Raw genomic sequence first — 69,919 nt, 5'->3', positions numbered from 1 at the left:
CAAGCACGGCCTCCGGCTGCCCGACGTCGGCCGCTGGCGTGGGCGAAGGCGCAACAACGGCGGGAGACGAAGGAGCATGCTGCAAGGCGGCCTCCGCGCCCTCTTCAGAACTTGAATACAGCCCGCCAAAAATGTCGAGCATAGGATCGGCGGCGCTAGCCTCCGGCTGTTCAGCGACACTCGCAGCACCGTGCAAGGTGTGCGCCGGAGCAGCGCTGGCCTCCGGACGCCCAGCACCACTCACAGTGCCGCTCATAGGGCACATCGGAGCTCCAGGAGAGCCTCGATCCTCTCCACTCATGACCTGCACGTCCATTGACGGGACGAGGAGCTCTGAACGTCTTCACTACCGGCGGAGGCAACGCCCGCACTACCGGCCAAAGACGCGGCCGGCGTGATCACCAGAGCACCACTCTTCTTCTTCTTTTTCACAGGCGCTCGAGCAACAGCGGCGCCCTTCCTCTTCTTGGACTTGGCCTCTGCCATAACATTCTTCGCGAAGGCCTTCTTCTTCTTCTTCTCAATCGAAGCCAGGACCTCGGCGGGAACCTCACGCTCCCGGTAGACGATCCCAACCTCCTCAAAAACTCGATTGAGCCGCGGCATGGTGCCTACCACGGCTCTCCAAGATGTGTACTCATGCTCGGAAATTTTGCCAACCAACCTGACGGCGGCTTCCTCAACCTCGGAGACGAAACTGTCCTCCGTCACCCCCTCCCCCAAAGACTGCCCGAAGCGGGGGAACGGAATCCCGGCCTCCGACCCAAAAACGGGAACCTTCACCAGTTCCAGCCGAAAGGCTAGGTTGTCTCTGCCCAGGGGCCAGTAGTTGTAGGCCATAATCTCCTCCACCAGGTCGCGGCCCCTGGAGTAGCGGCACGCTACCGCAAAAGCCCGGTCGCAAGCCTCCCTCGCCGGAGACATCTCCTCCGGTGGATCCACGCACGTATGCGGCGCCATCTCCTCCATTCTTGAAGTCAATGGATACTCCGCAACCTCCACACCATCCTCGGTAGTGCCGCGGACCCCGTAGGTCTTCACGTAGAACCATTGCTCAAGCCAGCCACGGTCCCACTTGCCCTTCTGGCAAAAAGAAATCTCCGGGCGGTCTACGCCTTGGTTCCTCTTCGACATAAAGGTGCAACTACCATACTGGTAGGTCACCTCCACCTCCTTGCCCTCCCGCACCTCCTTCTTCTTCTTCGGCTGCTTCTGCAGCTCGTAGTATGCGCAGAAGGTGTCCACATCCAGCTCGGCACCATAAGAAACACACGCCCAGTAGAATTTGCTGAACATGAGGAAGGCAGTAGGAGTCAAATGATGGAGCTGGACATTGAAGGTCTCCAACACCCGGCAGAGGAAGGGGATGTAAGGAAGGCAGAGGCCGCAGGTGAAGAAGTCCCGAAACACCACCACATATCCCTCCTCCAGTTCCGGAACAGTCTGGCCAGGCGGAGGGATTTTTACCCTCGAAGAAGGAAAACACGATTCCTTCAACATCTCCATGACTACCTCTTCAGTAATGGAGGAGGGGCCGAAATCCCATGACTTTATCGCCATGTCTCTAGAATCCGCAGCGATCAGGTCTCCGACGGACGCAGAGACACTCCCCAAATCCTCCTCCACTAGCTTTTCAAACTCCAACGTGGAGGCAGAGGCAATCATGCACTCCTCAAAACGTGCACCCCAGTCAGTGGCCCTAACGCCGAGAAGGTGGCGATAGGGTCCGAAGAAGGCGGGCCGGCGAGTATGGGCGGAGGCGGAAAAGAAAGCCACTGCGGCGGTAGCCTAGGCGCAAGACGCAGGCGGAAAGACGGAACGTGCGAAGGCAGCAAAGGCGAAAGCGAATAGAGCAGAGAGCGATTTCTCAGAGGCAAGGAAAGCGAATGAGCAATGCAGGGGGGACCCCGCCACCAACCCTGCCCTTATATAGGCCACGGGCGGGCGGCCTGGCTCCCGCCATACAATGGTCATCTCCGGAGAATTCGCCTGCCGCACAGTGGTCATCTCTGAAGAAGTCGCAAGGTATACAACGGAAAGCGATACGGCGTAAACGGCCACAGCGTAGGACAACGGCTAGATTTGCTGCCCAACGGCTACTCTCAACGAGACCAGCAGCCACGCCAGAGCGGGCCAGGGGGGAAGTAGCGGGGCCTCGCTCAGAGACGCCAATGTGTGTGGCCTCCGCCCCCATGGACGCCTTTGGTCAAGGCGTTTTGAGCTCACGGCACGCTCAGGCGAACCATGGTCTCAAAAGGGGGGAACTATTGTAACACGGCCTCGGCGGGTGGCGAAGGCCTCCGACAGCGAGGTGTCACTAAGGCATCTTCGACCGTCTTAGGGTGGAGATCTGGCGCTGACTAAAGGAACTTTCCTGGCTATGCTTGTAGGGCGCTGCACGAGGCTCAGCGAGCTTGTCGCGGATTCTGCCCGGGCCGAGCACGGGCATCTCCGGTCGCTCGGGTGGACGCCGCCCCGCTTCGGCTGACGGGCGTCTCCGGCGCTAAAGGCGGAGGCCGCCCTACCCCCGGACTAATCAAACAAACAACCTTGCCTAAGTGTGTGCAGGTACCTAAGCGCAGGCGCCCATGGTCCGCGCGAGCGCGCGAGCGTGCCAGCATGGCCCCCGCGCGGTCGGGCGAAGACTTACGGATGAGGTCTCCGATCGGACCGGCGGAGACTCGCGTAGGCAGCTGCGCGCCCCTGAAGACGGAGGCCAGCATCGGGAACTCAGGCCTCTGGGCCGAAGACCGAGGCACGGTGGGCCGGCCGCTTATGGAGGCCCATTACTTGAAGACGGTGTGGCATGATTGCCCCACAAACGAGAGACTGGTGGTGGAATATTCTAGGAATGTACTGTAGCAGTTGAGGGGCATTGTAATAAATTATGTCAAGAGGTAGTTGAGTCCTATAAATAGGGAACACTTATAACAGTACGGGAGGTTGGCCAATGAATTAATGAAACCTTAGTTTTGCGTGCCATTTCCCTACACGCCCACATGTCGTGCCTATTCCCTGAGCCTCCGCCTGAGGGCAACGCTTGGTGGGCGGAGGCCTCTATCTTCTCCACACTGTCTGAGACCGCTAGTCTCAACACCCAGAGGGCAAGAGGAGGATTTGGGCCTCCATTCCCGCTCCAGATCTCAGTACAAACACCACTAAAAATTCAGCAAATTTTTGACCTCACTCATGAACTAAAGGAAGCTAACCCTAAGAGAAAAAGGGGAAATGAGAGTGGGGGGAGAGGTGAGGGAGATGGGAGCTCCCTCATCCTATTTAATAGGGCTATTACACAATCCCAGTTTTGCCCCTGGATACTATTGAGTCAAACCACTTAGCCCAAGGGCGTTATGGTCCAACCCGTTGTCATCTTCATTCGACGGCCACTGCACCTTTTCATCAGTAGCTTCGCCTCGACGCGAACTCCCCGATGCCGCCACGTGCCGTCCGTTCCTCCTCGGAACCTCCGCCCAGGATTTGAGGCCCAAACCCGTAAACCCGCCATCGATGGTTTTGAGGCCCAAACCACCAAACCCGCTCGCGAGTAACGTACTCCGTACGCGTCCCCCGCCGCTCGACACGTGTCACCGCCGTCCTCGACCGGCCGGCACGCCAAGTCCTTTGAGCCTCGCTCGACCCGCACATCCGCCGTCTTGACTCGGCCAACACCGTCACTCCCATGTCTTCTTGCACTTGTCGATGTCCCAAGTGTTAGCCACCACGGCTAGTCACCCGGCCTCAGGGTCCTTCGGTCCAAGCTTCACGTCCGTCCTTCACCGCATGAATCAACAAGGCCTTCTGCCACCCAAAGGTGAACCAATTCATCAGGTTTATAACTATAACCCTTTGGAAATAAGCTGCAGTACAAGAAGCACCTTTGCAGACGTGGATCTAACTTCTCGTAACTCCATAACAGAGCTGTGAAGGGCTCAGTTAAATCATTGAGCTTAAGAGCAGCTTTCCATTCAGTGATATCTTTTTTCCTGCTCAATCGGGAACCCAGAACTTTTGCTGCCAAAGGACATTGTCCAAGCCTTTTAGCAGTCTCCTCTGCAATATGTTCTAGCTTCATGCGTAACAGCTGGTCTTTGATTTCTGCTCCAGAGAAAGCATATTGTTTGAAGAGTGACAAGAACTCAGCATCATCCATGTTTTCCAAATGAACGACATGTTCACACAATAAATTGGCCGGAAGTGTTTCACGTCGAGAAGTCACCAAAACTTTGCTTCCCAACTTTTTAGAGACTAATGGAGCCAGGAGTTGCTCCCACTCTGTCTCACTATCAGATTTTTCAAACCAAACATCATCTAAGACTAGCAGGAATTTATGTGACTCTTGTAATATATCGTGTAATTTGCACTGGAGAGTATCAAGATTATCAACACGTGGGCACTCCCCCTTTTTTGCAGACTCGATGATCTCCCTTGTGTGACGATGAACATCAAGTTTGCGTGAGATGCAGACCCACATCCTGACATCAAAGCATTTTTCTATCCTCTCGTCATTGTGCTAATGTGGACTTCCCTATTCCTCCTGCTCCAACAATGGCCAAACCTAAGTACCTTTCTGTTGTCCTGCTGAGAAGGAAATCTACTATATGATCACGATCTTTGTCACGACCGAAAACCTTTGAAGTAGGAAATATGTCACTGTGGCGGGAGGAACAATGGTTGCTGGTATGGCTGGCCACCCTACACCTGTAGTATTTCCAGGTGGTATGCTAAGAAGATCACGGAGTTCCTTTGCTTCCGTCAGGATGGCCTTGAGCTCATTCATCTTGCTAATTAGCTTTCTGTTCTCAGGGAGCAAGTTGCGCGCCCTGCTCTTGGCGGCACGAAGTGGCATCAGGATGGTAGATGCAATGGAGGAGGTTTCATCCTCCCCTACCAAGGGATCCTTCCCACTCTTGGCCTTGCGCTTGAGGAGGTTGTACTCATGCTCGTCCAGCAGGTCCTCGGCATCATAGAAGGCTTCTTTGAGACGCCGGAGCCATGCTTCCAGTTTGCGCCTGTGGGGGCTCTTTTCGGCTGCTTGAATCACCAGCTCGAATTGAGGCAGGACGGTGGCTTCTAGTTGTTGGAGCTCACGCACCATGTCCACACCGAGGTAATGAAGGACTGAAAACGGCGACCAGAGGGGGTTGAATGGGAGCCGTAAAATTTCTCTCGAAATATTTGGCTGCTGTCCCAAAATCAACGCCAAGCACAAGCAAATTCCCGAACTCAGATACCCAAGCCAACTAGTAACGAGAGTATCTAGAAAAATTCCTCGGAACGGTAGAAATCCAACGCTAAAGACGGAACATGATTCGGAGCTCAAACGACTAAACTGCAGGCGAAACAAGAAATCACGGCTGGGTGAAAATGGACAGAAAATCGCCTGAAAAATTGTTCATCCCAAAACAGAGTGAGAAACTGCAGGCACTAGTTTCGATCGATGGTGGCTTACTGCAGCACCTGGGCCGAGCAGATGCTCACTGGAGCCCAAGACAAAACCTGAGAATGAGCTGCAGAACCTGGTGCCCGACTCCCTCTGTACAAGATCGCACGAACCACCGATGCAAGCAGATCAGGCTCAGGGGCAGACAACGTGCTACCTGGATCCCAACACCAGCATCAGAAGCAAGCAAGCAGAGGCCCGCACGCCAACTGCTGAAGAACGCACTCACACAGAGAGGAGACGAGCAGCAAGGCCAGACCACGCACGAACACAACGAACAGTCAGTGGCCAAGAACGAGCAACAAGGGAACGAGCGGTGGACTGGCAGGTAGCAGAACTGCTGAATGAACACTCGAAGGTCCCTAGGCACTCACGCCCCTTGGCTCAACCAATCTGACGCACAGCTTGACTCCCCTGCCAAACAAACAAGCAGCCAGGCTGCTAGCAACGAACAGAGCACAGCACAGCACTACGAACAGAAGAAAGCTGGCTCAAAAATTCGATGAAAACTCCATCAAATCAACAGCTCTTGAGCCCAAAATTTGCATAGAACAAATTCAACAAGCTACAAACCTAATTCCCAAAAATCATCGCCTGAGATTTACTCATACTCCGGAAAAAATAGATCGTAGCCAAGCACAAAAAATGGAGAGAGAAAAAAATGAAGAACACATAGAACGAAAATCACAGCTTCAGATAGGAACCCCAGAGGGCAAGAGGAGGATTTGGGCCTCCATTCCCGCTCCAGATCTCAGTACAAACACCACTAAAAATTCAGCAAATTTTTGACCTCACTCATGAACTAAAGGAAGCTAACCCTAAGAGAAAAAAGGGGAAATGAGAGTGGGGGGAGAGGTGAGGGAGATGGGAGCTCCCTCATCCTATTTAACAGGGCTATTATACAATCTCAGTTTTGCCCCTGGATACTATTGAGTCAAACCACTTAGCCCAAGGGCGTTATGGTCCAACCCGTTGTCATCTTCATTCGACGGCCACCGCACCTTTTCATCAGTAGCTTCGCCTCGACGCGAACTCCCCGATGCCGCCACGTGCCGTCCGTTCCTCCTCGGAACCTCCGCCCAGGATTTGAGGCCCAAACCCGTAAACCCGCCATCGATGGTTTTGAGGCCCAAACCACCAAACCCGCTCGCGAGTAACGTACTCCGTACGCGTCCCCCGCCGCTCGACACGTGTCACCGCCGTCCTCGACCGGCCGGCACGCCAAGTCCTTTGAGCCTCGCTCGACCCGCACATCCGCCGTCTTGACTCGGCCAACACCGTCACTCCCATGTCTTCTTGCACTTGTCGATGTCCCAAGTGTTAGCCACCACGGCTAGTCACCCTGCCTCAGGGTCCTTCGGTCCAAGCTTCACGTCCGTCCTTCACCGCTCCCGGTCCGTCGACACGGCACATCCTCCTTGACCTTCACCTTGCCGTCGACCACCGTATCCGAGCTCCACACCTACACAACACAAGACAAAAGACATGTCGCACACATAGCTTTCGCCATGGCAGGGTTAGTCACCACTCAACCCACTTTGTGGATCACATTGGCAATCACTCATCACAAAACGAACACACAAGGGTACTTGTCAACCTACATCTAGAAACGAACAGACGGGTCCTCCGCGGGGTGGATAGCCCCGGTCCGGCGCGTGATCTGGCATGTGAGGAGACGAAGTGAGTGTGAGGACGAGGGAGAGAGGAGAAGAAGAGTACTGCCTCACCCGCCGCGCTTTACTTCCCGTGGCCTCGCCGGCCGGTGAAAGCACGAAGACAAACCGATTGTTTTCGTTTTCCGGATGCAAGATACGGGCACACGGAGGGAAACAACTAGTATGTTATCAGAAAAATGATCTCTCTTCTTTGAAAAAAAATAAAGTTAGCACAAAATGAAGAGTGGAGATTAGAGATCTTGCAAACTATTAAAGTTGTAGCTATAGTAGATGGTTAAATAGACTGCCGCCTAACCTACATCCAGAAAAAGCACGGCTAGTAGACACCGGGACGGGCACAGTAGGCCGTGCCATCGGATCGTAACGATTAGGGCCATGGGTCTGGCCTTTGGCCCAATGTCTAAGGACCGTGCTTTCTTTGGACCAGGCATGACACATCGTGCCGTTTTCTATGTCAGGCTTGTCCGATAAGCACGGATGCTACTAGGTGATGGCAGGGGAACGGAGCCGGCAGCTGGCAGGCGAGGATTTCAATGGCACTAGTGACAGAGGCAGTGGAGGCAACACCAAGCAAGATGAGGAGAAAGTCGAGGCAGGTGCCCCATGGTCAGCGCCATGGCCTCGTTTTTCAGGCCATTCGCTTGCTTGTATCTCGCTTATAAGTCACAGCTTATCAGCTAACTAATAGTATTTTTCTCTCATACTAAACCAGCCAACAATACTTTCAGCCATGGCTTATAAGCCAAACCAGCCCAAACAAACAGAGCGTTTATATGTGAGCAGTTTTTTTAGGTGGGATTTATTCCCGATAGCCCACCTCTAAAAATCCACCCCCACCCATGATGGATGTAAGCGTACCTCTTAGAGCAACTCCAACAGAGTTGTTATTTCTACTTTGAAGGCTAATTTAAAATTTCTGTGAAAGAAATCCGCCTCCAACAGCTATTCTATCCGGGATTCCAAATTAGCTAACTAGCCATTCCGTCCTCTCGACGGCTAAAGAAAGCGAGCCTCCCCGGCTTGCCATCCGCTGCCTCCCCGAGTGATTCCCGTGCAGCTCTCGTCCTTCCTGCGCCCCGAGTCATGCTATCTCCACCTCTAGGCGGCCTCCTCTCCTGGGTGTCGCACGGTCGGAGCTCCACGTCAGCGTCCGTGAACGCGTGCGGGACGTGCAACTGAGGCCCCGCAGCAGCGCCGTGGAGCTCGCTGAGGCCGAACGAGTGCAGCTGCAACGGGCGCGCCGTCTCCCCGTCGCTGGCCTTTATGCTGCCGTCTTTGTCAGCTATGGTGGCCGATGCCAGGCTGTTGACGAGGGACAAGAGGTAGCTCAAGGACACGAGCCGGCGCAAGAGCTTCACGGCTACGGCCAGGACTGCGCAATGCTGTCGGAGGCCACCGCGGTGTCCTCCGCCGCGCGGCACTTGGTGGCCGACGCAAGCTGAGCACCGGGCTCCATGACTTCGGCATCGTGTGAGCTGGCTAAGTTGAGCCGTGTAGGAAGTAGCTAGTGCGTGTGCGTGCGAGCAGCTGGAAGGAATCAGCTCAAGTACGAGACGGACGAGAGTAGCTGCCAAGGTGCGGTCAGTGCTTGTTGCCTGTTCGACCTGTTGCCCATTGACGTGGCGGGTTAAATGTTGAGATAGCTATTTTTCTATAGTGAGCCTGTTGGAGTAGTCTAACTTGTTTTAGGCGTTTCTATTTTACATAATAGCTAAATCAGAAAATTTGAAAAGTGTTTTTAGCCATTCTCTTGGAGTTGCTCTTAAGGAGACCGCCTTTGTGTATTAAACATACACGCGGTATCTTTAAGAATTTAATTTACAGAGGTGGTCTCCTTAAGAGACAAATATCTGAAAATCCATTTTTAGAGGCGGGGATGGATACTTTTTGAGCTTCTTCTAAAATCTTGGTGTCTCGTAAAATCATTTAGAGAGATAGTAAGTGAAAAATGCCGCCTTACAAAATGAAACCCCATGTCTCCTAAAATCATTTTTAAGCATGTACGAGAATCATTCTTAAACTCGCTCTCTAAATCGTTATTTGGAGAGCCATTTGAATTAAAATAGTTCTCTCTATCTTTTCATCTTCCAGAAACTTCTCTATATCTTGTGCGTACTCTGGGGAGCTATCCTGCTCTTCATTTTCGGTTAGCACAAAACCAAGAATAGAGGATGACAATAATTAGAGGTCTAATTGAAAAAAACTGTTGGAGAGCCTTTTCTTGTCGGAATCAATATTTCTAGCTTTCTATAAAAGCTGACTTCAGCTTTGTAAAAAAAATCACTATTTCTGTGAACACGGAATTATCAGAGTTGCTCTTGTAGTGTTAAGACTTAAGAGTCACTTGACTCATGACATTCTCCCTATACTCGTGGACTGTTGTAAAACGACTGCTCATCGAGTTTGTCTGTCACATGCACGCCAAAGGAATACCCGCCACCAAACAAATCTGCAAGACCAATTTGTTAATAGGACGTCTAGCGCCCGGACTACCCGCGCGTCCGGACACTCCGTGCCTGCTGCCCTCCTCGTGGCCGGCTTTCCCGCCTAATGCCTGCACGTGTTCTTTCCCCTGTGCCTCAGCCTCTGGATCCACTAGTACAGAAAACTTTAACGAGTCGGGCAAAAAGGATTTATCGAGGCGGGCATCGTAACCGCCTCGGTCGAAAGGTCACGGTTAATGGGACATTTTTCGAGGCAGTTGAATGCTCGCCTCGGTAAATCAAATAAAAAAACAAAAAAGGAAAACCCGTGGATAAGCCCTGCGAGCCCATCCACGGGCCCGCCAAAAGCCCATCCACGCGTCGCCGCAGCTGCTCGCCGGTGCGAGCATCCTCGCCGCACCGCACGCCGAAGCGGGATTCGGCCACTCGCCGCCAGATCCGTTGCATCCTCGCCGGAGAAGCGGGTCAGAGACGCCGAATCCAGTGCACCCACGCCGGATCCGTTGCATCCTCGCCGGAGACGCTGGATCCGCTGCGTCCTCGTCGGAGACGCCGGACCCACTGCACCCACGCGCAGATCCACGTGCAACCCATCCACGGTCGCCGGATTCGGGAGAGGAAGAGGAGAGGGTCGCCAGTGGGGAGAGGGAGTTGGGCGCGAGATCCACGGCGCCGCCATCGGGTGCGAGATCCAGGCCACCCTGGCCACTGCCGAGCTGGATCCGCACGTGTCGCCTCCTCTCCTCGCCGGATCAGCACGCCCCGCACTAGATCCGTGTCCTCTCCTCGAGGAGAAGCGCTCCCCGGCCACTGCAGGGAGGGACCCCGGGAGCGCGCCCCGCCACTGCCGCAGTACAAGTAATCCCCAAGGCGGCGAGACCTGACTCTGGCCAGACCGGCGACACGGAGGGTTTAGCGCTCGGCCTTGTGCGGCGCTGGCGCTGGCGCCGGAACACAAGAGAAGGGCCGAACGGGGGTGACGGGGAAACGCTGAACAAAACAGAGACAAATATTGCGGTACAAACTCATCTATTTGGGCCGGCCCATCTCGTCTTCGTCGCTCATTTGAAGCAGAGTAGCAGAACAACGGCAACGCTCCACCACATCATATAACAACGGCAACGAGCTCCCCTTCCTCGGCTTGAATACGTTAGGCACATGAAAAATGAAAACTCAGAGCACACATGACATGAGCAAACACCAACGACGACGACAGAACCACGGAAGCAAACAAAATACGAATTTATTACAAACACACCACACGTCGTTGGCAATCGCTGTTTTCAATATATATTCGAAACTTTGCAGAGCCACATGAGAGTATAGCTGTTCTTATTACAAACAATCGACCAATTGGCCTCAAAGCGATAACCACAGTTTTTATCTTCATCGTTGGAGGCTTATTCTACTATTAGAAAAATATGTGCTGGCAATTATTAATGAGCAACGAAGGAATAACAGGACAAGTGAAATGGTATAGGAGGAACAAACACCTGAGAATCGATGGGACTGAAGGAGGCCTTTCAGTTCACGGTGGCCGGGGCGCCGGGCAACATAAGCAGCGATGGGTTGCCTTTTGGCTTGAACTGGGTGCCGTCCGGAAATGACTTAGGTGGTGTTAAGATTCAGTGACTAAAATTTAGGAGGTGTGTCGGGAGGATGTTGCATGGGGTGTTCGGATATTAATAAAAAAATAAATTATATAATCCGTCAGTACTCCACGAGATGAATTTTTTAAGCCTAATTAATCTATCACAAACACATATTTACTGTAGCACCGCATTGTCAAATTATGAACTAATTAGGATTAAAAGATTCATCTCGTAAATTAGTCGCAAACTATGCAATTACTTTCATAATTAGTCTATATTTAATACTTTCATAAATGGAAAGTCTAAAGAAGCAAGTTCAATATTAGTAGAAGGTCTTCCAGCGGATGTGCGAAATCTTTGGCCAGCTTTCTCCATCAGGTTCTCGGCAGTTCTTCTTCAAGACGGGGCAACGCCATATACTTATGCGCTGGAGGGAGGACGGCAGATCTGGTAAAGATGTTATGTTGGGGCAACCAGAGATATCAAGACTCTGCAGACTGGAGAGAAATTTCAGATTTGTTGGCACGGACTCCATTTTGCAACACCAAAATTCCAGCGTCTTGACAGATGAGAGATTTGCGGGTTCTTCAAATGAAACTGACGGCTCCTTGCAATCATCAAGACAAAGATACGACGGGACTCTAAACCCTTCAGCCATGAGCATGTGGTTGAGCAATATGGAGCTACTAACAGTGAGCGCTTCCTGGACACGGAACTGTGAGATGTGCTTGGCAGTGAGGTTTGGAACATCTACCAAACTTAGGTGCTTAAGGTGCAGGGAAGACAAGCCTTCAAGAGAGCACAGATCAGGGAGACACCCTAGATATAATGATTCAAGGGCGGTCAGGTGGCCAATCGATAAGGATGGGGAGCTTCTGCAACCATAAATTTGAAGATCCTTCAGGTGCGGCAAGCCATTAATGAATGAATCAGCTGGAAGTATGCAAAGACTTATGCTGAGGCGCTTAGCAAGGTTGACCGACATAAATTCTGCTCCACGTGCCAGCTTTAAACAAGGGCAATCCCTACAGTTAAGACTGGAAAGAGATGGAGCAGCATGTAAGCCCCCCAGTGATCTGAGACACCAACAAGCAGTGATTTCAATGCTCTCAAGCTTTGTCAAATGCTCATACACCTCCTGTGGCGGAAGTGCAGTTAAGACCATATTATAACCCAATTCTAAGGTTCTCAGTGAAGTGAGGCCACCAAGGCAAATAGCCAAACCTTTATCTGTAATACTACATGAAGAAAGACAAAGTTCACGAATTCCAGATGGTAGAACCAGCGGCAGCTCCGTGGTCCTTCCATAAATGCCTCTTATCCTCTGCTCATGGCAAAAAAGCCATGCCTTGATGATATTTTCTTTCACCGATGTTATATCTCCTTCCTCTAGGCCACTTTCAATAATTTGAAGATGTTGTGATATATCATCACCCATCTGCGTTGTCAACTGCTTCAGAAATGAATTGTCCACTGATAGTACGCTCCTAATACGTGATCCTGAATCCACCTCCCACATGGATGAAAGTTTAGACGCCAGGTCATCTGCCTTCATTATATTTTCCCTCAAGTCATGTTGCTCGAGCTGATTTTTGGTGACAAATATAAGCAGTGGGCAGCCGTGGATTGACAAATTAGTAAGGCTTGCTGGAAGACATGATAATGTCTTCAAATTTGGAACGTCGGCCGCAGGTAGGGGACAAAGGAACATGCCGCGGGATGGCCTCCGTTTCCTCTTCAGAGCTTGAGCACAGCCCGCCAAGAACGTCGGGCATAGGCTCGACGGCGCTATCTTCCGGCTGTTCGCCGACGCTCGTAGCACCATGCGAGGAGCGCGCCGGGGCAACGCCGGTCTCCGGACGCCCGGCACCGCTCACGGCTCCGCTCGTCGGGCACACCAGAGCTACGGGAGAGCCGCGATCCCCTCCGCTCGCAACTCGAGCGTCCGCTGACGGGACGGAGGAGCTCTCAACGTCTTCGCTGCCAGCGGAGGCAGCGCCCGCACTGCCAGCAGAAGACAAGGCCGGCGCGATCAACGGATCTCCGCTCTTCTTCTTCTTTTTCGCAGGCGCCCGAGAGCCGACGGCGCCCTTCCTCTTCCTAGACTCGGCCTCCGCCGTAACATTCTTTGCGTAGGCCTTCTTCTTCTTCTTCTCAATCGAGGCCAGGACCTCAGCAGGAACCTCGCGCTCCCGATAGACGATCCCGACCTCCTCAAAAACTCGATTGAGCCGCGGCATGGTGCCTGCCACGGCCATCCGAGACGTGTACTCACGCTCGGAAATCTTGCCAACCAACCCTATGGCGGCTTCCTCAACTTCGGAGACGAAACCGTCCTCCGTCACCCCCTCCCCCAAGGACCGACCGAAGCGGGGGAACGGAATCCCGGTCTCCGGCCCGAAAACGGGAACCTTGACCTGTTCCAGCTGAAAGGCTGGGTTGTTTTTGCCCAAGGGCCAGTAGTTGGAGGCCATGATCTCCTCCACCAGATCGCGGCCACCAGAGTAGCGGCACGCTGCCGCAAAAGCCTGATCACAAGCCTCCCTCGTCGGAGACACCTCCTCTGGCGGATCCACACGCGTGTGTGGCGCCATCTCCTCCATCCGAGAAGTCAATGGATACTCCGAGAGCTCCTCGCCATCCTCGGTTGTGCTGCGGACCCCATAGGTCTTCACATAGAACCATTGCTCGAGCCAGCCGCGGTCCCACTTGCCCTTCTGGCAAAAAGAGATCTCTAGGCGGTCCACGCCTTGGTTCCTCTTAGACATGAAAGTGCAACTACCGTACTGGTAGGTCACCTCCACCTCCTTGCCATCTCGCACCTCCTTCTTCTTCTTCGGCTGCTTCTGCAGTTCATAGTACGTGCAAAAGGTGTCAACATCTGGCTCGGCACCGTAAGAGACGCACGCCCAGCAGAATTTGCTAAGCGTTAGGAAAGCAGTGGGAGTCAGATGATGGAGCTGGACATTGAAGGTCTCCAACACCCCGCGAAGGAAGGGAATGTAAGGAAGGCAGAGGCCGCAGGTGAAGAAGTCCCAAAAGACCACCGCATATCCTTCCTCCGGTTCCGGAATAGTCTGACCCGGCGGAGGGATTTTTACCCTAGAAGAAGGAAAACACGACTCCTTCAACATCTCCACGATTGCCTCCTCAGTAATAGAGGAGGGGCCGAAGTCCCAAGACTTTATCGCCATGTCTCCGGAGTCCGCGGCGATCAGGTCTCCGATAGACGCGGAGACACTCCCCAAATCCTCCTCCACTAGTTTTTCAAACTCCAACGCGGAGGCAGAGGCAAGCATGCACTCCTCAAAGCGCGCACCCCAACCGACAGCCCTAACGCCGAGAAGGTGGCGGTAAGGTCCGGAGAAGGCGGGCCGGCGAGTTTGGGCGGCGGCAGAAAGGAAAGCCACCGCGACAGCAACCTAAGCGCGAGACGCAAGTAGAGAGACGGAACGCGCGAGGGCAGCGAAAGGCGAAAGAGAAGAGAACAGAGAGCAATTTCTCGAATGCAATGAAAGCGAATGAGCGATGCGAGGGGGGGGGGACCCCGCCACCAACATCACCCTTATATAGGCAGCGGGTAGGCGGTCCGGCTCCCGCCACACAACGGTCACCTCCGGAAGAATCGCCCGCCGCACAACGGTCGCCTCCGAAAAAGTCGCAAGATGCACAACTGCTATATTTGCAGCCAAACGGCTACTTTGACAAGACCAACGGCCGCGCCAACGGCTGCGCCAGAGCGGGCCAGGGGGGAACCGGCGGGGATCGGTCGGAGACGTGACCGACGGCCACGCCAGAGCGGGCCAGGGGGGAACCGGTGGAGATCGGTCGGAGACGCGACTATGCGCAGTCTCTGCCCCCGCGGACGTCCTTGCTTAGGGCGTTTTGAGCTCACGGCGCGCTCAGGCGGACCGCGGTCTCAAAAGGGGGGAACTGTTGTAACATGGCCACCGCGAGTGGCAGAGACCTGCGCTGTCAGCAGGTTACGAAGGCATCTCCGACCTGTTACCAAAACGGAGGTTGTGCTCCCACGCTCGGTTAGTTAGATCGGGCTTACAGGCAGCGGGCGACGGCCTTGACGCGGTCTCCGCCCGGCTGGCTCGCAGGCGTCTCCGGCCGATGGGGCGGAGGCCGCTCCGCCAGGAGACTAATTAAATGCCAACATTGTTCGGGTATGTGTAGGTAACCAGACGAGGGCGCTCGTGGACTGCGCGGGTGCTCCAGCATGGTCTCCGCCCATCGGGGCGGAGACCCAGGCAGGAGACCGGCGATCTTGGGATGCCGGAGGTCTACGGCTTTGGCTCTCCCAGAGGCGGAGGCCCGAAGGCTCATCGTCGGATCCTGAGGCCAGACAGAGCGGAAACCCACGGCGGAGGCCTTAAAGCCCATCGCCGAGTCTTGAGGCCCGATGGGCCGGTTGATCATGCAGGCCCGGTACCAGATGGTGGCATGGCAAGATTACCCCCGAGACGGAAGGCGAGTAGAGAAATATCCCAAGAATGTACGGTAGCAGTTGAGGGATACTACTGTAAACTCTGTAAATGTGGTAGTTGAGCCCTATAAACAGAGGACACTTGTAACAGAAAAGGTTTGGTTGGTGGACGAATTAATGAAACCATAGCTTTCCGTGCCATTCCCCTACTCACCACTCTCCCCCCTATCGTTCCTATCCTAAGCCTCCGCCCAAGGGCGACGTCCGACGGGCGGAGGTCTCGGTCTCTCCCACATTATTTGAAACCGCTAGTTTCAACACAAACCAAGACATCGTCGACCAAACAATGAAACGGTAGGTAATTCTACCTCCACATCCTTTGATAATTTTCATCGCAATTGCAGGCCTCTTTGGTGCAAGTGTGTCTGTGCGACTACCTGCTACAATGTCAGTGGCCGAAGTCATCATCCCGATCCACCTCGCTGTGCTCTGCTCTGCTCTGCTCCAGCTGCGGCAAAACAACGAGCACCTAGCACGCAATACAAGAAGGCGCTCAACTACTCGTTGTCCGCGGGGTGGATAGCCCCGGTCCGGCGCGTGATCTGGCATGTGAGGAGACGGAGTGAGTGTGAGGACGAGGGAGAGAGGAGAAGAAGAGTGCTGCCTCACCCGCCGCGCTTTACTTCCCGTGGCCTCGCCGGCCGGTGAAAGCACGAAGACAAACCGATTGTTTTCGTTTTCTGGATGCAAGATACGGGCACACGGAGGGAAACAGCTAGCATGTTATCAGAAAAATGATCTCTCTTCTTCGGAAAAAAATAAAGTTAGCACAAAATGAAGAGCGGAGATTAGAGATCTTGCAAGCTATTAAAGTTGTAGCTATAGATGGTTAAATAGACTGCCGCCTAACCTACATCCAGAAAAAGCACGGCTAGTAGACACCGGGACGGGCACAGTAGGCCGTGCCATAGGATCGTACCGAGTCTGGCCTTTGGCCCAATGTCTAAGGACCGTGCTTTCTTTGGACCAGGCAATGACACATCGTGCCCGGATGCTACTAGGTGATGGCAGGCTTGTTCGATAAGCACGGATGCTACTAGGTGATGGCAGGGGAACGGAGGCGGCAGCTGGCAGGCGAGGATTTGAATGGCACCAGTGACAGGGACAGAGGAGGCAACATCAAGCAAGATGAGGAGAAAGTCGAGGCAGGTGCCCCGTGGTCAGCGCCATGGCCTTGTTTTTATATGTGAGCAGTTTTTTTAGGTGGGATTTATTCCTGATAGCCCACCTCTAAAAATCCACCCCCACCCATGATGGATGTAGGCATATCTCTTAGAGCAACTCCACAAGAGTAGCTATTTCTACTTTGAAGGCTAATTTAGAGTTTCTATCAAAGAAATCCACCTCCAACCGGGATTCCCAATTAGCTAACTAGCCATTCCGTCCTTCTTGGCGGCTAAAGAAAGCGAGCCTCACCGGCTTGCCATCCGTTGCCTCCCCGCGTGATTCCCGTGCAGCGCTCGTCCTTCCTGCGCCCCTAGTCATATTGTCTCCACCTCTAGGCGGCCTCCTCTCCTGGGTGTCGCACGGCCGGAGCTCCGCGTCAGCGTCCGTGAACACGTGCGGGACGTGCAACTGAGGCCCCGCAGCAGCACCGCGGAGCTCGCTAAGGCCGAACAAGTGCAGCTGCGGCGGGCGCGCCGTCTCCCCGTCGCTGGCCTTTATGCTGCCGTCTTTGTCAGCTATGGTGGCCGACGCCAGGCTGTTGACGAGGGACAATAGGCAACTCAAGGACACGAGCCGGCGCAAGAGCTTCACTGCTACGGCCGGGACTGCGTAATGCTGTCGGAGGCCACCACGGTGTCCTCCGCTGCGCGGCACTTGGTGGCCGACGCAAGCTGAGCACCGGGCTCCACGACTTCGGCATCGTGTGAGCTGGCTAAGTTGAGCCGTGAAGGAAGTAGCTAGCTTAGCTTGGTGCGTGTGCGTGCGAGCAGCTGGAGGGAATCAGCTCGAGAGTAGCTGCCAAGGTGTGGTCAGTGCTTGTTGCCTGTTCGACGAAATGTGCCAATCAGCAGAGCCTGTTGCCCAGTGACGTGGCGGGTTGAATGTTGAGATAGCTATTTTTCTTTAGAGAGCCTGTTGGAGTAGTCTAACTTGTTTTTTAGGCGTTTCTATTTTACAGAATAGCTAAATCAGAAAATTTGGGAAGTGTTTTTAGCCATTTCTTTGGAGTTGCTCTTAAGGAGACCGCCTTTGAGTATTAAACATACACGCGGTATCTTTAAGAATTTGATTTACAGAGGTGGTCTCCTTAAGAGACAAATATCTGAAAATCCATTTTTAGAGGCGGGGATGGATACTTTTTGAGCTTCTTCTAAAATCTCCGTGTCTCCTAAAATCATTTAGAGAGATAGTGAGTGAAAAATGCCGCCTTACAAAATGAAACCCCATGTCTCCTAAAATCATTTTTAAGCATGTACGAGAGTCATTCTTAAACTCGCTCTCTAAATCGTCATTTGGAGAGCCATTTGAATTAAAATAGTTCTCTCTATCTTTTCATCTTCCAAAAACTTCTCTATATCTAGTGCGTGCTCTTGGGAGCTATCCTGCTCTCCATTTTCGGTTAGCACGAAACCAAGAATAGAGGTTGACAATAATTAGAGGTCTAATTGAAAAAAACTGTTGAAGAGCCTTTTTCTTGTCAGAATCAATATTTCTAGCTTTCTATAAAAGCTGACTTCACCTTTGTAAAAAAAAAAATCACTATTTCTGTGAACACGGACTTATCAGAGTTGCTCTTGTAGTGTTAAGACTTAAGAGTCACTTGACTCATGACATTCTCCCTATACTCGCGGACTGTTGTAAAACGACTGCTCATCGAGTTTGTCTGTCACATGCACGCCAAAGGAATACCCGCCACCAAACAAATCTGCAAGACCAATTTGTTAATAGGACATCTAGCGCCTGGACTACCCGCGCGTCCGAACACTCCGTGCCTGCTGCCCTCCTCGTGGCCGGCTTTCCCGCCTAACGCCTGCACGTGTTCTTTCGCCTGTGCCTCTGTCTCTGGATCTGGATCCACTGGTACAGAAAACTTTAACGAGTCGGGCAAAAAAGATTTACCGAGGCGGGCATCCTAACCGCCTCGGTCGAAAGGTCACGGTTAATGGGACCTTTTTCGAGGCAGTTGGATGCTCGCCTCGGTAAATCAAATAAAAAAACAAAAAAGGAAAACCCGTGGATAAGCTCGGCGAGCCCATCCACGGGCCCACCAAAGCCCATCCACGCGTCGCCGCAGCTACTCGCCGGTGCGAGCATCCTCGCCGGACCGCGCGCCGAACCGGGATTCGGCCGCTCGCCGCCAGATCCGCTGCATCCTCGCCGGAGAAGCAGGTCGGAGACGCCGAATCCACTGCACCCACGCCGGATCCGTTGCGTCCTCGCCGGAGACGCCGGATCCGCTGCGTCCTCGTCGGAGACGCCGGATCCACTGCACCCACGCCAGATCCACGCGCAACCCATCCACGGTCGTCGGATTCGGGAGAGGAAGAGGAGAGGGTCGCCGGTGGGGGAGAAGGAGCCGAGCGCGAGATCCACACCGCCGCCATCGGGTGCGAGATCCGGACCACCCTGGCCACTGCCGAGCTGGATCTGCACGCGTTGCCTCCTCTCCTCACCGGATCAGCACGCCCCGCCCTGGATCCATGTCTTCTCCTTGAGCAGAAGCGCTCCCCGGCCGCCGCTGGGAGGGACCCCAAGAGCGCGCCCCGCAACTGCTGCAGTACAAGTAATCCCTGAGGTGGCGAGACCTGACTCCGGCCAGACCGGCGACACGGAGGGTTTAGCGCTCGGCCTTGTGCGGCACTGGCGCTGGCGCCGGAACACAAGAGAAGGGCCGAACGGGGGTGACGGGGAAACGCTGAACAAAACAGGGACAAATATTGCGGTACAAACTCATCTATTTGGGCCGGCCCATCTCGTCTTCGTCGCTCATTTGAAGCAGAGTAGCAGAACAACGGCAACGCGCTCCCCTTCCCCTGCTTGAATAAGTTAGGCACATGAAAATGAAAACTCAGAGCACACATGACATGAGCAAACACCAACGACGACGACAGAACCACGGAAGCAAAGAAAATACGAATTTATTACAAACACACCACGCGTCGTTGGCAATCGCTGTTTTCAATATATATTCGAAACTTTGCAGAGCCACATGAGAGTATAGCTGTTCTTATTACAAACAATCGACCAGTTGGCCTCAAAGCGATAATCACAGTTTTTATCTTCATCGTTGGAGGCTTATTCTACCATTAGAGAAATATGTGCTGGCAATTATTAATGAGCAACGAAGGAATAACAGGACAAGTGAAATGGTATAGGAGGAACAAACACCTGAGAATCGATGGGACTGAAGGAGGCCTTCCAGTTCACGGTTGCCGGGGCGCCGGGCAACATAAGCAGCGATGGGTTGCCTTTTGGCTTGAACTGGGTGCCGCCTGCTGCGGAGATGACTTAGTGACCTCGAGGTGGCTGTTTGGAACATTGAAGTATGTCAAATATTTGAAAACATAATTAGTCCTGGAGAATCGAGAATGACAGTGGAGCCTTTACCATCTTATTTCTTCTCACACAAGTGGAAAGTCTAAAGAAGCAAGTTCAATATTGGTTGAAGGACTTCCAGCGGATGTGCGAAATCTTTGGCCAGCTTTCTCCATCAGGTTCTCGGCAGTTCTTCTTCAAGACGGGGCAATCCCATATACTTATGCGCTGGAGGGAGGACGGCAGATCTGGTAAAGATGTTATGTTGGGGCAATCCCAGATATAAAGACTCTGCAGACTGGAGAGAAATTTCAGATTTGTTGGCAGGGACTCCATTTTGCTGCACGAAAATGCCAGCGCCTTGACATATGAGAGATTGGCAGGTTCTTCAAATGAAACTGACGGCTCCTTGCAATCATGAAGACAAAGGTACGACGGGACTCTAAACCCTTCAGCCATGAGCATGTGGTTGAGCAATACGGAGCTACTAACACTGAGCTCTTCCTGGACACGGAACTGTGAGATGTGCTTGGCAGTGAGGTTTGGAACATCTACCAAACTTAGTTCCTTAAGGTGCAGGGAAGACAGGCCTTCAAGCGAGCACAGATCAGGGAGACACACTAGATGTAATGATTCAAGGGAGGTCAGGTGGCCAATCGATAAGGATGGGGAGCTTCTGCAGCTATAAATGTAAATATATTTCAGGTGTGGGAAGCCATTAATGAATGAATCAGCTGGAAGTATGCAGCCACTTATGCTGAGGAGCTTAGCAAGGTTGAACGACATAAATTCTGCTCCACGTGCCAGCTCTAAACAAGGGCAATCCGTACAGTTAAGACTGGAAAGAGATGGAGCAGCATGTAAGCCCCCCAGTGATCTGAGACACCAACAAGCAGTGATTTGAATGCTCTCAAGCTTTGTCAAATGCTCATACACCTCCTGTGACGGAAGTGCAGTTAAGACCATATTATAACCCAATTCTAAGGTTCTCAGTGAAGTGAGGCCACCAAGGCAAATAGCCAAACCTTCATCTGTAATACTACATGAAGAAAGACAAAGTTCACGAATTCCAGATGGTAGAACCAGCGGCAGCTCCGTGGTCCTTCCATAAATGCCTCTTATCCTCTGCTCATGGCAAAAAAGCCATGCCGTGATGATATTTTCTTTCACCGATATTATATCTCCTTCCTCTAGGCCACTTTCAATAATTTGAAGATGTTGTGATATATCATCACCCATCTGCGTTGTCATCTGCTTCAGAAATGAATTGTCCACTGATAGTACTCTCCTAATACGTGATCCTGAATCCACCTCCCACATCGATGAAAGTTTAGACGCCAGGTCATCTGCCTTCATTATATTTTCCCTCAAGTCATGTTGCTCGAGCTGATTTTTGGTGACAAATGTAAGCAGTGGGCAGCCGTGGATTGACAAATTTGTAAGGCTTGCTGGAAGACATGATAATGTCTTCAAATTTGGAACGTCCCGTAGATACAGACAAGAGCAATGCTGAAGGAGCTCTGTATCTGGTGGTAGGCCTTCTAGCAAGCTGCAGTTATCAAGCTGAAACCTTTCCAAATTTTCAAAATAGGATCGCTCAAGCAACCACCTAGGATATGTGCCAGATTTGTAACCGTTGATTGTGAGCTCACTCAGTTGGGGTGGCGGTCTCAGACCTTCTAGAATATCCAAATGCAGAATATCCATTGCATCCATGCCATCCTCGGAACTCCACTCAAGCGTCAACTCTTTAAGGCGATATTTCTGATATAGCTTCGACTCTAAGGCTTCATCCTTTCCAATGACATTCTCAAGATTTTTTACTCTTAAACTGCCACCAAGCTCATTCAAGTCCTTCAGCTGTCGCAACTCATATCCTTGCTTCTTTTGCACAGAAAAGACAGATATCTGTTGTAACGAAGTAAGCTTGCCAATGTTGGGAATTTGATCGTTGCACTCTTCCAGTTCCAGATGCCGTAACTTACTCAAATTACAAACTTTGTCAGGCAACCTCCCCACACTGTGGTTTAACCGAAGTAACTGTAAGTGGTAAAGAGCACATAATGATCTAGGCAATTCAGAAATCGTTGTCATTCTGAGGTCCAAATACCGAAGGTGCTTCAGCTCACCAACAGATTCAGGTAACATGCTGCTGTTGTAAAATGACAAATGCAATACACGCACCTTCTTCAGGTTCTGCAGTATCTGATCAAAAATAACAGTTGCATTATCCATTAGTGGATCGATGCAGATAACAGTGTGTAAATGCTGTAGCTTGTAGATAATTTGCTTATGCCTTTGCATACTCTCAACAGAAACAGATAAATGTCGAATAGTGCATGGTATTTCTGTCATATTATCATCTTCTAATCTGAAGCAGTCTTCTCTAGAGAGTGACTCTGCCAAATCATGAAGGATGTCATGCATGACATAGTAATCACTTTCAGAAACCGATTGGAAGAAAGATCCAGAGACCATCTCATTCAAGTAATCCCTCCCAACATCTTCCATTGTCCTCCTACTCATATTGCACGAATCAACAAAGCCTTCTGCCACCCAAAGATGAACCAACTGATCAGGTCTATATATATGACCTTTTGGAAATAAGCTGCAATACAAGAAGCACCTCTGTAGACGTGGATCTAACTTCTCATAACTCCACAACAGAGATGTGAAGGGCTCACTTAAATCGTTGAGCTTTAGTGCAGCTTTCCATTCAGTGATATCTTTTTTTCTGCTCAATCTGGAACCCAGAACTTTTGCTGCCAAAGGACATTTTCCAAGCCTTTTAGCAATCTCCTCAGCAATATGTTCTAGCTTTGTGCGCAACAGCTGGTCTTGAATTTCTACTCCAGAGAAAGCATGGTGTTTAAAGAGACCCAAGAACTCAGCATCATCCATGTTTTCCAAACGAACAACTTGTTCACAGCATACAGCGGCCGGGAGCATTTCACCTCGAGAAGTCACCAAAACTCTGCTTCCCGACTGTTTAGAGACTAATGGAGCGAGGAGTTGCTCCCACTCTGTCTCATTATGAGATTTTTCAAACCAAACATCATCCAAGACAAGTAGGAATTTCTGTGACTGTTGCAGTATGTCTCGTAGTTTGCACTGGAGAGTATCAAGATTATCAACACATGGGCACTCCCCCTTTTTCGCAGACTCGATGATCTCCTGTGTGTGACGTCGCACATCAAGTTTGCGTGAGATGCAGATCCACATCCTGACGTCAAAGCATTCTTCAATCCTCCTGTCATTATAGACATACTGTGCTAAGGTGGACTTCCCCATTCCTCCCGTTCCAACAATGGCCAAACTTGAGTACCTCGATGAACTTGCCTCTTCAGTTGTCGTCTTGCCGAGAAGAAAATCAACTATACGATCACGATCTCTGTCGCGACCGAAAACCTTTGAAGTGGGAAGTGATGTTGTTGTAGGAACAACGGTTCCAGGTACAGCTGGTGTCCAGTCGACGGTATTGCCATGTGGTAAGCCAAGAAGATCGCGAAGCTCCTTGGCTTCAAGCAGGATATCCTTGAGTTCTTTCATCTTGTTAATTAGCTTTCTGTTCTCTGGCAACAAGTTGCGTGCCCTACTCTTAGCAGCACGAAGTGGTTTCATGATGGTCGATGCAATGGAGGAGGCTTCATCCTCCCCTACCATGGGATCCTTCCCACTCTTTGCCTTGCGCTTGAGGAGGTTGTACTCATGCTCATCCAGCAGGTCCTCAGCATCATAGAAGGCTTCTTTGAGCCTCCGGATCCATGCCTCCAGCTTGCCCCTGTGGGGGCTCTTCTCTGCCGCTTGAATCACCAGGTCAAATTGTGGCAGGACAGTGGCTTCTAGTTTTTGGAGCTCACGCACCAAGTCCACGCTGAGGTAAGCTGTAGCATCAGCTAGGAGCTTGTTGATGATTGGCGATGCTGCCCACCTTAAGCCAGAGAGCCCCAAGTCTGCCATGGATGCAGTGGTTTGTGCTTCCCCTTCTTTTCTGAGCGAAGAGATCTTGGATGTAAGTGTTTCCAGATGAAAAGAAGATGACAGGGTGAATTGGTAATGGAAGGAACACAATAGATGAATGGATGGACGGTGCGAATCAGAAAGAAAGCTGTTTTTTTTTAGTATGGATGAGGTGCTTCTGCAGAGGGGAAATAACTGGTAGGGACTGCAATGTAATCGGAGGAAAATTTTGAACCAAGATGCAACTTTTTCCAGATGAAAAGAATAGGACAAAGCGAAGCACGAAATGTTTGGGTTTTGCAGGGACCTAAATTAAGCAACGATGGGAAAAAAATTTGAAGGCGAAATACTGTTTTTCTTCCTTTTTTTTGGGGGGGGGGGGGGGGGGGGGGGGGGATTTTCAAGTTTTTGTTTTTTGGTAGGGACGAAATGAATGAGTACAAGAAATGAACGAGTAGATGATGTGGGGTGCGAGTGTGTCTAGTGACCGAGAAAATCAGGACAAGGTGGATGAAACATGAACAGAATAGATGAAAGGATGGACGATGGGAAGCAGAAACAAGCAAAGAGTACAATTAATATCTTTTTTTTTCCTTCCTTTTTTTTGGTTTTCTATATTTTTTCTTTTCTTTTGTCGTAGGAGTGAAGTGAACAAGTTGAAGATGCAGGGTGCAAGGGACTGGTGGCGAAGAGAAAGATTAAACAGGAGAAGAAAGATGAATGGATGGACGATGGAAGCTGTTTTCTTTTTTATGTATGGATGAGGTGCTTCTGCAGAAGGCAAATTACTGAGAAGGACAGCAACAGGGTGAAGAAAACCTGGAATTGGGAAGACACATAGAATTAGTGAATCTGATTAGAAAAATGAAGACAAACTGATTATTTTGCTTTCTCGTGTGCTACGGCACACAGAGCGAAATAGCTAGTGTTAAGTTAACACAACAAACTAAGAGTAGAGATTTATGATCTTACACGGTGTTGCGGGATGAAGTTACACCAAGTGAATCAAGGGCGCGGGGAGCAGAGGTTGCCGGAGCCGGTGTCGACAGAGCGCAAGCGTTGCCGGAGTGGTGGACGGGACTCTGGAACAAACACTGCACTTCAAGAGAACAAACAGGTAGTCAGCCAAGAATAAGGGATACACGCTGGCTGCAAAGGAGGGAAGCAGCTCTATCGGCTGGGGAAATCAGGAATAATACCGGAAAAGCTTAGCTGATGGCGTGCTGATTCCTGGTGATGATCCTTTTTTTTAACAGATTGCTGGTGATGATCTGTTCTGTGGTTTCACGTAGAGGAGACTGATGGTGCTGCTGGCTGCTGAGGGTCTACCGGCCTTCTGCTGCTCGCTGGGAAAGGAAGAAGCAAGGAAAGAGGAAGGTATGGTATGGATATAACTCTTTTAGCATTGGTTTGAGGTAAAATACTGTAGCCCCCTCCCGCTGAGCCCTCCGCCCCCTCCCGCCGGTGGCAACTCCGGCCCCGGCGTCCACCCCCACCATTGCCGTTGGTCCTTCTGACCACGCCGACCATGCCTCAGTTGTCACTGGTGGTTCTTTGGACCGTGGCGAAACCGCTACGAAAGTTAGCTAACCGGCAATGGAGCACGGCTCTCCCTCCCGTCGGTCGTGGGCTGACGAGGCCGACGAGGAGCTTCCGTCACCGCGGTCCCTTGGTGCGGGGTCGCCGGGTGCGTTCGTAGGGAGCCCCTCCGCTTCCGTGCTTGCTTGCGACCTTGGGGAACATGTGTCATTCACCGACTCGGAGACCTATTCCGACTCAGAGCCTCCCTCGCCGCCGACGCCGGGGAGGGGCAAGGCGATTGCGGAGTCGCAGGGACGACGCCAGCATGCGCGTCGCCGTCGCTGTAGTGGTGCCTAGGACCTTTTTCAGTCACGCCCTTTGTTTCTCAATGATATCATACAACTGCTGTGTTTGGAATGTGCGTGGGCTGAATGGCCGTGCCCGTCGCAATGTCGTTAGGGACCTAGTGACCCAGGAGCGCGTTTCTCTCGTGTGTCTACAGGAGACTAAGCTCTCCGTCATCTGTAACTCACTGGCTAATGAAATACTAGGATCTATGTTCGACTATGACTATCTGCCGTCTGCCAATGTAGCCGGGGGTATCTTATTTGGCTGGCAACGAGAACAATGGGTGGTTTCCTAGGTGGATAAACGTCGCTTCTTCTTATCGGCTAAGGTGGCCAATACAGCGACACCGCAGGACTGCTGGTGGCTGACGGTGGTCTATGGGCCACAGGCGGACCAGGAAAAGGTCGAGTTCCTGGACGAGCTTCGTCAGTTTAGAATGACGGCTGATGGACCATGGGTGCTATGTGGGGATTTCAACATGATTTACAGAGCAGAGGATAAGAGCAATGATCGCCTCGACCGTCGTTGTATGCGTCGTTTCCGGGCATTCATCGATGCCGTTGAGCTGGAGGAGCTCAACCTGGTCGGCAGGCGGTTCACTTGGTCCAGTGAGCGGGACCAGCCGACTCTAGAATGGCTGGACCGTGTCTTCACCATAGCAGGCTAGTTGCAAGCACACCCGAATCATATCCTACGGGTGCTTTCCACGGATTGCTCCGATCACTGTCCACTGCTGCTGATGGCAAACATGGTGCCATGGGCAAAAAAGAGGTTTCGGTTTGAACCACACTGGATCAAATTCCTGGGGTTCATGGAGGTTGTGGAGTCGGCCTGGTCAGCAACTCTGTTGCATGCGGACCCGTTCCGTGTACTGGATTACAAACTCAGAAATGTGGCACGGGCGCTGAAGAGCTAGAGTGATAAGAAGATCGGTAGTGTGTGGATGCAGTTAGCCTTGGTCCGGGAGGCAATCGTACGTCTGGATGTGGCTTAGGAATCAAGGTTGCTTTCTTTGCAGGAGTCGCAACTGTGTAAGTCGCTGAAAGTCCGCGTGCTCGGTTTGGCATCCGTGCTGCGTACGATTGCCAGACAGCGCTCAAGAATGATGTTTCTGGCCGAGGGGGATGCAAACACCAAGTTCTTTCACCTCATGGCTTGCCACAGAAAACGCAGAAACTTTATACGGTCTCTCCACGTTCATGACAATGTGATTGTTAGTGAAGAAGGAATGGCTGATGCGCTGTACCATTACTATGACCAAGTCCTGGGCACCATCTTTGTTCCCTCCTGGAGATTCGACCTTGGGATTATTGGGCTGCCATCGGTGGACCTTTCCAGCCTAGAGGTGCACTTCACTGAAGCTGAAATTTGGGCAGTGATCTATGAAATGTCGAATGACAAGTCGCCAGGGCCAGATGGCTTCACAGGCCTCTTCTATAAGACGGCCTAGCCCATAATCAAGGTGGACATTCTGAACGCCTTCAATGCCTTTTGGGCTCGTGACACTAGAAACTTAAACTTGCTTAACGATGCTTATATGATCCTGCTAAGAAAGAAAGATCAGCCCAAGGAGATCAAGGACTACCGCCCAATCAGTCTCATTCATAGTTTTGGCAAACTGATCACAAAATGCCTAGCAACAAGGATGGCACAGGTGCTAGACAATTTGGTTCGGCCAAACCAGACAGCCTTCATCAGAGGTCGCTGCATACATGACAATTTCTAGCTTGTGCGACTCTCCTGTAAGGCGATTCATGAAAAATGTGTTCCCTGTGTCCTGCTCAAGATTCATATAGCCAAGGCTTTTGACTCAGTTGCATGGAACTTCTTGCTCGAGGTGCTGGCGCATTTGGGCTTCGGCCAACGGTGGAGGGACTGGGTCTCCAGCATGCTATCAACTGCTAGCACAAAAATACTTCTGAATGGTAGGCCTGGGAGAAGAATATGCCATGCGAGGGGACTATGCCAGTGTGATCCACTGTCACCGATGCTTTTTGTGCTCGTCATGGAGGTTCTCAACCACCTGATCTGCTAGTTGGATGTCCAGGGTTTCTTGTCACCCTTGGGGGTCGCTGCGCTACCTTTCAGGGTCAGCTTATACGCTAACGACGTCGTCATGTTTGTTAAACCAAAATTGGATGATCTGCTTGTCCTGAAGGGGGCGGTGGAGCTCTTCGGCTTGGCGTCTGGGCTGTTCACCAACTTGGATAAGAGTGTGGCTACTCCGATTGGCTGCTCGGAGCAGGAGGCAGAACTCATGTGTGACACTTTATTATGCAAGATCGAGGCCTTCCCATGTCGCTACTTGGGTATTCCACTATCAATTTTCAAGCTGAGGAAGAGCGCTGAGCAGAGCCTGGTAGACGCCGTCGCCTCCAGGATACCACAGTGGAAAGGAAGATTGCTGAACATGGCCGGGAGGACAGCATTGGCCAGAAACACGCTCTCGGCAATACCGATCCACATGTCCATAGCGCTGTGTCTTTTGCAGTGGGCCATTGAGCAAATTGATAGGCGGCGACGCGCTTTCATTTGGTGTGGTGAGCAGACGGTCACTGCAGGCAAGTGCAAAGTGGCCTGGAAATCATGCTGCAAACCAAAGGATCTTGGAGGGCTGGGAGTCATTGATATGCGGCGTGCTGGGGTGGCACTGAGGGTCCGATGGGAGTGGAAATGTCGGGTGGATCAAAGACTGGATTGGTCCAGCTTGCATAGAGAAAAAGAAAAGATGGTGACTGCAGTTTTCAAGGCAGCCACAGTGTCCATTGTTGGCTCCGGGGAATCGACTTTCTTCTGGACGGACAACTGGATTGATGGTACAAGCATTCAGTCAATGGCGCCAGCGCTCTTTCAGGCTGTTGCAGCAAGGCGTCGGGGGCGTTGGTATGTGATGCACTGCCGGGTAATGCTTGGGTGCGCCACATCACCGGAGCCCATACGGTTCAGGTCATCAACGAGTTCATGTTTGTGTGGCAGCAAGTTCGGCGATTTCTGCCCTTGCAGGGAACACCTGATGTGTTTCGGTGGAGGCTCACACCGGATGGAGCCTACTCTTCGGCCTCGGCTTATGGAGCCATGTTCTTTGGTGCTTCGAGGACCCTTGGGGCAAGGGAGATTTGGAAGACCTCGGCGCCGCCAAGAGTTCGTGCCTTCTTCTGGTTGGTTTTGCATAGGAGACGCTGAACCGCGGAACGGCGGTTTAGCCATGGCTTGCAAGACAATAGCATCTGCATCACTTGTGACCAACTGACGGAGAGTATGGATCATATCATCTTGGGTTGTGTCTACAGCAGGAAGGTCTGGGCCATTCTACTAGCCAAACTCCATCTCCTGGATGTTGTGCTCGTCAATGAGGAGGATGTCATGGAGTGGTGGCTACGCAACAGAAAGCTCGTTGTAAAACCGGCGAGAAAGGGGTTCGATTCGCTCTTCTTCCTAGTTGGCTAGAGACTGTGGAAGGAGAGGAACTCGCGCACTTTTGATGGAGCTTCTATTGACGTGGCTGGGCTGGCTTGCTCGATCTGGGGTGAGGCCGAGGAGTGGTGTTTGGCAGGATACAAGCACCTCCTGTCTTTGCTAACACTGATGTAGTCTTCAGGGGTCATTCCCGTCGCAAGCATAATACTATGTAAATCAATTTCACTCGTTTGCCTGTGGGCCGTAATGCTTTGGTAATCGGTGGATTACCATGGCGTTTAGTTGTAATTTCGTGTAAACTCTCTTCTCCTGCTTAACGAAAACCGTGCCAGAGGCACGTTCGAGAAAAGAAGGAAAGAGGAAGGTGGAGAAAGAGGAGTAGACAAGGTCTATCGATTGGGACTGCTCTGAAATAGGAGTACCAGTATTATTGTTCATTGTTGAACAAGGCCAATTATTGTTGGGTGAATGAAGGCCGAACAAGGAGTAGACAAGGTCTATGAATTTATCAAAAATGTTATCAGCAAGGCTTTGGCCTTGTACTACTTGGATTGGATGAGTTATCGTGCAAGGCTTTTTATCCTTTAGCTGAGCACTAGCATAGGCATCACAGCAGGAGTTAAGATTCTTGCTTTCCAGATCTGCAGTTTTGCAACTCACACACTGCCTAAACAACTTGTAGGAAAAACAAGTCTTTGCCAAGAACAGCATTTGCAACAGAAACGCTGTGTAAACATAGCCCAAATGAACAGCAAGGCGCACATACTGCCACCTCACCTATATCCAGGAAACGGTGGAATCTGGTCACCTCTCACATGGAAAATCACATAAGAAGAATTTTTTTATTCCATAACCCATATAATTCACCATATATGAACTGATAAAAACACAAAAAGGATAGAAATTTTTTGACTAACTACTGACCAGTGTCTTGCACTAGTACTGCTGCTTTGTGAGAGGAATCAGCCGTGACGCCAGGCTCGTCGGGGCTGTACTAGGGTTGTCGGTTCCTGGAGCACGGCCGCGCGCCCCGCAACTACCGCAGTACAAGTAATCCCCGAGGCGGCGAGACCTGACTCCGGCCAGACCGGCGACACGGAGGGTTCGGCGCTCGGCCTTGTGTGGCGCTGGCACTGGCGCCAGAACACAAGAGAAGGGCCGAATGGAGACCCGGGGGGGGGGGGGATGGGGAAACGCTGACCAAAACAGAGACAAATATTGCGGTACAAACTCATCTATTTGGGCCGGCCCATCTCATCTTCGTCGCTCATTTGAAGCAGAGTAGCAGAACAACGGCAACACTCCACCACATCATATAACAACGGCAACGCGCTCCCCTTCCTCGGCTTGAATAAGTTAGGCACATGAAAAATGAAAACTCAGAGCACACATGACATGAGCAAACACCAACGACGACGACAGAACCACGGAAGCAAAGAAAATACGAATTTATTACAAACACACCACTCGTCGTTGGCAATCGCTGTTTTCAATATATATTCGAAACTTTGCAGAGCCACATGAGAGTATAGCAGTTCTTATTACAAACAATCGACCAATTGGCCTCAAAGCGATAACCACAGTTTTTATCTTCATCGTTGGAGGCTTATTCTACCATTAGAGAAATATGTGCTGGCAATTATTAATGAGCAACGAAGGAATAACAGGACAAGTGAAATGGTATAGGAGGAACAAACACCTGAGAATCGATGGGACTGACGGAGGCCTTCCAGTTCACGGTGGCCGGGGCGCCGGGGTGGCTTGAACTGGGTGCCGCCTGCTGCGGAGATGACTTAGTGACCTCGAGGTGGCTGTTTGGAACATTGAAGTATGTCCAATATTGGAAAACATAATTAGTCCTGGAGAATCGCGAATGACAGTGGAGCCTTTACCTTCTTATTTCTTTTCACACAAGTGGAAAGTCTAAAGAAGCAAGTTCAATACTAGTAGAAGGTCTTCCAGCGGATGTGCGAAATCTTTGGCCAGCTTTCTCCATCAGGTTCTCGGCAGTTCTTCTTCAAGACGGGGCAACCCTTTATAATTATGCGCTGGAGGGAGGACGGCAGATCTGGTAAAGATGTTATGTTGGGGCAATCATAGATATCAAGATTCTGCAGACTGGAGACAAAGTTCAGATTTCTTGGCAGGGACTCTATTTTGCAACGCCAAAATTGCAGGTGCTTGACATATGAGAGATTGGCAGGTTCTTCAAATGAAACTGACGGCTCTTTGCATTCTTCAAGAGAAAGATACGACGGGACTCTAAACCCTTCTGCCATGAGCATGTGGTTGAGCAATACGGAGCTACTAACAGAGAGCGCTTCCTGGACACGGAACTGTGAGATGTGCTTGGCAGTGAGGTTTGGAACATCTACCAAACTTAGGTCCTTAAGGTGCAGGGAAGACAGGCCTTCAAGCGAGCACAGATCAGGGAGACACACTAGATGTAATGATTCAAGGGCGGTCAGGTGGCCAATCGATAAGGATGGGGAGCTTCTGCAGCTATAAATGGAAAGACCTTTCAGGTGTGGGAAGCCATTAATGAATGAATCAGCTGGAAGTATGCAGCCACGTATGCTGAGGAACTTAGCAAGGTTGAACGACATAAATTCTGCTCCACGTGCCAGCTCTAGACAAGGGCAATCCGTACAGTAAAGACTGGAAAGAGATGGAGCAGCATGTAAGCCCCCCAGTGATCTGAGACACCAACAAGCAGTGATTCCAATCATCTCAAGCTTTGTCAAATGCTCATACACCTCCTGTGACGGAAGTGCAGTTAAGACCATATTATAACCCAATTGTAAGGTTCTCAGTGAAGTGAGGCCACCAAGGCAAATAGCCAAACCGTCATCTGTAATACTACATGAAGAAAGACAAAGTTCACGAATTCCAGATGGTAGAACCAGCGGCAGCTCCGTGGTCCTTCCATAAATGCCTCTTATCCTCTGCTCATGGCAAAAAAGCCATGCCTTGATGATATTTTCTTTCACCGATATTATATCTCCTTCCTCTAGGCCACTTTCAATAATTTTAAGATGTTGTGATATATCATCACCCATCTGCGTTGTCAACTGCTTCAGGGATGAATAGTCCTCTGAAAGTACCTTCCTAATATCTGATCCCGAATTGACCTCCCACATTGATGCAAGTTTAGACGCTAGGTCATCTGCCTTCATTATATTTTCCCTCAAGTCATGTTGCTCGAGCTGATTTTTGGTGACAAATGTAAGCAGTGGGCAGCCGTGGATTGACAAATTTGTAAGGCTTGCTGGAAGACATGATAATGTCTTCAAATTTGGAACGTCCCGTAGATACAGACAAGAGCAATGCTGAAGGAGCTCTGTATCTGGTGGTAGGCCTTCTAGCAAGCTGCAGTGATCAAGCTCAAACCTTTCCAAATTTTCAAAATAGGATCGCTCAAGTAACCACCTAGGATATGTGCCAGATTTGTATCCTCTGATTGTGAGCTTACTCAGTTGGCGTGGCGGTCTCAGACCTTCTAGAATATCCAAATGCAGAATATCCATTGCATCCATGCCATCCTCGGAACTCCACTTAAGCGTCAACTCTTTAAGGCGATATTTCTGATATAGCTTCGACTCTAAGGCTTCATCCTTTCCAATGACATTCTCAAGATTTTTTACTGTTAAACTGCCACCAAGCTCATTCAAGTCCTTCAGTTGTTGCAACTCATATCCTTGCTTCTTTTGCACAGAAAAGTCAGATATCTGTTGTAATGAAGTAAGCTTGCCAATGTTGGGAATTTGATCCCTGTACCCTCTCAGATGTCGTAACTTACTTAAATTGCAAACTTTGTCAGGCAACCTCTCCACATTGTAGTTTAGCTGAAGTAACTGTAAGTGGTAAAGAGCACATAATGATCTAGGCAATTCAGAAACTGATGTTCTGGTGAGGTCCAAATACCGAAGGTGCTTCAGCTCACCAACAGATTCAGGTAACATGCTGCTGTTGTAAAATGACAAATGCAATACACGCACCTTCTTCAGGTTCTGCAGTATCTGATCAAAAATAACAGTTGCATTATCCATTAGTGGATCGATGGAGATAACAGTGTGTAAATGCTGTAGCTTGTAGATAATTTGCTTATGCCTTTGCATACTCTCAACAGAAACAAATAAATGTCGAATAGTGCATGGTATTTCTGTCATATTATCATCTTCTAATCTGAAGCAGTCTTCTCTAGAGAGTGACTCTGCCAAATCATGAAGGATGTCATGCATGACATAGTAATACCCTTCAGAAACCGATTGGAAGAAAGATCCAGAGACCATCTCATTCCAGTAATCCCTCCCAACATCTTCCATTGTCCTCCTACTCATATTGCACGAATCAACAAAGCCTTCTGCCACCCAAAGGTGAACCAACTCATCAGGTCTATATATATGACCTTTTGGAAATAAGCTGCAATACAAGAAGCACCTCTGTAGACGTGGATCTAACTTCTCATAACTCCACAACAGAGATGTGAAGGGCTCACATAAATCGTTGAGCTTTAGTGCAGCTTTCCATTCAGTGATATCTTTTTTTCTGCTCAATCTGGAACCCAGAACTTTTGCTGCCAAAGGACATTTTCCAAGCCTTTTAGCAATCTCCTCAGCAATATGTTCTAGCTTTGTGCGCAACAGCTGGTCTTGAATTTCTACTCCAGAGAAAGCATGGTGTTTAAAGAGACCCAAGAACTCAGCATCATCCATGTTTTCCAAACGAACAACTTGTTCACAGCATACAGCGGCCGGGAGCATTTCACCTCGAGAAGTCACCAAAACTCTGCTTCCCGACTGTTTAGAGACTAATGGAGCGAGGAGTTGCTCCCACTCTGTCTCATTATGAGATTTTTCAAACCAAACATCATCCAAGACAAGTAGGAATTTCTGTGACTGTTGCAGTATGTCTCGTAGTTTGCACTGGAGAGTATCAAGATTATCAACACATGGGCACTCCCCCTTTGTCGCAGACTCGATGATCTCCTGTGTGTGACGTCGCACATCAAGTTTGCGTGAGATGCAGATCCACATCCTGACGTCAAAGCATTCTTCAATCCTCCTGTCATTATAGACATACTGTGCTAAGGTGGACTTCCCCATTCCTCCCGTTCCAACAATGGCCAAACTTGAGTACCTCGAAGAACTTGCCTCTTCAGTTGTCGTCTTGCCGAGAAGAAAATCAACTATACGATCACGATCTCTGTCGCGACCGAAAACCTTTGAAGTGGGAAGTGATGTTGTAGGAACAACGGTTCCAGGTACAGCTGGTGTCCAGTTGACGGTATTGCCATGTGGTAAGCCAAGAAGATCACGAAGCTCCTTGGCTTCAAGCAGGATATCCTTGAGTTCTTTCATCTTGTTAATTAGCTTTCTGTTCTCTGGCAACAAGTTGCGTGCCCTACTCTTAGCAGCACGAAGTGGTTTCATGATGGTCGATGCAATGGAGGAGGCTTCATCCTCCCCTACCATGGGATCCTTCCCACTCTTTGCCTTGCGCTTGAGGAGGTTGTACTCATGCTCATCCAGCAGGTCCTCAGCATCATAGAAGGCTTCTTTGAGCCTCCGGATCCATGCCTCCAGCTTGCCCCTGTGGGGGCTCTTCTCTGCCGCTTGAATCACCAGGTCAAATTGTGGCAGGACAGTGGCTTCTAGTTTTTGGAGCTCACGCACCAAGTCCACGCTGAGGTAAGCTGTAGCATCAGCTAGGAGCTTGTTGATGATTGGCGATGCTGCCCACCTTAAGCCAGAGAGCCCCAAGTCTGCCATGGATGCAGTGGTTTGTGCTTCCCCTTCTTTTCTGAGCGAAGAGATCTTGGATGTAAGTGTTTCCAGATGAAAAGAAGATGACAGGGTGAATTGGTAATGGAAGGAACACAATAGATGAATGGATGGACGGTGCGAATCAGAAAGAAAGCTGTTTTTTTTTAGTATGGATGAGGTGCTTCTGCAGAGGGGAAATAACTGGTAGGGACTGCAATGTAATCGGAGGAAAATTTTGAACCAAGATGCAACTTTTTCCAGATGAAAAGAATAGGACAAAGCGAAGCACGAAATGTTTGGGTTTTGCAGGGACCTAAATTAAGCAACGATGGGAAAAAAATTTGAAGGCGAAATACTGTTTTTCTTCCTTTTTTTTGGGGGGGGGGGGGGGGGGGGGGGGGGGGGGGATTTTCAAGTTTTTGTTTTCTGGTAGGGACGAAATGAATGAGTACAAGAAATGAACGAGTAGATGATGTGGGGTGCGAGTGTGTCTAGTGACCGAGAAAATCAGGACAAGGTGGATGAAACATGAACAGAATAGATGAAAGGATGGACGATGGGAAGCAGAAACAAGCAAAGAGTACAATTAATATCTTTTTTTTTCCTTCCTTTTTTTGGTTTTCTATATTTTTTCTTTTCTTTTGTCGTAGGAGTGAAGTGAACAAGTTGAAGATGCAGGGTGCAAGGGACTGGTGGCGAAGAGAAAGATTAAACAGGAGAAGAAAGATGAATGGATGGACGATGGAAGCTGTTTTCTTTTTTATGTATGGATGAGGTGCTTCTGCAGAAGGCAAATTACTGAGAAGGACAGCAACAGGGTGAAGAAAACCTGGAATTGGGAAGACACATAGAATTAGTGAATCTGATTAGAAAAATGAAGACAAACTGATTATTTTGCTTTCTCGTGTGCTACGGCACACAGAGCGAAATAGCTAGTGTTAAGTTAACACAACAAACTAAGAGTAGAGATTTATGATCTTACACGGTGTTGCGGGATGAAGTTACACCAAGTGAATCAAGGGTGCGGGGAGCAGAGGTTGCCGGAGCCGGTGTCGACAGAGCGCAAGCGTTGCCGGAGTGGTGGACGGGACTCTGGAACAAACACTGCACTTCAAGAGAACAAACAGGTAGTCAGCCAAGAATAAGGGATACACGCTGGCTGCAAAGGAGGGAAGCAGCTCTATCGGCTGGGGAAATCAGGAATAATACCGGAAAAGCTTAGCTGATGGCGTGCTGATTCCTGGTGATGATCCTTTTTTTTAACAGATTGCTGGTGATGATCTGTTCTGTGGTTTCACGTAGAGGAGACTGATGGTGCTGCTGGCTGCTGAGGGTCTACCGGCCTTCTGCTGCTCGCTGGGAAAGGAAGAAGCAAGGAAAGAGGAAGGTATGGTATGGATATAACTCTTTTAGCATTGGTTTGAGGTAAAATACTGTAGCCCCCTCCCGCTGAGCCCTCCGCCCCCTCCCGCCGGTGGCAACTCCGGCCCCGGCGTCCTCCCCCACCATTGCCGTTGGTCCTTCTGACCACGCCGACCATGCCTCAGTTGTCACTGGTGGTTCTTTGGACCGTGGCGAAACCGCTACGAAAGTTAGCTAACCAGCAATGGAGCACGGCTCTCCCTCCCGTCGGTCGTGGGCTGACGAGGCCGACGAGGAGCTTCCGTCACCGCGGTCCCTTGGTGCGGGGTCGCCGGGTGCGTTCGTAGGGAGCCCCTCCGCTTCCGTGCTTGCTTGCGACCTTGGGGAACATGTGTCATTCACCGACTCGGAGACCTATTCCGACTCAGAGCCTCCCTCGCCGCCGACGCCGGGGAGGGGCAAGGCGATTGCGGAGTCGCAGGGACGACGCCAGCATGCGCGTCGCCGTCGCTGTCGTCCGCGGGCTGTGGAGGGCTTCATGGCTGCTGCGCGGCGTTCCCTCCCGCAGCCAGCCCCGGCGACCGCCTCGCCGCGTCGTCGTACCTCCCCTGCGGCGCACCCTGCCCGCACCATCGTCGGGCCGGATGCGGACGTGTTCTTTGAGGTTCACAGCCGTCGTTGCTGGCGTCGTCGTTTGCCACCGAGGCTGTCGCGGCCAGTTCCTCCGGCTCTTCATGGCCTCTGCTTCAATTGTGTGGCCAACGACCATGTGAAGGCGGATTGCGTCTACCCGGCGAGATGCTTCAACTGTCGTTGTGAGGGCCACCGATCCTTCCAATGCCCACTCCCTCTGGGGCTCGGCAAGCGGGGTCGCTCGCCGCCATGTGCTGGGACTGGTCGTCAGGTCGCCGCGCGACGCCCAGCCGGTCGCCGTCGTGCCGCTTCGGATGATATGGCCTCCGCACGGTTCGTTTCCACGGGACGCTCGACGTCAGTCCCAAGGTGCTGTGCTCCCCTGACCCCGCCCCCTCGGCCTACGGTGGACTCTCCGTTGGCTTCTGATGGTGGTGTGGCGGCCATGGCGACGGTTGCTGGGGGGGCTCCGGAGGACCGCCCGTTGCGCCCGCGTCGCTCGGGGTTCGTCGTCATTCCTCGCTCCGCGGGGTTACAGGCGGCCGAGGATGCGCTCGGCCTTGTTCTGGTCGCCACAGTGGGTGGCACTAGGCCCGCGGTGTCACCCGCCATGGTCAACAGCTACCTCTTCGCGAGGTTCGGCTTGTCAGTGGACGACACGGCGGTCAGCCATCATGATCCAGAGGATTTTGTCGTGCAATTCAGACGTCGTGAGGACAGGGAACGGGTGCTTGCCGCCCCGGCGATGGGAGCTCCGCTTCCTCTGGTCCGGCGACCATGGAGTAGAACCTCGATGGCCAGCGGAGGTTCATTCAGATACACTGTGATGGTTGGGATGACGCATGTGCCCCTACACGTGCGGAGCGCCGAGACGGCGCAGACCATCCTCGGCTCATCGTGCGCGGTGGTCGAGGTCGTGCGGCCGAGGGGGGTGCCGGCCGACGACGACCGTGAGTACTTCGTCTCGGCCTAGTGCCTACACCCTCAGTTCATCCAGGACGAGAAGATCATCTTCGTTCCGGAACCGCGCATGCCTAATCCCGTGGAAGGCGCGCTTGAGGAGCTGCCCGGCTTGCGCTACTTGGTGCGGATCAGGCTGGTCGATTTCCAGGACTGGGACCTGTCGTCGCCGTCCCTGGACGTTGCTGATCCGGGTCCCGAGGAGGATGATGACGCCTCGCTAGATAGCAACATCAACAGGTATCACCCAGGTTTGGATGATGGCCCGCCGCGGAGGTCCCCTACTGATTTCGGTGACCCATCTGATGACGATGACGGCTCCGGCGATAGTAACTGCAATCGTTTTCACCCGGGCTTCGACTGCTGCCGTGGCGGTACGTCGACAGGGTATGGCCGGGTCGTCTTCCCCAGTGTGGGCGGCCCATCCGAGTCGCTGGTCAGTAGGGCCACGGAGGCCACTCTTAGGTCGTTGGTGGTGGGCTCGGTACCCTGCCCGCTGCGGGGTGGCTGCCTCATGGGTGCTGGGACCGGAAGCTATGGACGTGGCGTGAATCGGGTGGGCTCACGCCACGGGATCCCAGACGTCCCATCAGGGCGTGACCCTGCCCCAGCTGTCAACGCCGAAGGCTATGAGACAGCCTTTTCAGACCGGTGCCAAACACTCGCTGCACGGGACTTCATCGCTCCAGCGGCTGAGGATGGGTTCGGGGCCCTTCCACACCGGGTGGACCCGATGGAGTTGGAGGCGGAGTTGGGGACCCCGTACCAGACGAACCGGCGCTCTCCTGATCTGATGCCGCACCGATCGGCCCAGGGGAGCGGCCCACATAACTTGAAAAACTACATCGATGTTAGTCCAGGCCTGAGAGGGGAAAGGGTCCTTCTGAGGCCCATCCGAGAATGTGGGCCGGTGTTCCGTTGTCCGACGAACGGGACGGAACGAGCGGACCCAAAGTTTCGGGAGCTCATGGAACCAGAGCTCGCCAGTCTGGAGTCGACGTTGGGTTCGCCGGTCGCCGCAACAACGTCCGCAGCACTGGGAACGTCCAACGTCACTGCGCGGGCGGACGCTACGCTTGGAACGTCCGCTGCGGCGCGGCAGGCCGAAATTGTGGCTCGGGTCTGCATCCCCTTGGACTCGCCTATCATTAAGGCGGGGCTGAAGCTATGCAAGTCAAGGACGCCTGCAACAGTGCTGTCTATTAGGAGGAGGAGTCGTCTTGCGGCCAAGCCGCGGGCGGCCAATGCCACGCTGCAGGCATAGTCCGTCCTAATGCAGAAGCTCAGACTGGTGGATAATCTCCCACCAGCGGATTTGGAGGCGTTCGAGAAGTATTTGGTGACCTTCGCAAAACCGTTAACTCCATCGAAGCTGGAGGCACTGCAGATGCTTGTCGTGCCTGATTTTGATCCCGTGGCCATGAATCTCAACTTGGCCGAGTTGGAGGGGGAGGCGCTGTAGTGGTGCCTAGGACCTTTTTCAGTCACGCCCTTTGTTTCTCAATGATATCATACAACTGCTGTGTTTGGAATGTGCGTGGGCTGAATGGCCGTGCCCGTCGCAATGTCGTTAGGGACCTAGTGACCCAGGAGCGCGTTTCTCTCGTGTGTCTACAGGAGACTAAGCTCTCCGTCATCTGTAACTCACTGGCTAATGAAATACTAGGATCTATGTTCGACTATGACTATCTGCCGTCTGCCAATGTAGCCGGGGGTATCTTATTTGGCTGGCAACGAGAACAATGGGTGGTTTCCTAGGTGGATAAACGTCGCTTCTTCTTATCGGCTAAGGTGGCCAATACAGCGACACCGCAGGACTGCTGGTGGCTGACGGTGGTCTATGGGCCACAGGCGGACCAGGAAAAGGTCGAGTTCCTGGACGAGCTTCGTCAGTTTAGAATGACGGCTGATGGACCATGGGTGCTATGTGGGGATTTCAACATGATTTACAGAGCAGAGGATAAGAGCAATGATCGCCTCGACCGTCGTTGTATGCGTCGTTTCCGAGCATTCATCGATGCCGTTGAGCTGGAGGAGCTCAACCTGGTCGGCAGGCGGTTCACTTGGTCCAGTGAGCGGGACCAGCCGACTCTAGAATGGCTGGACCGTGTCTTCACCATAGCAGGCTAGTTGCAAGCACACCCGAATCATATCCTACGGGTGCTTTCCACGGATTGCTCCGATCACTGTCCACTGCTGCTGATGGCAAACATGGTGCCATGGGCAAAAAAGAGGTTTCGGTTTGAACCACACTGGATCAAATTCCTGGGGTTCATGGAGGTTGTGGAGTCGGCCTGGTCAGCAACTCTGTTGCATGCGGACCCATTCCGTGTACTGGATTACAAACTCAGAAATGTGGCACGGGCGCTGAAGAGCTAGAGTGATAAGAAGATCGGTAGTGTGTGGATGCAGTTAGCCTTGGTCCGGGAGGCAATCGTACGTCTGGATGTGGCTTAGGAATCAAGGTTGCTTTCTTTGCAGGAGTCGCAACTGTGTAAGTCGCTGAAAGTCCGCGTGCTCGGTTTGGCATCCGTGCTGCGTACGATTGCCAGACAGCGCTCAAGAATGATGTTTCTGGCCGAGGGGGATGCAAACACCAAGTTCTTTCACCTCATGGCTTGCCACAGAAAACGCAGAAACTTTATACGGTCTCTCCACGTTCATGACAATGTGATTGTTAGTGAAGAAGGAATGGCTGATGCGCTGTACCATTACTATGACCAAGTCCTGGGCACCATCTTTGTTCCCTCCTGGAGATTCGACCTTGGGATTATTGGGCTGCCATCGGTGGACCTTTCCAGCCTAGAGGTGCACTTCACTGAAGCTGAAATTTGGGCAGTGATCTATGAAATGTCGAATGACAAGTCGCCAGGGCCAGATGGCTTCACAGGCCTCTTCTATAAGACGGCCTAGCCCATAATCAAGGTGGACATTCTGAACGCCTTCAATGCCTTTTGGGCTCGTGACACTAGAAACTTAAACTTGCTTAACGATGCTTATATGATCCTGCTAAGAAAGAAAGATCAGCCCAAGGAGATCAAGGACTACCGCCCAATCAGTCTCATTCATAGTTTTGGCAAACTGATCACAAAATGCCTAGCAACAAGGATGGCACAGGTGCTAGACAATTTGGTTCGGCCAAACCAGACAGCCTTCATCAGAGGTCGCTGCATACATGACAATTTCTAGCTTGTGCGACTCTCCTGTAAGGCGATTCATGAAAAATGTGTTCCCTGTGTCCTGCTCAAGATTCATATAGCCAAGGCTTTTGACTCAGTTGCATGGAACTTCTTGCTCGAGGTGCTGGCGCATTTGGGCTTCGGCCAACGGTGGAGGGACTGGGTCTCCAGCATGCTATCAACTGCTAGCACAAAAATACTTCTGAATGGTAGGCCTGGGAGAAGAATATGCCATGCGAGGGGACTATGCCAGTGTGATCCACTGTCACCGATGCTTTTTGTGCTCGTCATGGAGGTTCTCAACCACCTGATCTGCTAGTTGGATGTCCAGGGTTTCTTGTCACCCTTGGGGGTCGCTGCGCTACCTTTCAGGGTCAGCTTATACGCTAACGACGTCGTCATGTTTGTTAAACCAAAATTGGATGATCTGCTTGTCCTGAAGGGGGCGGTGGAGCTCTTCGGCTTGGCGTCTGGGCTGTTCACCAACTTGGATAAGAGTGTGGCTACTCCGATTGGCTGCTCGGAGCAGGAGGCAGAACTCATGTGTGACACTTTATTATGCAAGATCGAGGCCTTCCCATGTCGCTACTTGGGTATTCCACTATCAATTTTCAAGCTGAGGAAGAGCGCTGAGCAGAGCCTGGTAGACGCCGTCGCCTCCAGGATACCACAGTGGAAAGGAAGATTGCTGAACATGGCCGGGAGGACAGCATTGGCCAGAAACACGCTCTCGGCAATACCGATCCACATGTCCATAGCGCTGTGTCTTTTGCAGTGGGCCATTGAGCAAATTGATAGGCGGCGACGCGCTTTCATTTGGTGTGGTGAGCAGACGGTCACTGCAGGCAAGTGCAAAGTGGCCTGGAAATCATGCTGCAAACCAAAGGATCTTGGAGGGCTGGGAGTCATTGATATGCGGCGTGCTGGGGTGGCACTGAGGGTCCGATGGGAGTGGAAATGTCGGGTGGATCAAAGACTGGATTGGTCCAGCTTGCATAGAGAAAAAGAAAAGATGGTGACTGCAGTTTTCAAGGCAGCCACAGTGTCCATTGTTGGCTCCGGGGAATCGACTTTCTTCTGGACGGACAACTGGATTGATGGTACAAGCATTCAGTCAATGGCGCCAGCGCTCTTTCAGGCTGTTGCAGCAAGGCGTCGGGGGCGTTGGTATGTGATGCACTGCCGGGTAATGCTTGGGTGCGCCACATCACCGGAGCCCATACGGTTCAGGTCATCAACGAGTTCATGTTTGTGTGGCAGCAAGTTCGGCGATTTCTGCCCTTGCAGGGAACACCTGATGTGTTTCGGTGGAGGCTCACACCGGATGGAGCCTACTCTTCGGCCTCGGCTTATGGAGCCATGTTCTTTGGTGCTTCGAGGACCCTTGGGGCAAGGGAGATTTGGAAGACCTCGGCGCCGCCAAGAGTTCGTGCCTTCTTCTGGTTGGTTTTGCATAGGAGACGCTGAACCGCGGAACGGCGGTTTAGCCATGGCTTGCAAGACAATAGCATCTGCATCACTTGTGACCAACTGACGGAGAGTATGGATCATATCATCTTGGGTTGTGTCTACAGCAGGAAGGTCTGGGCCATTCTACTAGCCAAACTCCATCTCCTGGATGTTGTGCTCGTCAATGAGGAGGATGTCATGGAGTGGTGGCTACGCAACAGAAAGCTCGTTGTAAAACCGGCGAGAAAGGGGTTCGATTCGCTCTTCTTCCTAGTTGGCTAGAGACTGTGGAAGGAGAGGAACTCGCGCACTTTTGATGGAGCTTCTATTGACGTGGCTGGGCTGGCTTGCTCGATCTGGGGTGAGGCCGAGGAGTGGTGTTTGGCAGGATACAAGCACCTCCTGTCTTTGCTAACACTGATGTAGTCTTCAGGGGTCATTCCCGTCGCAAGCATAATACTATGTAAATCAATTTCACTCGTTTGCCTGTGGGCCGTAATGCTTTGGTAATCGGTGGATTACCATGGCGTTTAGTTGTAATTTCGTGTAAACTCTCTTCTCCTGCTTAACGAAAACCGTGCCAGAGGCACGTTCGAGAAAAGAAGGAAAGAGGAAGGTGGAGAAAGAGGAGTAGACAAGGTCTATCGATTGGGACTGCTCTGAAATAGGAGTACCAGTATTATTGTTCATTGTTGAACAAGGCCAATTATTGTTGGGTGAATGAAGGCCGAACAAGGAGTAGACAAGGTCTATGAATTTATCAAAAATGTTATCAGCAAGGCTTTGGCCTTGTACTACTTGGATTGGATGAGTTATCGTGCAAGGCTTTTTATCCTTTAGCTGAGCACTAGCATAGGCATCACAGCAGGAGTTAAGATTCTTGCTTTCCAGATCTGCAGTTTTGCAACTCACACACTGCCTAAACAACTTGTAGGAAAAACAAGTCTTTGCCAAGAACAGCATTTGCAACAGAAACGCTGTGTAAACATAGCCCAAATGAACAGCAAGGCGCACATACTGCCACCTCACCTATATCCAGGAAACGGTGGAATCTGGTCACCTCTCACATGGAAAATCACATAAGAAGAATTTTTTTATTCCATAACCCATATAATTCACCATATATGAACTGATAAAAACACAAAAAGGATAGAAATTTTTTGACTAACTACTGACCAGTGTCTTGCACTAGTACTGCTGCTTTGTGAGAGGAATCAGCCGTGACGCCAGGCTCGTCGGGGCTGTACTAGGGTTGTCGGTTCCTGGAGCACGGCCGCGCGCCCCGCAACTACCGCAGTACAAGTAATCCCCGAGGCGGCGAGACCTGACTCCGGCCAGACCGGCGACACGGAGGGTTCGGCGCTCGGCCTTGTGTGGCGCTGGCACTGGCGCCAGAACACAAGAGAAGGGCCGAATGGAGACCGGGGGGGGGGGGGGGGGGGGGGGATGGGGAAACGCTGACCAAAACAGAGACAAATATTGCGGTACAAACTCATCTATTTGGGCCGGCCCATCTCATCTTCGTCGCTCATTTGAAGCAGAGTAGCAGAACAACGGCAACACTCCACCACATCATATAACAACGGCAACGCGCTCCCCTTCCTCGGCTTGAATAAGTTAGGCACATGAAAAATGAAAACTCAGAGCACACATGACATGAGCAAACACCAACGACGACGACAGAACCACGGAAGCAAAGAAAATACGAATTTATTACAAACACACCACTCGTCGTTGGCAATCGCTGTTTTCAATATATATTCGAAACTTTGCAGAGCCACATGAGAGTATAGCAGTTCTTATTACAAACAATCGACCAATTGGCCTCAAAGCGATAACCACAGTTTTTATCTTCATCGTTGGAGGCTTATTCTACCATTAGAGAAATATGTGCTGGCAATTATTAATGAGCAACGAAGGAATAACAGGACAAGTGAAATGGTATAGGAGGAACAAACACCTGAGAATCGATGGGACTGACGGAGGCCTTCCAGTTCACGGTGGCCGGGGCGCCGGGGTGGCTTGAACTGGGTGCCGCCTGCTGCGGAGATGACTTAGTGACCTCGAGGTGGCTGTTTGGAACATTGAAGTATGTCCAATATTGGAAAACATAATTAGTCCTGGAGAATCGCGAATGACAGTGGAGCCTTTACCTTCTTATTTCTTTTCACACAAGTGGAAAGTCTAAAGAAGCAAGTTCAATACTAGTAGAAGGTCTTCCAGCGGATGTGCGAAATCTTTGGCCAGCTTTCTCCATCAGGTTCTCGGCAGTTCTTCTTCAAGACGGGGCAACCCTTTATAATTATGCGCTGGAGGGAGGACGGCAGATCTGGTAAAGATGTTATGTTGGGGCAATCATAGATATCAAGATTCTGCAGACTGGAGACAAAGTTCAGATTTCTTGGCAGGGACTCTATTTTGCAACGCCAAAATTGCAGGTGCTTGACATATGAGAGATTGGCAGGTTCTTCAAATGAAACTGACGGCTCTTTGCATTCTTCAAGAGAAAGATACGACGGGACTCTAAACCCTTCTGCCATGAGCATGTGGTTGAGCAATACGGAGCTACTAACAGAGAGCGCTTCCTGGACACGGAACTGTGAGATGTGCTTGGCAGTGAGGTTTGGAACATCTACCAAACTTAGGTCCTTAAGGTGCAGGGAAGACAGGCCTTCAAGCGAGCACAGATCAGGGAGACACACTAGATGTAATGATTCAAGGGCGGTCAGGTGGCCAATCGATAAGGATGGGGAGCTTCTGCAGCTATAAATGGAAAGACCTTTCAGGTGTGGGAAGCCATTAATGAATGAATCAGCTGGAAGTATGCAGCCACGTATGCTGAGGAACTTAGCAAGGTTGAACGACATAAATTCTGCTCCACGTGCCAGCTCTAGACAAGGGCAATCCGTACAGTAAAGACTGGAAAGAGATGGAGCAGCATGTAAGCCCCCCAGTGATCTGAGACACCAACAAGCAGTGATTCCAATCATCTCAAGCTTTGTCAAATGCTCATACACCTCCTGTGACGGAAGTGCAGTTAAGACCATATTATAACCCAATTGTAAGGTTCTCAGTGAAGTGAGGCCACCAAGGCAAATAGCCAAACCGTCATCTGTAATACTACATGAAGAAAGACAAAGTTCACGAATTCCAGATGGTAGAACCAGCGGCAGCTCCGTGGTCCTTCCATAAATGCCTCTTATCCTCTGCTCATGGCAAAAAAGCCATGCCTTGATGATATTTTCTTTCACCGATATTATATCTCCTTCCTCTAGGCCACTTTCAATAATTTTAAGATGTTGTGATATATCATCACCCATCTGCGTTGTCAACTGCTTCAGGGATGAATAGTCCTCTGAAAGTACTTCCCTAATATCTGATCCCGAATTGACCTCCCACATTGATGCAAGTTTAGACGCCAGGTCATCTGCCTTCATTATATTTTCCCTCAAGTCATGTTGCTCGAGCTGATTTTTGGTGACAAATGTAAGCAGTGGGCAGCCGTGGATTGACAAATTTGTAAGGCTTGCTGGAAGACATGATAATGTCTTCAAATTTGGAACGTCCCGTAGATACAGACGAGAGCAATGCTGAAGGAGCTCTGTATCTGGTGGTAGGCCTTCTAGCAAGCTGCAGTTATCAAGCTCAAACCTTTCCAAATTCTCAAAATAGGATCGCTCAAGTAACCACCTAGGATATGTGCCAGATTTGTAACCGTTGATTGTGAGCTTACTCAGTTGGGGTGGCGGTCTCAGACCTTCTAGAATATCCAAATGCAGAATATCCATTGCATCCATGCCATCCTCGGAACTCCACTCAAGCGTCAACTTTTCAAGGCGATATTTCTGATATAGCTTCGACTCTAAGGCTTCATCCTTTCCAATGACATTCTCAAGATTTTTTACTCTTAAACTGCCACCAAGCTCATTCAAGCCCTTCAGCTGTCGCAACTCATATCCTTGCTTCTTTTGCACAGAAAAGACATATATCTGTTGTAACGAAGTAAGCTTGCCAATGTTGGGAATTTGATCGTTGCACCCTTTCAGATGCCGTAACTTACTCAAATTACAAACTTTGTCAGGCAACCTCCCCACACTGTGGTTTAACTGAAGTAACTGTAAGTGGTAAAGAGCACATAATGATCTAGGCAATTCAGAAATCGTTGTCATTCTGAGGTCCAAATACCGAAGGTGCTTCAGCTCACCAACAGATTCAGGTAACATGCTGCTGTTGTAAAATGACAAATGCAATACACGCACCTTCTTCAGGTTCTGCAGTATCTGATCAAAAATAACAGTTGCATTATCCGTTAGTGGATCGATGCAGATAACAGTGTGTAAATGCTGTAGCTTGTAGATAATTTGCTTATGCCTTTGCATACTCTCAACAGAAACAGATAAATGTCGAATAGTGCATGGTATTTCTGTCATATTATCATCTTCTAATCTGAAGCAGTCTTCTCTAGAGAGTGACTCTGCCAAATCATGAAGGATGTCATGCATGACATAGCAATACGTTTCAGAATCCAATTGGAAGAAAGATCCAGAGACCATCTCATTCAAGTAATCCCTCCCAACATCTTCCATTGTCCTCCTACTCATATTGCACGAATCAACAAAGCCTTCTGCCACCCAAAGGTGAACCAACTCATCAGGACTATATCTATGACCTTTTGGAAATAAGCTGCAATACAAGAAGCACCTCTGTAGACGTGGATCTAACTTCTCATAACTCCACAACAGAGATGTGAAGGGCTCACTTAAATCGTTGAGCTTTAGTGCAGCTTTCCATTCAGTGATATCTTTTTTTCTGCTCAATCTGGAACCCAGAACTTTTGCTGCCAAAGGACATTTTCCAAGCCTTTTAGCAATCTCCTCAGCAATATGTTCTAGCTTTGTGCGCAACAGCTGGTCTTGAATTTCTACTCCAGAGAAAGCATGGTGTTTAAAGAGACCCAAGAACTCAGCATCATCCATGTTTTCCAAACGAACAACTTGTTCACAGCATACAGCGGCCGGGAGCATTTCACCTCGAGAAGTCACCAAAACTCTGCTTCCCGACTGTTTAGAGACTAATGGAGCGAGGAGTTGCTCCCACTCAGTCTCACTATCAGATTTTTCAAACCAAACATCATCCAAGACAAGTAGGAATTTCTGTGACTGTTGCAGTATGTCTCGTAGTTTGCACTGGAGAGTATCAAGATTATCAACACATGGGCACTCCCCCTTTTTCGCAGACTCGATGATCTCCTGTGTGTGACGTCGCACATCAAGTTTGCGTGAGATGCAGATCCACATCCTGACGTCAAAGCATTCTTCAATCCTCCTGTCATTATAGACATACTGTGCTAAGGTGGACTTCCCCATTCCTCCCGTTCCAACAATGGCCAAACTTGAGTACCTCGATGAACTTGCCTCTTCAGTTGTCGTCTTGCCGAGAAGAAAATCAACTATACGATCACGATCTCTGTCGCGACCGAAAACCTTTGAAGTGGGAAGTGATGTTGTTGTAGGAACAACGGTTCCAGGTACAGCTGGTGTCCAGTCGACGGTATTGCCATGTGGTAAGCCAAGAAGATCGCGAAGCTCCTTGGCTTCAAGCAGGATATCCTTGAGTTCTTTCATCTTGTTAATTAGCTTTCTGTTCTCTGGCAACAAGTTGCGTGCCCTACTCTTAGCAGCACGAAGTGGTTTCATGATGGTCGATGCAATGGAGGAGGCTTCATCCTCCCCTACCATGGGATCCTTCCCACTCTTTGCCTTGCGCTTGAGGAGGTTGTACTCATGCTCATCCAGCAGGTCCTCAGCATCATAGAAGGCTTCTTTGAGCCTCCGGATCCATGCCTCCAGCTTGCCCCTGTGGGGGCTCTTCTCTGCCGCTTGAATCACCAGGTCAAATTGTGGCAGGACAGTGGCTTCTAGTTTTTGGAGCTCACGCACCAAGTCCACGCTGAGGTAAGCTGTAGCATCAGCTAGGAGCTTGTTGATGATTGGCGATGCTGCCCACCTTAAGCCAGAGAGCCCCAAGTCTGCCATGGATGCAGTGGTTTGTGCTTCCCCTTCTTTTCTGAGCGAAGAGATCTTGGATGTAAGTGTTTCCAGATGAAAAGAAGATGACAGGGTGAATTGGTAATGGAAGGAACACAATAGATGAATGGATGGACGGTGCGAATCAGAAAGAAAGCTGTTTTTTTTTAGTATGGATGAGGTGCTTCTGCAGAGGGGAAATAACTGGTAGGGACTGCAATGTAATCGGAGGAAAATTTTGAACCAAGATGCAACTTTTTCCAGATGAAAAGAATAGGACAAAGCGAAGCACGAAATGTTTGGGTTTTGCAGGGACCTAAATTAAGCAACGATGGGAAAAAAATTTGAAGGCGAAATACTGTTTTTCTTCCTTTTTTTTTTGGGGGGGGGGGGGGGGGGGGGGGGGGGGGGGGGGGGGATTTTCAAGTTTTTGTTTTCTGGTAGGGACGAAATGAATGAGTACAAGAAATGAACGAGTAGATGATGTGGGGTGCGAGTGTGTCTAGTGACCGAGAAAATCAGGACAAGGTGGATGAAACATGAACAGAATAGATGAAAGGATGGACGATGGGAAGCAGAAACAAGCAAAGAGTACAATTAATATCTTTTTTTTTCCTTCCTTTTTTTTGGTTTTCTATATTTTTTCTTTTCTTTTGTCGTAGGAGTGAAGTGAACAAGTTGAAGATGCAGGGTGCAAGGGACTGGTGGCGAAGAGAAAGATTAAACAGGAGAAGAAAGATGAATGGATGGACGATGGAAGCTGTTTTCTTTTTTATGTATGGATGAGGTGCTTCTGCAGAAGGCAAATTACTGAGAAGGACAGCAACAGGGTGAAGAAAACCTGGAATTGGGAAGACACATAGAATTAGTGAATCTGATTAGAAAAATGAAGACAAACTGATTATTTTGCTTTCTCGTGTGCTACGGCACACAGAGCGAAATAGCTAGTGTTAAGTTAACACAACAAACTAAGAGTAGAGATTTATGATCTTACACGGTGTTGCGGGATGAAGTTACACCAAGTGAATCAAGGGCGCGGGGAGCAGAGGTTGCCGGAGCCGGTGTCGACAGAGCGCAAGCGTTGCCGGAGTGGTGGACGGGACTCTGGAACAAACACTGCACTTCAAGAGAACAAACAGGTAGTCAGCCAAGAATAAGGGATACACGCTGGCTGCAAAGGAGGGAAGCAGCTCTATCGGCTGGGGAAATCAGGAATAATACCGGAAAAGCTTAGCTGATGGCGTGCTGATTCCTGGTGATGATCCTTTTTTTTAACAGATTGCTGGTGATGATCTGTTCTGTGGTTTCACGTAGAGGAGACTGATGGTGCTGCTGGCTGCTGAGGGTCTACCGGCCTTCTGCTGCTCGCTGGGAAAGGAAGAAGCAAGGAAAGAGGAAGGTGGAGAAAGAGGAGTAGACAAGGTCTATCGATTGGGGCTGCTCTGAAATAGGAGTACCAGTATTATTGTTCATTGTTGAACAAGGCCAATTATTGTTGGGACCTGCATTTGGAGTGAAGTACTAGTCACCATAAACACAGACAAAGGAAGCTTCTAGGTAGCTTTACCGGGTTTCGTTTCTATCCTGGAGGCAAAGGCAGGGAAGTGCATTAGCGAAATATCAGGGCAACTTCCTCGGTAATTATTCTGTTTTTTTCTCTGTAACCCGAAATATATACTTAAGGGACCAGTTGCAGTTTTATAAGTTGAGATGAGCTGGCGTTGATGAAGACTAGCTATTGTTAATACGGAGTAGGTCACGGTTTGTTGTAAAAGTGGTATTAGCACATCAGACCAAAACATGAATGATTGACCTATAGTACAAACCAAGACATCGTCGACCAAACAATGAAACGGTAGGTAATTCTACCTCCACATCCTTTCATAATTTTCATCGCAATTGCAGGCCTCTTTGGTGCAAGTGTGTCTGTGCGACTACCTGCTACAATGTCAGTGGCCGTCCCGTAAATCAGGAAAAGAAAAAAAAAAGTAGTACCTACTGTCGAGCCCGGTACATACTGCAGCGGCCGAAGTCATCATCCCGATCCACCTCGCTGTGCTCTGCTCTGCTCTGCTCCAGCTGCGGCAAAACAACGAACACCTAGCACGCAATACAACAAGGCGCTCAACTACTCGTTGTCCGCAGGGTGGATAGCCCTGGTCCGGCGCGTGATCTGGCATGTGAGGAGACGGAGTGAGTGTGAGGACGAGGGAGAGAGGTCAAATTGCAGACGGGGCGGGTTGTTAACGTAACCCGCCCCGCCCGCCCCGCAAAATTTGCTTCCGCGGCTGTTGTGGCCCAGCTGCAATATTTTTGCGGCCTAACGTCTTTAAACCCGCTAAGCCCATTGGACAAAAGACAAAGCTCGCAAGACCCGCAAAGACCCGCAAGAATCGCAACAGCGACAACGACGACCCGATGGCGCACCGCCGCCTCTTGTCGTCGGACTCAAGCGACAACGACAACGCGGCCGCCAAGCACATCACCGCCGACCTCGCCCGCCTCCGCGAGCGCTACTCCTGCCTGGCCGAGTACCAGTCCACCTACGCCATGAAGCTGGCGTGCGAGAAGACCAAGGACCGTGTCGCCGAGACCGCCGCCGAGGAGATGTGCAAGATGGCGCGCCGTGGAGGCCGCCGCAGGGAGGTGCTCGTGCCGGCGAAGGCAAAGGAGTTCCTCAAGGCCGTCGAGGACGTGTCGGGCAAGGTGGCGCGGCGTGGCGCCCGGTGGCGCGCGCGCCGGGAAGCTCACGGTGCCCATCGAGGCGTTCGAGCGAGTGCGCACCAACGCCAAAACGGCTGCGGACGATGCCTGGTGAGGTGAGCTCTCTTCTGACGATGGCAGATTGAGCCATCTTCTTCTACAGAACTCACCCTGTTCTGGTCGTGGGCACGTATGCGGGCTTTTGCGGGTTTTTTCACCAAGGCTGCCAAGTCCACGAAGTATATGACAGCAACGAATGTGGGCTAGTGGCCAGCCGCAAACCCGCTTAATCAGTTCTGCGGCGAGCTTTGTGGGTTGGCGGCTGTCCACAACCCGCCCCGCTTGCAAGCTTAGAGAGAGGAGAAGAAGAGTGCTGCCTCACCCGCCGCGCTTTACTTCCCGTGGCCTCGTCGGCCGGTGAATGCACGAAGACAAACCGATTATTTTCGTTTTCCGGATGCAAGATACGGGCACACGGAGGGAAACAACTAGTATGTTATCAGAAAAATGATCTCTCTTCTTCGGAAAAAAATAAAGTTAGCACAAAATGAAGAGTGGAGATTAGAGATCTTGCAAACTATTAAAGTTGTAGCTATAGATGGTTAAATAGACTGCCGCCTAACCTACATCCAGAAAAAACACGGCTAGTAGACACCGGGACAGGCACAGTAGGCCGTGCCATCGGATCGTACCGATTAGGGCCATGGGTCTGGCCTTTGGACCAGGCATGACACATCGTGCCCTTTTCTATGTCAGGCTTGTCCGGCAGGGGAATGGAGGTGACAGCTGGCAGGCGAGGATTTCAATGGCACGAGTGACAGGGGCAGAGGAGGCAATATCAAGCAAGATGAGAAAGTCGAGGCAGGTGCCCCGTGGTCAGCGCCATGGCCTCATTTTTATACGTGAGCAGTTTTTTAAGGTGGGATTTATTCCTGATAGCCCATCTCTAAAAATCCACCTCAACCCATGATGGACGTAGGCATACCTCTCAGAGCAACTCGTTGCTATTTCTAGTTTGAAGGCTAATTTAGAGTTTTAAATCTGCCTCCCACAGCTATTCTATTCGGGATTCCAAATTAGCTGACTAGCCATTCCGTCCTTCTCGGCGACTAAAGAAAGCGAGCCTCTCTGGCTTGCCATCCGCTGCCTCCCCGCGTGATTCCCGTGCAGCGCTTGTCCTTCCTGCGCCCCAAGTCATGCTGTCTCCACTTCTAGGCGGCCTCCTCTCCTGGGTGTCGCACGGTAGGAGCTCCGCGTCAGCGTCCGTGAACGCGTGCGGGACGTGCAACTGAGGCCCCGCAGCAGCGCCGCAGAGCTCGCTGAGGCCGAACGAGTGCAGCTGCAGCAGGCGCGCCGTCTCCCCGTCGCTGGCCTTTATGCTGCCGTCTTTGTCAGCTATGGTGGCCGACGCCAGGCTGTTGACGAGGGACAAGAGGCAGCTCAAGGACACGAGCCGGCGCAAGAGCTTCACTGCTGCGGCCGGGACTACGCAATGCTGTCGGAGGCCACCGCGGTGTCCTCCGCCGCGCGGCACTTGGTGGCCGACGCAAGCTGAGCACCGGGCTCCACGACTTCGGCATCGTGTGAGCTGGCTAAGTTAAGCCGCGTAGGAAGTAGCTAGCTTAGCTTGGTGCGTGTGCGTGCGAGCAGCTGGAGGGAATCAACTCAAGTACGAGACGGACGAGAGTAGCTGCCAAGGTGCGGCCAGTGCTTGTTGTCTGTTCGACGAAATGTGCCAATCAGTAGAGCCTGTTGCCTAGTGAGGTGGCGGGTTGAACGTTGAGATAGCTATTTTTCTTTAGTGAGCCTGTTGGAGTAGTCTAACTTTTTTTTAGGCGTTTTTATTTTACAGAATAGCTAAATTAGAAAATTTGGAAAGTGTTTTTAGTCATTCTCTTGGAGTTGCTCTTAAGTAGACCGCCTTTGTGTATTAAACATACACGCGGTATCTTTAAGAATTTGATTTACAGAGGTGGTATCCTAAAGAGACAAATATCTGAAAATCCATTTTAAGAGGCGGGGATGGATACTTTTTGAGCTTCTTCTAAAATCTCCGTATCTCCTAAAATCATTTAGAGAGATAGTAAGTGAAAAATGCCGCCTTGCAAAATGAAACCCCATGTCTCCTAAATCATTTTAAGCATGTACGAGAGTCATTCATAAACTCACTCTCTAAATCGTTCTTTGGAGAGCCATTGGAATTAAAATAGTTCTCTCTATCTTTTCACCTTCCAAAAATTTCTCTATATCTTGTGCGTACTCTGGGGAGCTATCCTGCTCTCCATTTTCGGTTAGCATGAAACCAAGAATAGAGGATGACAATAATTAGAGGTCTAATTAAAAAAACTGTTGGAGAGCCTTTTCTTGTCAGAATCAATATTTCTAGCTTTCTATAAAAGCTGACTTCACCTTTGTAAAAAAATCACTATTTCTGTGAACACGGAATTATCAGAGTTGCTCTCGTAGTGTTAAGACTTAAGAGTCACTTGACTCATGACATTCTCCCTATACTCGTGGACTGTTGTAAAACTACTGCTCATCGAGTTTGTCTGTCACATGCACGCCAAAGGAATACCCGCCACCAAACAAATCTGCAAGACCAATTTGTTAATAGGACGTCTAGCGCCCGGACTACCCGCGCGTCCGGACACTCCGTGCCTGCTGCCCTCCTCGTGGCTGGCTTTCCCGCCTAACGCCTGCACGTGTTCTGTCTCTGTGCCTCTGCCTCTGGATCCAATAGTACAGAAAACTTTAACGAGTCGGAAAAAAAGAATTTACCGAGGCGGGCATCGTAACCACCTCGGTCGAAAGGTCATAGTTAATGAGACATTTTTTTAAGGCAGTTGGACGCTCGCCTCGGTAAATCAAATAAAAAAAAGAAAAACCCGTGGATAAGCCCGGCGAGCCCATCCACGCGTCGCCGCAAGCTCCTCGCCGGTGCGAGCATCCTCGCCGGACCGCGCACCGAACCGGGATTCAGTCGCTCGCCACCAGATCCGCTGCATCCTCGCCGGAGAAGCAGGTCAGCGACGCCGAATCCACTGCACCCACGCCGGATCCGTTGCGTCCTCGCCGGAGACGCCGGATCCGCTGCATCCTCGTCGGAGACGCCCGATGCACTGCACCCACGCCAGATCCACGCACAACCCATCCACGGTCGCCGGATTCGGGAGAGGAAGGGGAGAGGGTCGCTGGTGGGGTAGAGGGAGCCGGGCGCGAGATCCACGCCGCCGCCATCGGGTGCGAGATCCGGGCCACCTTGGCCACTGCCGAGCTGGATCCGCACGCGTCGCCTCCTTTCCTCGCCGGATCAGCACGCCCCGCCCTAGATCCATATCCTCTCCTCGAGGAGAAGCGCTCCCAGGAGCGTGCCCCGCAACTGCTGCAGTACAAGTAATCCCGAGGTGGCGAGACCTGACTCCGGCCAGACCGGCGACACGGAGGGTTCAGGGCTCGGCCTTGTGTGGCGCTGGCGCTGGCGCCGGAACACAAGAGAAGGGCCGAACGGGGTGACGGGGAAACGCTGAACAAAACAGGGACAAATATTTCGGTACAAATTCATCTATTTGGGCCGGCCCATCTCGTCTTCGGCGCTCATTTGAAGCAGAGTAGCAGAACAACGGCAACGCTCCACCACATCATATAACAACGGCAACGCGCTCCCCTTCCTCGGCTTGAATAAGTTAGGCACATGAAAAATGAAAACTCAGAGCACACATGACATGAGCAAACACCAACGACGACGACAGAACCACGGAAGCAAAGAAAATACGAATTTATTACAAACACACCACACGTCGTTGGCAAACGCTGTTTTCAATATATATTCGAAACTTTGCAGAGCCACATGACAGTATAGCTGTTCTTATTACAAACAATCGACCAATTGGCCTCAAAGCGATAACCACATTTTTTATCTTCGTCGTTGGAGGCTTATTCTACCATTAGAGAAATATGTGCTGGCAATTATTAATGAGCAACGAAGGAATAACAGGACAAGTGAAATGGTATAGGAGGAACAAACACCAGAGAATCGATGGGACTGACGGAGGCCTTCCAGTTCACGGTGGCCGGGGCGCCGGGCAACATAAGCAGCGATGGGTTGCCTTTTGGCTTGAACTGGGTGCCGCCTGCTGCGGAGATGACTTAGTGACCTCGAGGTGGCTGTTTGGAACATTGAAGTATGTCAAATATTGGAAAACATAATTAGTCCTGGAGAATCGAGAATGACAGTGGAGCCTTTACCTTCTTATTTCTTTTCACACAAGTGGAAAGTCTAAAGAAGCATGTTCAATATTAGTAGAAGGTCTTCCAGCGGATGTGCGAAATCTTTGGCCAGCTTTCTCCATCAGGTTCTCGGCAGTTCTTCTGCAAGACGGGGCAACCCCGTATAATTATGCGCTGGAGGGAGGACGGCAGATCTGGTAAAGATGTTATGTTGGGGCAACCACAGATTTCAAGACTCTGCAGACTGGAGAGAAATTTCAGATTTGTTGGCAGGGACTCCATTTTGCACCACTCAAATGCCAGGTCCTTGACATATGAGAGATTTGCAGGTTCTTCAAATGAAACTGACGGCTCCTTGCAATTATTTAGACAAAGATACGACGGGACTCTAAACCCTTCAGCCATGAGCATGTGGTTGAGCAATACGGAGCTACTAACAATGAGAAAAAACTGGACACGGAACTGTGAGATGTGCTTGGCAGTGAGGTTTGGAACATCTCTCAAATATAGGAACATAAGGTGCAGGGAAGACAGGCCTTCAAGCGAGCACAGATCAGGGAGACACACTAGATGTAATGATTTAAGGGAGGTCAGGTGGCCAATCGATAAGGATGGGGAGCTTCTGCAACCATAAATTTGAAGATCCTTCAGGTGCGGCAAGCCATTAATGAATGAATCAGCTGGAAGTATGCAGCCACTTATACTGAGGAGCTCAGCAAGGTTGAACGACATAAATTCTGCTCCACGTGCCAGCTCTAAACAAGGGCAATCCGTACAGTCAAGACTGGAAAGAGATGGAGCAGCATGTAAGCCCCCCAGTGATCTGAGACACCAACAAGCAGTGATTTCAATGCTCTCAAGCTTTGTCAAATGCTCATACACCTCTTGTGATGGAAGTGCAGTTAAGACCATATTATAACCCAATTTTAAGGTTCTCAGTGAAGTGAGGCCACCAAGGCAAATAGCCAAACTTTCATCTGTAATACTACATGAAAAAAGACAAAGTTCACGAATTCCAGATGGTAGAACCAGCGGCAGCTCCGTGGTCCTTCCATAAATGCCTCTTATCCTCTGCTCATGGCAAAAAAGCCATGCCTTGATGATATTTTCTTTCACCGATATTATATCTCCTTCCTCTAGGCCACTGTCAATAATTTGAAGATGTTGTGATATATCATCACCCATCTGCGTTGTCAACTGCTTCAGAAATGAATTGTCCACTGATAGTACTCTCCTAATACGTGATCCTGAATCCACCTCCCACATCGATGAAAGTTTAGACGCCAGGTCATCTGCCTTCATTATATTTTCCCTCAAGTCATGTTGCTCGAGCTGATTTTTGGTGACAAATGTAAGCAGTGGGCAGCCGTGGATTGACAAATCTGTAAGGCTTGCTGGAAGACATGATAATGTCTTCAAATTTGGAACGTTCCGTAGATACAGACAAGAGCAATGCTGAAGGAGCTCTGTATCTGGTGGTAGGCCTTCTAGCAAGCTGCAGTTAACAAGCTCAAACCTTTCCAAATTTTCAAAATAGGATCGCTCAAGTAACCACCTAGGATATGTGCCAGATTTGTAACCGTTGATTGTGAGCTCACTCAGTTGGGGTGGCGGTCTCAGAGCTTCTAGAATATCCAAATGTGAAGTGTCCGCTGCATCCATGTCATTCTGGCAACTCCAGACAAAATTCAACCCTTCAAGGCATTTTTTCTGATATAGCATGGACTCTAAGGCCTCATCCTTTCCAGTGGCATTCTCAAGATTTTGTATTGTTAAATTGCCATGAAGCTGATTCAAGTCCTTCAGCTGTCGCAACTCATATCCTTGCTTCTTTTGCACAGAAAAGACAGATATCTGTTGTAACGAAGTAAGCTTGCCAATGTTGGGAATTTGATCGTTGCACTCTTCCAGTTCCAGATGCCGTAACTTACTCAAATTACAGACTTTGTCAGGCAACCTCCCCACACTGCGGTTTAACCGAAGTAACTGTAAGTGGTAAAGAGCACATAATGATCTAGGCAATTCAGAAATCGTTGTCATTCTGAGGTCCAAATACCGAAGGTGCTTCAGCTCACCAACAGATTCAGGTAACATGCTGCTGTTGTAAAATGACAAATGCAATACACGCACCTTCTTCAGGTTCTGCAGTATCTGATCAAAAATAACAGTTGCATTATCCATTAGTGGATCGATGCAGATAACAGTGTGTAAATGCTGTAGCTTGTAGATAATTTGCTTATGCCTTTGCATACTCTCAACAGAAACAGATAAATGTCGAATAGTGCATGGTATTTCTGTCATATTATCATCTTCTAATCTGAAGCAGTCTTCTCTAGAGAGTGACTCTGCCAAATCATGAAGGATGTCATGCATGACATAGTAATCACCATAATACCTGTCAGAAACCGATTGGAAGAAAGATCCAGAGACCATCTCATTCAAGTAATCCCTCCCAACATCTTCCATTGTCCTCCTACTCATATTGCACGAATCAACAAAGCCTTCTGCCACCCAAAGGTGAACCAACTCATCAGGTCTATATCTATGACCTTTTGGAAATAAGCTGCAATACAAGAAGCACCTCTGTAGACGTGGATCTAACTTCTCATAACTCCACAACAGAGATGTGAAGGGCTTACTTAAATCGTTGAGCTTTAGTGCAGCTTTCCATTCAGTGATATCTTTTTTTCTGCTCAATCTGGAACCCAGAACTTTTGCTGCCAAAGGACATTTTCCAAGCCTTTTAGCAATCTCCTCAGCAATATGTTCTAGCTTTGTGCGCAACAGCTGGTCTTGAATTTCTACTCCAGAGAAAGCATGGTGTTTAAAGAGACCCAAGAACTCAGCATCATCCATGTTTTCCAAAAGAACAACTTGTTCACAGCATAGAACGGCCGGGAGCATTTCACCTCGAGAAGTCACCAAAACTCTGCTTCCGGACTGTTTAGAGACTAATGGAGCGAGGAGTTGCTCCCACTCTGTCTCATTATGAGATTTTTCAAACCAAACATCATCCAAGACAAGTAGGAATTTCTGTGACTGTTGCAGTATGTCTCGTAGTTTGCACTGGAGAGTATCAAGATTATCAACACATGGGCACTCCCCCTTTTTCGCAGACTCGATGATCTCCTGTGTGTGACGTCGCACATCAAGTTTGCGTGAGATGCAGATCCACATCCTGACGTCAAAGCATTCTTCAATCCTTGTGTCATTATAGACATACTGTGCTAAGGTGGACTTCCCCATTCCTCCCATTCCAACAATGGCCAAACTTGAGTACCTCGATGAACTTGCCTCTTCAGTTGTCGTCTTGCCGAGAAGAAAATCAACTATACGATCACGATCTCTGTCGCGACCGAAAACTTTTGAAGTGGGAAGTGATGTTGTTGTAGGAACAACGGTTCCAGGTACAGCTGGTGTCCAGTCGACGGTATTGGCATGTGGTAAGCCAAGAAGATCGCGAAGCTCCTTGGCTTCACGCAGGATATCCTTGAGTTCTTTCATCTTGTTAATTAGCTTTCTGTTCTCTGGCAACAAGTTGCGTGCCCTACTCTTAGCAGCACGGAGTGGCTTCATGATGGTCGATGCAATGGAGGAGGCTTCATACTCCCCTACCATGGGATCCTTCCCACTCTTTGCCTTGCGCTTGAGGAGGTTGTACTCATGCTCATCCAGCAGGTCCTCAGCATCATAGAAGGCTTCTTTGAGCCTCCGGATCCATGCCTCCAGCTTGCCCCTGTGGGGGCTCTTCTCTGCCGCTTGAATCACCAGGTCAAACTGTGGCAGGACAGTGGCTTCTAGTTTTTGGAGCTCACGCACCAAGTCCACGCTGAGGTAAGGTGTAGCATCAGCTAGGAGCTTGTTGATGATTGGCGATGCTGCCCACCTTAAGCCAGAGAGGGCCAAGTCTGCCATGGATGCAGTGGTTTGTGCTTCCCCTTCTTTTCTGAGCGAAGAGATCTTGGATGTAAGTGTTTCCAGATGAAAATAAGATGACAGGGTGAATTGGTAATGGAAGGAACACAATAGATGAATGGATGGACGGTGCGAAACAGAAACAAAGCTGGTTTTTTTTTTAGTATGGATGAGGTGCTTCTGCAGAGGGGAAATAACTGGTAGGGACTGCAATGTAATCGGAGGAAAATTTTGAACCAAGATGCAAGTTTTTCCAGATGAAAAGAATAGGACAAAGCGAAGCACGAAATGTTTGGGTTTTGCAGGGACCTAAATTAAGCAACGATGGGAAAAAAAAATTGAAGGCGAAATACTGTTTTTTCTTCCTTTTTTTTTTTTTGGGGGGGGGGGGGGGGGGGGGGGGGGGGGGATTTTCAAGTTTTTGTTTTCTAGTAGGGACGAAATGAATGAGTACAAGAAATGAACGAGTAGATGATGTGGGGTGCGAGTGTGTCTAGTGACCTTGAAAATCAGGACAAGGTGGATGAAACTTGAACAGAATAGATGAAAGGATGGACGATGGGAAGCAGAAACAAAACTGTTTTTGTAATACGGATGAGGTGGTTCTGAAGAGGGGAAACAACTGTTGAAGACAGCAAAGGAGTCGAAGGAACACCTGGAATAAAAAAGACGAGGTAAAATTACTGAAACTGAAAGAATAAATGAAGAACAGAGAATAAACCGATTATTTTCCTTTCATTTCTCGTTTGTTATATGAACGTAGGAAAATAGCTAACAAGTTGGCACAAGAAATCTTACACCAACTGGCGCAGGAAGCAGCGTCTCCGGAGCAAGCTTGGACGACGAGCGCGAGGTCGCCGGAGGGATGGACTGGACTCTGGAAGAAGCACGTAATGCAAGAGAATGAGACGCAAGGCTCAAACAGCCAGTCAGCTGCAGATCTGATCCAGTAGTACACCGGCAAAGGGAGGAAGCGCAGTAGCAAAATATTCAGGCCACTTCTCAGAACAATGTAAACGATGGGAAACAAGCAAAGAGTACAATTAATATCTTTTTTTGCCTTCCTTTTTTTTTGGTTTTCTATATTTTTTCTTTTCTTTTGTCGTAGGAGTGAAATGAACAAGTTGAAGATGCAGGGTGCAAGGGTCTGGTGGCTAAGAGAAAGATTAAACAGGAGATGAAAGATGAATAGATGGACGATGGAAGCTGTTTTCTTTTTTATGTATGGACGAGGTGCTTCTGCAGAAGGCAAATTACTGAGAAGGACAGCAACAGGGTGAAGAAAACCTGGAATTGGGAAGACACATAGAATTAGTGAATCTGATTAGAAAAATGAAGACAAACTGATTGTTTTGCTTTCTCGTGTGCTACGGCACACAGAGCGAAATAGCTAGTGTTAACACATCAAACTAAGAGTAGAGATTTATGATCTTACACGATGTTGCAGGATGAAGTTACACCAAGTGAATCAAGGGCGCGGGGAGCAGAGGTTGCCGGAGCCGGTGTCGACAACGAGCGCAAGCGTGGCCGGAGTGGTGGACGGGACTCTGGAACAAACACTGCACTTCAAGAGAACAAACAGGTAGTCAGCCAAGAATAAGGGATACACGCTGGCTGCGAAGGAGGGAAGCAGCTCTGTCGGCTGGGGAAATCAGGAATAATACCGGAAAAGCTTAGCTGATGCCGTGCTGATTCCTGGTGATGATCTTTTTTTTTAACAGATTACTGGTGATGATCTGTTCTGTGGTTTCACGTGGAGGAGACTGATGGTGCTGCTGGCTGCTGAGGGTCTACTGGCCTTCTGCTGCTCGCTGGGAAAGGAAGAAGCAAGGAAAGAGGAAGGTGGCGAAAGAGGAGTAGACAAGGTCTATCGATTGGGACTGCTCTGAAATAGGAGTACCAGTATTATTGTTCATTGTTGAACAAGGCCAATTATTGTTGGGACCTGCACTTGGAGTGAAGTACTAGTCACCATAAACACAGACAAAGGAAGCTTCAGGGTAGCTTTACCGGGTCTCGTTTCTATCCTTGAGAAAGCAACGGTTCAACCTTATCCTCCCTTGCAATAAATGAATGAAGGCCGGACATGGAGACAGCAAGGCTTTGGCCTTGTACTACTTGGATTGGATGAGTTATCGTGCAGTGCTTTTTATCCTTTAGCTGAGCACTAGCATAGGCATCACAGCAGGAGTTAAGATTCTTGCTTTCCAGATCTACGGTTTTGCAAGTCACACACTGCCTAAACAACTTGCAGGAAAAACAAGTCTTAGTCCTGTTCGTTTGGCTTATAAGCCGCACTTTTTTTAGTCAACGAACAATATTTTTCTCTCATAACAAATTAACCAACAATACTTTCAGCCATGGCTTATCAGCCAAACGAACATGACAATCCAAATGAACAGCAAGGCGCACATACTGCCACCTCCCCTATAACAAGGATACGGTGGAATCACCGCTCACATGGAAAATCACGTAAGAAGAATTTTTATGGGGCTATTGTGTTCTTGCCCCTACTTTGACGTCCAGTTGTGATTTTACCCCTGCTTTTGTCATCGTTGTGATTTTACCCCTGTTTTTTTAAAAACGAAACTTAAGTTTACCCCTATTCCGTGAACAACAGATAATTATGTCAAATAGGCTCAGTAAGGACAAGTTTGTCCATGCGAAATTGCCCCTACTTATCTAAATACATTGTGATTTTACCCATATTTTTTTAAAAAATTGGCAGCATTATTGCACAACTTCTTACATATGATTCCACACAGCATGCAAATATAGATATATAATATCACATCAAGTGAAAGTGTAGCAAAAGTATCCATACAACACCAAGCCTCATCCAACATACAAGTCCAACAAAAGTGGTAGCTAATAGTGAGATATTATATGTTCAGTGTTATACATCACATTCAAGCATCTATTTCTAACAATGCAGCCAACCTCCCTCCTTTTCCTCTTCCTTTTGTTCCAGCCCCTTCTGTTCCTTCTGTTCCTTCTGTTCCAGCCCACATGTAGTGCTCAGCTATGAAATTAACTAGCTACAACAGGTCAAAGCTATGCATGTCAACAACTTGAGTAAGCAAGGTTCTACCCTATCGCCATGATTTTGGTCCCCCATCAGGCAAACTGAAAAATGATAGAACTCTAACAACAAGGCTCATATCCATGTAATTTGGCCTACAAATCACATCATCGAATACATAGTTAGCTAAATCGCTCTACAGACAGAAACTCATTCTTCCTACAGATTGATACTAATTTTCCTACATACCAAATCACAGGAGCTGACGTCCCCGGCGGCAGGCGCTGACGTCGCTGACGCAGACGCCGGGGCGGATCTTCGGCAGCGGCACAGGCGCGGCATCGGTGCCCGCGGACAAGCAGTACACGCTATAGTCGATGGACGCGACGCCGCACGTGAAGTTGCCGCCGGCGACGTGGAACTAGAAGGAGATCCCGAGCGCCGGCTTGTACAGGGTGGTGGTGGGCCCCCCGAGGCTCCAGCACACCGCGGTGTGGTTGGGCCGGCGGAGCGCGCATGCTTGGGAGTCGCCAACGACCAGGCCGTACCCGAAGAGCACCCTTGGCAGCGAGCCGGCGGCAGAGGCATTCGCCGCCGCGCCGACGTCGTCCACGCCCGAGCAGAGCGCGGCGCCAGAGGCGAGGACGGTGCATGCTCGGGAGCCCCCCGCGGTGAGGTACGGCGCGGCGGTCGCGTTGGCGAGCCCCGCCTGCACCGCGCTACCCTGCGGGCCCCAGCATCGGACGACCGCGGACGTGTTGGTCTCGACGACGCAGGTGAAGCCATCCCCGGAGATGAGCGAGTGGAACTCGCCACCGGCCTGCGTGGGGAACCGGTCCCCGGCACGACACCATAGGACTCTCCCGGTCCTAGAGGCGGAGGTGTTCGCTTCATAGGCCGCGACGTGGTCCCCGCCGACGGCGAGGTTGGCGAGTGGGTCGGGACCGTTGTAGAGTCGGCGGAGGTGCCCCCAATGCGGCGCGGGCGTGGACGGCCAGCAGAAGAGCGCGGCGCCACCGGCCCGCAGGCCACACACTAAGCTTCGCCCCGCGGAGACCTCCGCGAAGGCGATGATGGATTGTGCGACGGGGTTGGAAGTGGCGGAGGCGTTGGAGGAGGAGTTGGAGTTGGAGGAGCCCGGGAGACGTGCCTATCCCTCGTCACCGCCCAGCCGCACCCCACGCTCAGCCGCTGGGCCCTGGCCGCCCGACGCCCGGGCACCTCGTCGTGCGGCGCAAGGAGCCACCTAGCCGCAGCCCACGCCCACGCCGCTGCTAGGGTTTCAGAGGATTGACGTGAGGAGAATGAGAGAGATAGAGAGGATACGGTAGATGATGGGGGATTGGGGAGGGTATGAGTGGATAAGGGGTATTGTTGTCCTTTGGTCTTACTGTGAAGGGTTTTGTTGTTTTTTCATTTTTTTTATTTTAGATACAACAACAGAGTTAAAAGTTAGGGTAAACTGAGCCTTAGTAGTTACAAAGCAGGGGCAAAATCACAACGATGATAAAAACGAGGGTAAAATCACAATTGGACATCAAAGTAGGGGCAAGAACACAATATTCCCTTTTTTTATTCCATAACCCATATAATTCACCATATATGAACCGATAAAAACACAAAAGGATAGAAATTTTTTGACTAACCACTGACCAGTGTCTTGCACTAGTACTGCTGCTTTGTGAGAGGAATCAGCCGTGACGCCTGGCTCGTCGGGGCTGTACTAGGGTTGTCGGTTCCTCAAGCATGGCCGCGCGCCCCGCAACTGCCGCAATACAAGTAATCCCCGAGGCGGCGAGACCTGACTCCGGCCAGACCGGCGACACGGAGGGTTCAGCACTCGGCCTTGTGCGGCGCTGGCGCTGGCGCCGGAACACAAGGGAAGGGCCGAACGGGGGGCGGGGGTGGGGGGGGGGGGGCGGCGACGGGGAAACGCTGAACAAAACAGGGAGAAATATTGCGGTACAAACTCATCTGTTTGGGATACCCATCTCGTCTTCGTCGCTCATTTGAAGCAGAGTAGCAGAACAACGGCAACGCTCCACCACATCATATAACAACGGCAACACGCTCCCCTTCCTCGGCTTGAATAAGTTAGGCACATGAAAAATGAAAACTCAGAGCACACATGACATGAGCAAACACCAACGACGACGACAGAACCACGGAAGCAAAGAAAATACGAATTTATTACAAACACACCACTCGTCGTTGGCAATCGCTGTTTTCAATATATATTCGAAACTTTGCAGAGCCAGATGAGAGTATAGCTGTTCTTATTACAAACAATCGACCAATTGGCCTCAAAGCGATAACCACAGTTTTTATCTTCATCGTTGGAGGCTTATTCTACCATTAGAGAAATATGTGCTGGCAATTATTAATGAGCAACGAAGGAATAACAGGACAAGTGAAATGGTATAGGAGGAACAAACACCTGAGAATCGATGGGACTGAAGGAGGCCTTTCAGTTCACGGTGGCCGGGGCGCCGGGCAACATAAGCAGCGATGGGTTGCCTTTTGGCTCGAACTGGGTGCCCCTCGGAAATGACTTAGGTGGTGTTTGGATCCAGTGATTAAAATTTAGGAGGTGTGTCGAAAGGATGTTGCATGGGGTGTTCGGATACTAATAAAAAAAACAAATTACATAATCCGTCGATACTCCATGAGACGAATTTTTTAAACCTAATAATCCGTCATTAGCACATGTTTACTGGAGCACCGCATTGTCAAATCATGAACTAATTAGGCTTAAAAGATTCGTCTCGCAAATTAGTCGTAAACTATGCAATTAGTTTCGTAATTAGTCTATATTTAATACTCCATGCATGTGTCCAAACATTCGACGAGACAGCGACTAAAGTTTAGGAGATCCAACCAAACATCACCTTAGTGACCTCGAGGTGGCTGTTTGGAACATTGAAGTATGTCAAATATTGGAAAACATAATTAGTCCTGGAGAATCGAGAATGACAGTGGAGCCTTTAACTTCTTATTTCTTTTCACACAAGTGAAAAGTCTAAAGAAGCAAGTTCAATATTAGTAGAAGGCCTTCCAGTGGATGTGCGAAATCTTTGGCCAGCTTTCTCCATCAGGTTCTCGGCAGTTCTTCTTCAAGACGGGGCAACCCCATATATACTTATGCGCTGGAGGGAGGACGGCAGATCTGGTAAAGATGTTATGTTGGGGCAATCAGAGATATCAAGACTCTGCAGACTGGAGACAAATTTCAGATTTCTTGGCAGGGACTCCATTTTGCAACGTCAAAATTGCAGGTGCTTGACATATGAGAGATTGGCAGGTTCTTCAAAATGAAACTGACGGCTCCTTGCAATCATGAGAAGAGAGATACGACGGGACTCTAAACCCTTCAGCCATGAGCATGTGGTTGAGCAATATGGAGATACTAACAGTGAGCGCTTCCTGGACACGGAACTGTGAGATGTGCTTGGCAGTGAGGTTTGGAACATCTATCAAACTTAGGTGCTTAAGTTGCAGGGAAGACAAGCCTTCAAGAGAGCACAGATCAGGGAGATACCCTAGATATAATGATCCAAGGGAGGTCAGGTGGCCAATCGATAACGATGGGGAGCTTCTGCAACCATAAATGTGAAGATCCTTCGCGTGCAGCAAAAATATGGCGATGTGATCAGTACACAGTAAGCCGGACGATCTGAGTGGAACGAGATCAAAGATCTACTTAGCTTCAACACAGAACCAGCCGATTCTGAAAACCCAACGACGTGCCAGTCAATTTGACCTACAATTGACAAGGAGAGAAAATCTTATCTGTAATTTAAAATGAAACATATCGGTGTTGCACCAGATGGTTTCAAATGTACGGCTAGATAGCCGATTCAATAAGACTATCGACTAAATAGTCGATATCCGACGTATCCATAAAATGAAAATCTTTAAATCAAGGATTATCGACTAATATTAAATGATAATGATATGAATCAAAATAACCGATACTCATGGAACATCAAGAGCATCATCGGCTAAATGGAACATGATCGATATAAAGCATCGAGCCGATAAGTTTGATGAAAAGAGTATAACATGCGAACAAATCGACTGTCTAATATAAATGAATATACAAACAGTTTAAATCTAATATATTATCATTAACATTAAGGTTCGATCGGATCGATGCAGCTATGATAATGATAACAAACTAAAAAGCCAAAGAATCTATAAATCCATTTATATGTTGATAGATTCATGAAAACATGTTATATGTGTGAGAGTACAGGCAAATCGGCTAAAATAGCCGATGTAGTCATAGCAAACAAACAGAGTACATATCTTGATCATGAACAAAACCACTAATCGATAATTTCTAATCTAAAGTCTTATCAGTGAGGTTCAACCGGATCGATGCAGCTATAATAGTGTCATTAGATTAAATCTCATTAACTAGTGAGTTTATTCAAAATTAAAACATATCTTTGGATGCATACTATGTTTGATTGGAATAGAGATAAAACAGCCGATCTAGCGGAATTAAGCCATCAATTATAAGATTTAAAGCGTGACTAGATCAAAGGACGACCAATTAAGATGATATATCTATCTCTATCTCAATCGGGTGATTTTGTTATAATTAATAAAACATTAATTATAACAAGATCGATAACTGATGAATCAACAAAAAAACAGTAAGAAAAATCTTACTAATCTTAGCAGATTCGATAACCGGTGATATTGTATTAAACAACAAGTTATTTAACACAAGATCGATAACTTTGATTTATATTATGATTCACAAGAGATCAATCAGCTAATGCAGCCTTACAAACTACGATACAGATCGATAACTAACTTATATTATGGCTCATAAAAGATCAATCAGCTGATGCCGCTTTACAAGCACAATACAAGTCGTGACGGTACTCACAAGCAAACTGGCGGTCGATCAGTCGATGTAGCCCTATTTACTGATGAACTCGCCAAGATTTACAATACTCCTACTCCTAATGCGATGAAGAAAACCGAAAAGATTGTATTGATTGAGTGTTCGTCCCCTTTATAATAAACAGTGTCTAATATTTATACCCGAAACCTAAATATGAATCCTACTCAAATATGACTCATTACAATTCTTGGAATAAAAGAAAACTTCCTAACTTAATAATAACTTAGACCCTAATTTTTCTTATTTGTAGAGTCCGACATGTCTTCCTGGCGTCATTCAAGCATAGCCCATTGACGCCGTCTGCTGACATCATCTATAAAATAGCCGATTCTGACATCGCATCTAAATCAGCTGATACCGATTCATATCTAATCGATTCTTTGATGACATAATCCTGAAAGCTTCGAGTTCCAGCGTTCTTCTTCCCAAATTTTAGTGTAAACACATGCCCCCCCAATATTAGAATAAAAATGATTTTATTCTAAAATTTCTATTTATCTGCTCACCATGTTGCGACTGCTCATTCCAAAATATACGCGTGACTCCTGATTTCTCGGGCCGAATTCTATATAATACCCCAACAGTATCATTTCCAACTTGCTCAGCCTGCTTACTTTCCCCTTTTCTCTTGAGCAAGCTTCAACAGTCAAAACCGCCACCACCAAAGCCTCAACCCTAGCTGATCTTCTGCTCTGCCAAACTGCTATTCAAACAACCTTTCTATAACCTTCCTCAGATTTAGATCCATTTTGGCTGCAATGGCGACCAACAATCATGTTCCTAAGGTATGCCTTCAGATTTCTGTCTTTTAAGTATTAGCCGCTACTCTGTATTACCCTTTATTCTTAAATTCATCCCAACTGGTTTCTAGGAAATGAGGAACAAAATTATGATTCCATCAGCTGCTATTCCTAATACCTATTATCTTGGATCTATGGGCGATCCTGATCCATCTGATTTTATCAACAAAAAAAACAACCAAATCCCCTTCAAACAATCTGTAATAGATTTATCTTCCAGTTGAAGAGGACCACATTGACACTGATACTCAAACTGTCGATTCTCTAGCTCGGCAAATAATCGATGGTAAGAAATTCATATGATCATTTTATCCTTCTGTAGCAATTATAAACTAAAAAGCTTCTTGATGCCTGCAGACACTAGCATCGAAAACCTAGAGCCGATTCAACCGGATGTTGAAAAGGATGTTGACACATCATTGACTGTTCCTTCTCCTCAGCCAGGGTATCTTTCAGAAAAGGTATTGTCTCTCTCTCACCATCCATCTCATTATCAACTCATTTGCTATTTCTAATAAGACTCCTTTTGTTCATATATAGGCACTTAACTCTCCAGCTTTGAGCTATTCTTTCAACTTTGAGGAATATATAGATGAAAGCGAGATAAGCTCATTAGCCATTTCTTCTCAAAAAATCTTATCAGAATAGACAAAAAATCAGCTAAAAGACATGCTGCCAATGCTCGAGAGGAACATAGCCGATTTGGTCTAGGATGCAGATCTAATGAGAAGAATCTTCTTAGCCATTAAGGATGATCTGCCCCCAAATCTTGCTGAAGCCTTGATACCTCTGTCCAACATCGAAGATCAAGCTCCCAAGGTGAAAAAGGCTCAAAGAAACCTAACTGAGCACAAAGCTTTGATGGCTAAGAAGAACTCTAACAAGCAGAAAGCCAAAGAATTAGCACAATTGATCGATAATATGAAGAATTCTTCTACCAAAATTGAACCAAAACTGACTCAGCTGAGAATTAGACGTGCTGAGCTCGAATAGGAACTGGAAAGTGTGAATGCTGTCATTGACCGTCATGAGTCTAACTTGACTTAGATCCCCAATGCCATCAAATAGAAGAAACAGGAGATGCTGACCAAGGTTAAGGAAGGCAAAGCTATTCACAGCAGTCTTGAGAGTATTCCCGGATCAGCCGAAGAAGACAAACAAAAAAATTGCAGAAGTTGATGCTATTCGGCTGAAAGCACTAAGAGCAATTCATGATGCTCTTAACTTGTAATTTATGTTCTAGCATTTGTAGTATATATTCTGTGTAAAACTGATGATAACTGTACTCTTTCTGTTAGTCTACTATACTTCTTGGTTCAGCTAGAATAGCCGATTTAAATTAGCCGATTCCTGATTCTGACTTAACTGAATCTAAAAACGACCCTTATTGCAAAAACCCTTCAAATTCCTTCTCAGTCATCAACGCCTTGTTCCCCTCGTTATTAGTGAAGCGGCGCTTCCCCTTCCATTAATTGGGGTTGCTTTCACACATTCCAAGATATCTACCATCTCGCCTTCGTGGCTATAAATACCAACCCAAGATGTTGTGAACAAGGTTTTCGATTAGTTTGTACTAGGAGCAAACGAT

The 69,919-nt window shown here is 49.5% G+C and overlaps 4 protein-coding genes, 3 long non-coding RNA genes and 2 pseudogenes across 11 annotated transcripts; all 9 read right to left on the bottom strand.

The window, feature by feature from the left end:
• Positions 1 to 265, bottom strand: part of LOC136507057 (uncharacterized) — a 15,313-nt pseudogene extending 15,048 nt beyond the window's left edge.
• A 3,571-nt stretch (positions 266 to 3,836) lies between these two features.
• Positions 3,837 to 8,572, bottom strand: LOC136507056 (putative disease resistance RPP13-like protein 1; annotated as a pseudogene).
• Positions 8,573 to 19,847: 11,275 nt separating this feature from the next.
• On the bottom strand, positions 19,848 to 35,282 carry LOC136508521 (putative disease resistance RPP13-like protein 1). 2 transcript variants are annotated; one of them, XM_066503208.1, is made up of 2 exons: positions 31,265 to 35,282; positions 19,848 to 20,117 (listed from the first exon to the last, which is right to left on the bottom strand). In XM_066503208.1, the coding sequence occupies exon 1, from the start codon at positions 35,141 to 35,143 to the stop codon at positions 31,316 to 31,318; it is 3,828 nt and encodes a 1,275-aa protein (XP_066359305.1). In that variant the 5' UTR covers positions 35,144 to 35,282; the 3' UTR covers positions 19,848 to 20,117; positions 31,265 to 31,315. The 2 variants fall into 2 exon arrangements, with proteins under 2 accessions (XP_066359305.1, XP_066359307.1); XM_066503210.1 differs by lacking the exon at positions 19,848 to 20,117 and adding an exon at positions 30,804 to 31,183.
• LOC136508520 (putative disease resistance RPP13-like protein 1) lies at positions 20,207 to 24,472 on the bottom strand. Its single transcript, XM_066503207.1, has one exon. The coding sequence runs from the start codon at positions 24,084 to 24,086 to the stop codon at positions 20,244 to 20,246; it is 3,843 nt and encodes a 1,280-aa protein (XP_066359304.1). The 5' UTR covers positions 24,087 to 24,472; the 3' UTR covers positions 20,207 to 20,243.
• A 255-nt stretch (positions 35,283 to 35,537) lies between the features above and the next one.
• Positions 35,538 to 36,486, bottom strand: LOC136508524 (uncharacterized). 2 transcript variants are annotated; one of them, XR_010772013.1, is made up of 3 exons: positions 36,347 to 36,486; positions 36,120 to 36,246; positions 35,538 to 35,966 (listed from the first exon to the last, which is right to left on the bottom strand). It is a non-coding gene; the product is annotated as an uncharacterized lncRNA (long non-coding RNA). The 2 variants fall into 2 exon arrangements; XR_010772014.1 differs by having other exon boundaries at positions 36,120 to 36,241; positions 36,347 to 36,483.
• A 7,926-nt stretch (positions 36,487 to 44,412) lies between these two features.
• Positions 44,413 to 48,900, bottom strand: LOC136506745 (putative disease resistance RPP13-like protein 1). Its single transcript, XM_066501635.1, has 2 exons — positions 44,874 to 48,900; positions 44,413 to 44,792 (listed from the first exon to the last, which is right to left on the bottom strand). Exon 1 carries the CDS (start codon positions 48,753 to 48,755, stop codon positions 44,925 to 44,927), a length of 3,831 nt encoding a protein of 1,276 aa, XP_066357732.1. The 5' UTR covers positions 48,756 to 48,900; the 3' UTR covers positions 44,413 to 44,792; positions 44,874 to 44,924.
• Positions 48,901 to 49,157: 257 nt separating this feature from the next.
• Positions 49,158 to 50,257, bottom strand: LOC136506748 (uncharacterized). Of its 2 annotated transcripts, none has more exons than XR_010771716.1 (3): positions 49,968 to 50,257; positions 49,741 to 49,867; positions 49,158 to 49,587 (listed from the first exon to the last, which is right to left on the bottom strand). It is a non-coding gene; the product is annotated as an uncharacterized lncRNA (long non-coding RNA). The 2 variants fall into 2 exon arrangements; XR_010771715.1 differs by having other exon boundaries at positions 49,741 to 49,862; positions 49,968 to 50,253.
• A 4,705-nt stretch (positions 50,258 to 54,962) lies between these two features.
• LOC136506744 (putative disease resistance RPP13-like protein 1) lies at positions 54,963 to 59,622 on the bottom strand. Its single transcript, XM_066501634.1, has 2 exons — positions 55,695 to 59,622; positions 54,963 to 55,613 (listed from the first exon to the last, which is right to left on the bottom strand). Exon 1 carries the CDS (start codon positions 59,589 to 59,591, stop codon positions 55,746 to 55,748), a length of 3,846 nt encoding a protein of 1,281 aa, XP_066357731.1. The 5' UTR covers positions 59,592 to 59,622; the 3' UTR covers positions 54,963 to 55,613; positions 55,695 to 55,745.
• A 364-nt stretch (positions 59,623 to 59,986) lies between these two features.
• Positions 59,987 to 61,546, bottom strand: LOC136506747 (uncharacterized). Of its 2 annotated transcripts, none has more exons than XR_010771713.1 (4): positions 61,256 to 61,546; positions 61,027 to 61,155; positions 60,390 to 60,878; positions 59,987 to 60,246 (listed from the first exon to the last, which is right to left on the bottom strand). It is a non-coding gene; the product is annotated as an uncharacterized lncRNA (long non-coding RNA). The 2 variants fall into 2 exon arrangements; XR_010771714.1 differs by having other exon boundaries at positions 61,027 to 61,150; positions 61,256 to 61,545.
• Positions 61,547 to 69,919: the final 8,373 nt, after the last annotated feature.

This window comes from Miscanthus floridulus, chromosome 15, assembly GCF_019320115.1.
Source record: "Miscanthus floridulus cultivar M001 chromosome 15, ASM1932011v1, whole genome shotgun sequence".
Taxonomy (NCBI): domain Eukaryota; kingdom Viridiplantae; phylum Streptophyta; class Magnoliopsida; order Poales; family Poaceae; genus Miscanthus; species Miscanthus floridulus.
This window is presented reverse-complemented; position numbering and strand designations above follow the sequence as displayed.

Bases quoted from the DNA above. Each gene is read 5' to 3' on its own strand.
- LOC136506744 (XM_066501634.1), bottom strand. From the start codon at position 59,591: ATGGCAGACTTGGCCCTCTCTGGCTTAAGGTGGGCAGCATCGCCAATC.
- LOC136508521 (XM_066503208.1), bottom strand. From the start codon at position 35,143: ATGGCAGACTTGGGGCTCTCTGGCTTAAGGTGGGCAGCATCGCCAATC.
- LOC136508520 (XM_066503207.1), bottom strand. From the start codon at position 24,086: ATGGCAGACTTGGGGCTCTCTGGCTTAAGGTGGGCAGCATCGCCAATC.
- LOC136506745 (XM_066501635.1), bottom strand. From the start codon at position 48,755: ATGGCAGACTTGGGGCTCTCTGGCTTAAGGTGGGCAGCATCGCCAATC.